We start from the raw sequence: 72089 nt of genomic DNA on the forward strand, positions 1-72089 counted from the left end.
TAAATAATTCGAATAGACTATCCAGTAATGATTTAAACGATATTTTGTTCAATAATTAATAAAATGACGCGAAATATAAAAATTCATTTATCTTTCTCTAAATTAGACGTCGGAGAATGGCAAGGATATGAACACAGTACACTACGTTTATATTCCTGTGCGGTTGTACTTCTCCCGTTTTGTTATTGCTTTTTAGGAGAATGTTTGGTCGAGGAAGTGAGTTATTGGTAATTAAGATATATTTAATAATCATTGTTTCGAAGATAAACGTTTATTTTATTCTTTTAGAGTAGTGCCATCGATTTGGCTTGTTACTTTACGAATTGGTACGAATAACCGACAAAAGAAATACGTTCGATGATGTTTCGCATTGCCCGATCGAGAAGACCGTCATATATATCAGCTGGACAATTTTGCGTCTTTTCTTTAGAAACTTTTGCAATCAGAAGCACGATTCACAAATTTTCATAAAGAAGACAATCAAATTTTCATTTATTTTCATTTTTATTATTATAGATCATGAAAGCTTCCATAGCGTATCTCTCCGTTCTGAGAACTATCGCGTAATCCAAGTAAGGATGAATTTAAATTTAGGTCTTTTTGTCTATTTTTTGTTTTTTTTTGTTGTTTTTCTTATATACAATTTTGCGAACAAATTCGTAGAAAAGAAAAAAAAAAAATGACGTGAATGGGAGATGAGGGTACGACGAGAGGAAGAGAACAAATATCAAATACCTTTTTTTTTTTGGCTGAAGAAACTAAGAGAAATTTTACTTTTGTTTATTTCAGAAATGTATACATATAGTGTACAGTTTAGCGAGCTGAAAAGACGAATTGTTTTGTGCTTCTCCATAAATAATTCGTTTCGTTCCTATTGCAAAGTTCGAAGCACGTTGGTTTATTCTTGCCGACATTATTTCTACTAAATGTGAAATTCGATTAGATATATTAATCATAATATAATAATAATTATAATAATTATAATCACATAATAATGTAATATAATCTTCTTCTTCTTCTTCTTTCTTTAGTTTAGGCAAATTGCCTGTTTCGTAACGACGTTTTTCTGCCTATTGCACTGTTAAATTGTCGCACCATCGTTTTCGTGGGCGTCCCGTGCTTCTGCGGCCTACCGGTGACTTATCCCGTGCAATTCTGACAATTCTTCCGTTGTCCATTCTGTTAATATGTTCGTTCCATTCTTTTTTTCTTTTTAGTATCCATTCGTTAATGTTTTCACTTTGCATGTTCTTCTTATATCTTCACTTCTCTCTCGATCCAGTAGTGTTTTCCAGCTATTCTGCGAAGAACTCTCATTTCGGTTGTCTCTAGTAACTGTTTCGTTTTCGCCGTGTCTGGTCGAGTTTCTGCGGTATGTGACATAATAGGTCTTACCATTGCCTTGTAGATTCTTGCTTTGGTCTCTATGTCAATGTTTTTGTTTCGCCATATTGTGTCATTCAAACAACCCGCTATTCTGGATGCCTTCATTGTCTGTTCTCTTACCTCTGCTTCAACATCACCATATCCTGAGATTTCTATTCCTAGGTACTTAAATCTCATTTCCTGCTGAATAACCTTCCCTTCAATTTCCAGTTTGCATCTTAACGGCGTCTTTGATGTTGTCATGCATTTAGTTTTCTGGGCCGATATTTTCATGTTGAATGATTTGGCTATGCAGTTAAATCGGTGTAGTAGACGTTGTAGATCATCCTCATTTTCGGCCACTAATACAGCGTCATCAGCATAGCATAGGATGGTTATTTCTTCACTGCCCATTTTATATCCTTTTAGCAGTCTTACGTTTCTTATTATTTCGTCCATAATGATGTTAAAAAGCAGGGGACTTAGGGAATCCCCTTGTCGGATACCACGACCTGCATCAATCGGTTCAGTCAAGGCGCCATTTATCTTTGCTTGGATCTTATTGTTTCTATAGATGTCCTCTATGGTCTTGATAAGATTGTTCGGAATTTGCCGGTTATAGAGGAGGTGTATAACATCCTTTAACTGCACTCGGTCGAATGCCTTTTCCAAATCAATGAAACACATATATGCTGGTCTGTTGTATTCAATTGATTTTTCTGTTATCTGTCTTATGATGAAAACCGCGTCTGTGCACGATCTGCCTGATCTGAATCCCTGCTGTTCGTCTTCTAGATTCGTTAAGCTGTTAATTTTATTCGTTATAATCTTTGTCGTTAGTTTTAATGAAGTGTTTAAAAGATTGATTCCCCTGTAGTTTGTAGGCACTTTTTGTCTCCTTTTTTAAACATAACTATAGTTGTACTAGTTCGCCATTCGTCAGGTATTTGTGTTGGCATAGTATTTTTTGGATTAGGAATGTTAGTTGTTGTGTGAGACGTTGGCCACCATATTTTATTAACTCGTTTTGGATGCCATCTTGCCCTGAGCTCTTCCTATTCTTTAGTCTTCGAATAGCTGTTTCTACATCACTGGACTCAATTTGTATGTCGCTTCTGGTTATTATTTCTGGCGTATTTAGTTCCGTTTGAGGTTCTTCTGATTTATAGAGCTCTGTTAGATAGTTAATCCAATTTTCTTTTGTGATCTGGTTTGTTTCTATCATTTCATTGACCTCCTTTCTTTGATTTCTAATAAATCGCCAGATTTGTTTTTGGAGTCCATAGAAGTCACTCTCCATTCTTTTCGAAAAAACTCCCAATAATTTTGCTTTGTTTGCCTTACTAATGTCGCTGTTTGATTCCGGATTCGTCTATACGTTTCGTATGACTCAGGTGTTCTTAATGTCCTATAGTTAAGGTATGCCATTTTCTTTTTTTTGCATATTTCCTTAATCTCTGGGCGGAACCAAGGAGTTTTGATCATTCTAGCCCGGTTTTTTACAGTTCGTGTTCCCAGGGCTTCATATGCAGCTTCTAAAATGTTGGTTCTTAGTTTCTTCCAGGCTATGTTTATGTTATCTTCTTCTTTTATTGGGCTTTTTCGATTTTTTCTTTCAACCTGTTCTCGTATAGTTGTTTGGTTGGTAAGTTCCATAGTGACTCGATGTTTATTTTCAATTCTTGAGTTACTCGTGCAAGATTTCTTTGGGGTTTAAACTTCATTCTTATCTTTGCTAATAGCAGGCTATGATCGCTTCCTACATTCGCGGAATTTAACGTCCTGATATCTAATATTTGGTTTGGTTGGACGTATCTGTTGGTAACAATGTAATCAATTGTAGACCTGAAGCCTCTGGTGTTGCTGTATGTAAATTTATAGTGTTCCTTATGATTGTAAAATGTATTATTAATCCTTAGCTCGTTAAATGTGCATAGCTGTGTCATTAGTTCTCCATTGTCATTTAACACGTTTTCGTTGAACCTTTGTTTTATTCCAGGTATTATTTCGTTTCCGATGCGGGCGTTAAAATCTCCAAGGATTATCATTTGTTGGTTACTTGGTAATGATCCGACTAAATTTTGTAGTTGGTCGTAGAAGGCTTCTCTTTCTTCCTTCGGTTTATTATCTTCGGGTGCATAAATTGACACTATATTTAACTTTGGTCTTCCGCTTTCATTTTTACAACCAAGATTCGTGAAGATACGTAGCTACATTCTTGTATGTTATTTTGATACTTCTTAGACACTGCGATGGCTACCCCTTCTTTTGCCCTGATTTGTTGTTCTACACCACTATAGATCACTAAGTAGTCTTCGTACTGTATTTGTCCTTTGCCTTTCTTTTTGGTTTCTTGTAAGGCGCAAATATCGATGTTATTATCTTTCAGTTCTTTCAGGGTTTCTTGATCTTTATTATTGAATGACTTGATGTTCCATGTAGCCAGACGCATTATATGTTCTTTCTTCCATTTCGTTGTCCATTTCCTTGCATGTGTCGTCATCTGTATATCCGTCCTGTTCCGAGGCAGAGTGTCAGTTCTATGAGCCGTAGTCTTTTTTTTACGTTAGGTAGGGAGCTAACCTGATCCAACAACCTTCCTCCTTTTCCCGGGCTTAGGACCGGCAACATGATCGCTGATCTGCGATCATGCAGGCGGAGTTATGTAATATAATATAATATAAAATAATAATAATAATAATAATAATATTATTATTATTAGAAAATTATATTAAAAAATCATAATATCATATAATATAATATAATATAATTTAATTTAATATAATATAATATAATAATATAATATAATATAATATAATATAATAATAATGGTAATAATAATAATATATATTAATAATATTTAATTGCTTAATTTTTTCGTACGTACGATGTGCTCAATAAAACGATCGAGCTTTAGGCATCGTCGTTACATTTAAAACATCTATTCGTTTGAACTTTATCGACGACGTTAATTTTAACGTTACATATTTGCTTATTTATTTTTTTTTGTCTGTTTTATTTTTTTGTTTCATTTCACTTTCTCTCTCTCTCTCTCTTTCACTTTGATTACATTCTCGCTTTCTCTCAGTTTTCATTCGCTGTCTTTCGTATTCTAAATATTACAATATCGTATAAATCTTTCGTAAAAAAAAATAGTTTAAGTGGTTTATCTAGCGCACAGTACGAGATTACAAACGATTTATAAATGTTTCGAACGCTACGATGTTAAATAGATTATTTCTATGTTTCTATCTTTCTCTCTCCCTCTCTCTCTCTCTCTTTCTCTCGCTTCATTTTATTCATTCACAATTTCGTCTGCGAAGCGTTGGTTGGTTTATGCGTATGTGTAGGATACGTACAAAACCTAGATTCACCTATTCAAAAAATTTCCTAATTTGTACTTTATTCTATCTCTTGTTTTCTATCTTAAACACATATATTCTCACGTGAAATAATATTTTTAATCTACGCGAACTTTAAGTGTGTATATGTGTGTGTGTGTGTGTGTGTGTATCGTTAACGATGCATTTTACGTATATTCATTATATATTAATGTGTATATGTATTATGTATCTTTATTTGTGTATTACTATATATATCTTTATATATATAGTAAACATATCGTGTTTAATTGTCATATGTGTGTGTGTGTTATGTATATGTACTGTAATATCATATGCATATGCATGAATACGTATGAAGTGTATGTAAGTGTAATTAAATTTATAAATACAAGGACAATGTCCGATGCAATCAAGGCGAGACACGAAATCGTGTTGTATATGTATGTTCGTGTGTGTATATGTGTTTCTATATATCGACTGCTACACATGTGATAATATGTCTCGCCAAATATTCGTTTAGTTTTTCGTTTAGTAATATTTTGTTTTTCTTTTTTTTCACTGTACACTGAACAAAAAAAGAGAAAATAAGGTTCGCCTTCAGCACTATTTTTTTTCGCTTTCCTTATTTTATTTTTAATTTTTTTATAGAAGAGATGGAAGAAGGAGGAGGAAACTCGTCGAGAAGAAGAAGGATGGAAAGAAGAACATGGGTGATAGTAATAAAAAGTTGCGAATGGTGAATGGTGGTTATATGGTGGTGAATGGTGTAACAGTACGTTTCACTAATCTTATTAACTCGAAAGCCTTATCGTCATAATCTTAGCAAATATACGACGACATTTTCATAATGGAATTTAGATGTAATAAATGGTCCTCTAGTAGGGAAGAGGGGATAAATGATACGAAGATGTGCTACAAACATTTCTATTTTTACGTTTTATCTATTTTACAACGTAATAATAATATCACGACGAAAAGCAAGATGAATAAGAAATAAAAGAAAATTACAATAAACTGAAAGAAATAGTAAATACAATTAGGTACGTTCAATGTATTAGAATAAGAAAAGAGAAAAAAGAATAAAATACGAAATGTTATAATGGTAATAATAATAAGAACAGTAATAATTAAACAAATAAACTATTAACTTCATGTGAAATATCTTTTTTATTAAGATGAGATTTATATACATTACGTTTTCAATGGTTCAGAGAAAAAATTGTCGGGGGTAGATATAAATGACAATAAAGAGAATACATTTTTAAAAAACAGTATAATTTTGTAGAAATTAGAAAACAAAGCTCATATCAATATATGCAGTACTTTTTTGTTCTCCCTTTTTTTCCCTTTTTCTCTTTACTTTACATTATAAATTAGTCATTGAGCGAGAGTATTTATAAAAAAAAAAAAAAAAAAAAAACCAAGAAAAAAAACAAAAAAAAACAAATACATTCTAAATTTGCAAAAGAAATATAAAATAGAAAAAAGAGGAAAAAAGAAAAGAAAAAATAGAGTTAAAATATCATTCACAGTTGACATATAATATGTAGAACAAATGCGAGAAGAGACAGAAACAAATTGATCATGGAAAAAAAGAAAATGATTGAAAATGTGATTTTTCTCTTTCTTCTGGAATTGTAGTCATGACGCTATAAGAATTATTCTATGGTTTTGTTTTGTTTTACAATTAGTTTTATACATTTATATGCTTCATGAAAATAATGGTCGTAAATAAAATCGCTTGTTAGGAAATATTAAAGATGACACGCCTATGTAAAACAGATTGCAAAAAAATTATCGAACAGTGATCAGTGGGGTGTGTTTGATCAGAAAAAATCGGAATTAATGATTACAACTATACACAGATAATTAAGTACTGAAGATAGATTAACATGTAAAAAAAAAAAAAACTAATTAAGACAGATGAATAGAAACTGTAATGCGATTTTTAATACGAAATTTTGTTTGCGTAACAGAATATTTAATAAAATAGTCAATGGTCTACTCAAAGATGTTTCGTTTACAGAACCGTACAAAGTTAACTTTTATATATTTATCGTAGCATCTGTAAATGAAACACAGATGTATTATGCCAATGCCAGTGATTCTGATAATAGCATGACGATTTCACCGTTAAGAGACCATATTACATACTGTAGAAAAAGTTTTAAAATAAATAGTTCTAAAGAGAAAACTCTGTTCCCATTGCTCACTTAAAAAATACAAGAAAAGAAAAAAAAAAAAGATTCATTCGCGCTTTTAAATAAAACAGTATATTAAAAATTTATAAACTTACTGCATTATTTATACAAATTATACTAAATTAAGAAAGAAACATCGTGTATCTAATCATATATTTCTAAAGTTTAAAAGCGATAAAAATAATGTTATAACTTTGTTGCATCAGGAAAAGAAAGCTAAGACATTATTTATATGTCAAATTTAGAAATATAAATTATATATTATTTGTAAAGGACGTTTATATATTTAAGATCGACTATTTACAAGAAAGATGTTTTTTATTTTCACTTTTTGTCTTTTTTTGATATTCGAATTTTATTTTATTTCTTTTTTTTTTGTTTTTGTTTTATTTTAAGCTAAACTATAAGCTTGGCACGTTTTAAGAGATAGCAGAAAAAAGGCGATTACTTATATTAAATCTATGAGCTAAAGAAATGTATCATGTACAAGAATATACTTCTCTTTGCATAATATTGCTATTTTACCTTCTACTTTAATGCATTTCCTTAGACTTTAAAATGTCTTTTTATGCAGCCAAGAAATTACCTTAAGAGATAGATATAAAATAGAATGAAAAAATAAAAATATTAGTCTGAATTAGAATTAGAATTAGAATTAGAGTTGGAATTGAAATTCGAGCGTTAACTGATTGCGATCCCCACATATTTGAGTTTTTCTTCTTCGAAGTTTGTTTACTTATCTTCTATTTCTCTGTTGTCCTTCCTGCAAATAAAAATAGTTAATTTTAATAATCTTCACATAATTGTTTAGCGACTTTCACAACAACAACAACAACAACAACAACAACAAATATAAAAAGAAGGAAAGAGACAGACATAGATAAGTGTACAGTGTGGAAAAAAAAGCGAATCTTCCCTCAAAGACAATTTCAAACCCATAAACAAAATAAACATTTATTATAAACATTAATAATAGAAAAAAGATCGTACTAGCATTTTTTATGATGAAAATTTTCAGGAAAAAAATTGTAATATTTCAAACTAATGAGTCCAATTGAAATGAAATGAAAGCAAATTAATTGGATATAAAAAGAATCAGGGAGTTTGTTTTGATTCCTACCGTTTACTGTTCTGTCAAAGATCCAGAGACATGTTAGATAAGATTACAAAGCGAATGTTTAGATCGCGTAATCAGGTTATAAAAACAAGAAATATCTGCATTAAGAAAGCATAGGAAAGTCTTATATAAAATATTTCAAACAATTCTTGAAACGGAATTGATATTGTTAGCGTAAGACGCACGTTATGAATGACTAGCACAGTGGTAAAACAACAATGCGAAAAGGTTGTAAAAAAATTGTGAGAAAGCAACAAGAATTCATAAAGAATTATGTCCGCAGCTCGTAGATCGTTCGCGTCGGATGTGCATTCAAATTGACGAATGGAAGAAATTATTAGAAATTAAATGAAAATAATAGAGCACTGTTTACTGTAAACCACCCTTTAATACACCCCGGATGTCTTCTACCATATATTTAATGGTGTAAATAAATAAAGTAACGGTTTTTGTTTCCTTTCTTTCTTTTTTTTTCTGTCTAAAATAATGAATAACACGTATTCTCGCACTATACCAACTACACCATAAACATGGCGTCCTTTGACGGCTTGATATGGGCATAAAATATTTTCTTACTAGATAGGAAATTTAGTCGTTGTCGAACTAAACGTCGCTTGTCGAACGTGGTGCCATCTTTATCGAACTATCGAATACTAGTATCGAATCTTATCTCGATTATCGAACGTATATCGAAATTATGGCGGATTAAATAGATAAAAGTTCGAAAAGTTTAGCGATTAAGAAGAAAGATAATTAAAAATATTAGGTCTTTTAGGAGAAGAAAAGTAAAAAAACAATATCTGTTAGGTTGTACGATCGTGCTGGTTCCCACTTCTGTACTGTGCACACTCTCGTGCACGTCCTTTCTCACTATGATTGAAAGAAGGCCTTATCTATCCTCTTTCACTTCCACGTTGTAAGAAGGAGTTGATTCAAAATAATGCACTTACATATAATATATTGACAATATATTTAACCCTAGATTTTAGGACTGAGCCAATTTGACTCATTACAAAAATTTATTTACCATTATATATACATATATATATCTCAAATATTATTTTTAATAAAATATGTCGGTTCTTAGTTACCTAATTAAATATATGTAAATATTTATTCCTCTCCCCTTTACTCAATCCTGGACTTAACAATGTTTGTAAGTCATTAGAAAAATAATGAATAAAATATCTGTAAATCTAGTGTTAATACTCGTTCAGTAGCGGATTAGTGTAGCGTTTTGACCCACTATTCCACTACCTGCCCGAATTTCGTTATTTGTTACTAACTATCTGATCTTTACTGCTAACTGATATGTAATAATTTGAACTCAGTGGATTACCTGAGCACGCGACGTGGAGGGACGTCTTCTATCAATAGGACGTCTCTCGATACGACTTCGAGTAACTACATTGCGACGTATCATACGATTTCGAGTAACTACATTGCGACGTTGCGATCTTCCTCTGCTACCTGTAAGGTGTGCTCCACCAACTGTCCTGTCGCGATTTTGGAGTCTGTTATGGCCTTGCTCTTTTGTCGCATTTGTTGTATTATCACATTCGTCGCATTCGTCGCATTCGTCGCATTCGTCGCATTCGTCGCATTTGTCACATTATTCACATTATTTATAGTATCCGTCACATTTATTTCGCTCGATTGTACCATGTTTAATATCCTCAGGTATTGTACTTCTTTACCCTGCGAACGAAAATGTTCCAACAACGATCTTCAGGATCTATTCTCTGTTCTATATTCTCTGTTGTCGCATTTATCACATTCGTCACATTATTTATATTTGTCACATTATTTATATTCGTCACATTATTTATATTCGTCACATTATTTATATTGGTCACATTATTTATATTCGTCACATTATTTATATTCGTCACATTTATTTTGTTCGATTTTACTAAGTTCAATATTGTCATGTATAGTACATCTTGACCCTTCGAACGAAAATGTTACAACCAAGGATCTTCAGGATCTATTCCACATTCCCGCATTATTTTTTCGGAACTGAAGTATCCTAAACTATTACTTTTATTATTTTCATTTCTGGATTCAATCGTTGTGCGTGTTTATTTTAGAATCAAATTTTCTAATTGATATTTCGATTTCGATTTACGAAGTAACTTTCTAAATAAGCTTACTTTCTTAACCGAGAGTTACCGACTATACTGGCTAACTCGAAACTTAGAAAGCGAATATATACCCATATCCAGGTTGTTTTCGAAACTACCTGGTCACTAAAGCCTATTGGTTAATTTTTGTGGAGTGGGGAAATTCTAAATAGATGGCACATTGATTTAAAGAAAGCTAGAGTTGAGCGAGAAAAAAAAAGGGAAAGAGAAAGAGTGGAAGGGAGTAAGAATACCTTTTTGGTATTATAGAATTAGAAAAAGACAGGATGACCCAGAAAAAGAGGGGATATAAAAAAAATGGGGACAGAGGAAGAGAGAAAAAGTTATAAACATGGTTCTCAAGAGAAAGTGGACAAAAATATTATCCCTTTCACGTTTCTCGGGTTTTTCAACGATGACCAATGTTTCCCTCCGCAGCACGGAAATATACTATGTAATAATAATATATGATACTATGAAGTATTATAGATATTGAAAAATTGGTTAAACATTAAATCTACCTATTACGTAAAATACATATTAGAGTATACGTAGAATATACGTAAATATGTCTTAATGTGAAATAAATGATTTATTTTTCCCTCAATCTTTATCACATCTCATTTAATTCTCCTTACCATAAATTATTTAATTTTTCCATTAACTTTAATTACCTATCTATTTACTTTTTTTCTTTGTCAGAAGAATTTTTACATTATTTCAAGGTTAAATAAGTCATTAAGATAAAACTGTTTAGTTATCGCTAGTCCAAGCAATCTGATGTTTTTCTTACTTTAAACGTATAATTCCTAAACAAATAGGACAATTTAGTTTCTTGATGAGTAGTGCTTGGTCAAATTCCAGAGGTTAAAATGAAAAATGAAAACATAGAAAAAGGAAACTTGGACGATGGAAAAATATTTCACATCTTTTTGAGAATTTTCCCATTTTTGAAATGATTTCAAAATAATTAACAAATCTTAATATTATTTAAGACGAGACGCAATTTTGATAAAGAAAAATGTAATTTTAATTATATGAATAATATAATAAATATAATATTAAATATATCGAAAGTGTTAATAACGAAATGACGTCTTCTTTATTTCGCACGTTCGTCTTCATTAAAAAGTGCAATTTTTAATCTCGTTATTTCGCTTTTTTCTTTTTTTTTCTTTTTCTTTTTTTTATATAAAGAATTTCATATGCACAATCTGGTTTTACGTCTAGTTAAAATGATTTCTCGCTTTTAAATGATTCTCATAGGAAATGAATTTTAATTATCCGAAGGTGAATAAAACGGCCCTTTTCCCCCCTTTTTTCACACGCTCGTCTTCATTACGATTGTATTTTATGCTCGTTAATTTTTTTCCTATTTTTATTTATTTCTTTTTCCTTATTTTGTTTTCTCTTTTAAAGAGCTTACACGTAAATGTATTCGGGTATGATTCGGTTTCGTTTTGGTTTCGGTTAAAAAGATCCCTTTTCAAGTAAAACCAAATGCGTTCGAATTCGATACAAGACGCGTAGCACGTTATTTAAACGTTTGGCGTTGACATTTTTTGGATAAAAGTTTGATTCGTTTAATAAGGATTGTTAGATGACGCGTTAAATCGATCTAAATATTAAATTTTATATTTTATACGTATATTAATATTGTACTTGCTGACAAACCGGTTTTACCGTCGGAACAGCAATGCCACCTGTCAGGTGAGTCTATTTTGTACGGCCAAACGTCCGATTCGAAACGCCCAGTAAACGTCATTGGTGTACACGACTCCACATGGCAGTTGATTAGTAGATTACTATGTCACTCGTTAAATTTGCTATTTTTTTACAGCCTTATCATCGTTTTTTATTATTGTTTATTATTTTTTTGTTGGAATCTATGATATTTTAAGAATATTTTATTAAATTCGGGTAAGCATGATTTAGAAAATATTTCAATAAATTTAAACAAGAGAGAAATACTATATTAGAAAAATTTTAAAGACGTAGAATTAGTGGAAAATTTTGTACAATTCGTATTGATAGATGTTTTTACAGATGTTAGCAAGAGAAATGGATTCGTTCTACGAATTGACACAACAATAGTGTTTTTATTTGAAAGTAACTTTCGAAAGCATTCTTTTCATATTATTTATTAGAACTTGATAGATTTACAATACTGTACACTGATTCAAAACAAGGGACGTATGTAAACATAAAATAGAAATATAGAAATAAAACTAACATAAAATAGAAATATTCGATGCCAGAGACAAATACTTTAAGATAACGTTTTTCGAAACTGAGAAGTATAGAAAAAAAGATATTAAATATCGAAATGTAAAATGTAGAGAACAAGAAAAAATTCTCGTCGTAAAAATTATTTTCTAACTAAATAAACAATTTGTATAAAACGATGAGGGGATTGAATAACGCACAGTTTTTCTAACTGTTGCGAGAATGTCCAAAAACTTTCCTAAGAATAATTTATGGAATATTTCTAAATGTTTACGCGACTGGTTAGATTTGATGAAATAAATAATAGCATTGAGAAGAAAAAACCTATTAATCGATAGATCAACAATAGAATCTTTAATGGTATTTTACCATTATTACAATAAACCTTATCTCCCTGTAGAGTTTGTATTACGATATTCATGGTTAAAGAGTAAAGCACTCAAAAGCAGAAGTAAATTAGTACTTTTTACTCTTACCTACAGAATAGATTGTGGAAATATACTAGCATTAATATACAACACTTAGTATATTGCATCGAAATTATCTGTTGTTCTTTCAATGCGTCAGCGTTACGTTTAAATATATTTTATACAGATATATGTATAGAATACACATACACTATCTATACATATGTTTATCGATCGAACTTATAAAATCCATGGTATTTACGTAACGTCGGAATAGGTTTCCTACGAAATTCCGTAGACGTAACACACAAAGGCAGAAGTAAATTAGTACTTTGTACTCTTTCTTCCAGAATAGATCCTAGCATTAACGTACAACGATTAGTATATTGCATCGAAATTATCTGTTTTTCTGTTAATGCGTCAGCGTATACGTGTAAATATATTTTATAGATATGTGTATAGAATACATATACTGCTTATACATATGTTTAACAATCGAACTTCGAAAATCCATGGTTTATACGTCACGTCGAAAAGGGTTTCCTACGAAATTCCGTAGACGGCCGTTCCGGTCATTAGTATTCACGGCATAATTTTGCCGCATCGTGGTATCCGCATTCGGTCAAATAAGCAAAATAAGGATCCGCGAGCGTTTCTTATGATGATGATGACGACGATGACGAGAACTATGACGACGATGACTATGACGACGACGACTATGAATACGACGACGTACTTTTTAACGAGGCTCCAGTAAAAAACTTGAGAAAAACAACAAAAAAGAAAATAGAGTTCATTTACCGATACGTACTTTTCGATTATGCGACGAAAAATCACACGAATGATAGATAAACTTTTAGATGAACGGAAGAGAACGTACCAACGACCCCCCACCCCCCTTCTCTTTCCTTCGGTCCGTTTGTACTTTCTTTTTTTTTTACTCATTTGATTGAATTATCCTTCCTCTACCCCATCCCCGGTTATTCTCTTTATTTGAAATTTATTTGATATCTAATTCAATAAATTACGTAGAATAATAACTTTTTCATTCTTTCTTTTTCTTCCTTTCTTTCTCAAATTTAAATAAAAATTCATTTTTATTTTTTAAATCTTGACTGAATTAATAACAGAATTTTGATTTGATTCGAGTTACGTTGATTTTATCAGTAGGTTGATTAATATATCTATAGTTACATGTATCAATATCATATCATGTGTGTATATATATATCAATATCGGTAATCAATGCTTCAAGTTTCGTTGATTTTATCTGCAGGTGGGTTTATGTACCTATAGTTACTTGTATATAACAGATTACATGTATAGGTATATACTATGTACTATTGGTTTGCTCGAGCTTCCGTTTTATCAATAGGATCTCAAATTTCGATTTCCGTTTACCGAGATCTCGATTTACGGTAACATAAAAATTATACATTTTGCCAATGTGCAAGAGAAAGATGGAGATAGAGAGAAAAGAAGGGAAAATAACTTTTTATTTCACGGTTAAACTGATTTAGCAATAGAAAAATTTATTAGATCTATTAAATCAGATCAAATTCTCCGATCATCTAAACAACTAATTTATTTCCAAAAATGTATTCTTCATTTTGTGTATTTTTATTTTGCTAATTAATAAATATATAAAATATATAAGTATTTAATTATAAACAATTTATTTTTAATTAAATCGAAGATATAAACAGTTTTATTTTGAATTTTGAATCATGGAGACTGACAATATGGCGATGTTCGTTCAGGGAATGGTCAGTAGTCGAGAATTAGAGAAGAATGGGTAGAAAAAAGAGTGGAACTCTCGGAGAAGGTAGAAAAATGGAAGAATAGAGTTGCTGTTTGAAGTGAAAGAAATATTCGAGAGAAGGGGAAATACCTAATAGGAATTGAGGTCTAGATTTAAAAATCTTACACAGACGTATATTCTCAACAGTTTAAAAATAAGTCAAATATTTATAATAATAGTCATTACAATTATATGAAAAAATAAATAATAATAATGATATGATTTATCATGATAAAAATAGTAGGAAAACGGTGAGATATAAAGTAAAATATAAAAAAAATGTACGCACGTAAGAAGTTATACTTCTTTGCCGTACCAAAACGAACATAACTTCACTAACCTCAAAAATAACTTCAAAAAAAACTTCAAAAAAAGTTATAACTTAAAAAAAATAATTAATAATATATATATAAGAAAGAGTAAAAAAAAGAAAAAGAAAATATCAAAATATAGATATCAGTCAACACTAAATATAAGAGAGATATATCGAATTACTTCACGCGTCAACAGCCATAGCGCGGTAACAGCATTAGTTCTCGCTTCGATCATTTAAGTAAAGCAGCGCTGAGTTCGATTAGTATTGGATGGGTGACCCGCTTGAGAAAAAAAGGGGGGAAGAAGGAGAGAAGACAACTTCATGCCGTATACTTGAAATAGCTTTGCCGCGTGTCGTAAATACCGACAAATTTCATGGTGTCGTTTTTTCCAGACGCTCGGAACAAAATAACTCCCCATTACATTTTCCTCATTGCGCCAAAAGAAGTATAAATTCAAAAATTAAAAATACTCGAGATAATGTTTAATAAATTGTACACTTAATAATTTTAATAATTAAAATGTCGTAAATTTGTAGAAAAAGAAAACAAACTTATGTATCTTTTTTAATCTCTAATGCACTTGATAAACGAACCTTAAATTTCACTCTGATGAAAATATTTTGTAAAATATATAATAATGAAATGAAAGTAAATACATTAGTAAACAATGCTGGAAAATGACGTCACTGTATCCAAGAAAATTGCCGGCAAATTCAAAGAACATTTTTTTGAAAATCATGTAACTGCACGTATAATAAAAAAACTAATTTTTTATCTTATTGTAACATACTGAAATCACCACTGAAGTTACGTCCACATATTTTGAATATTTTTAAATTTTCTCTCAACCCTGTATATTATGTATCACTCTAATATTAATTTATGCAATCGTATGTAAATTATTTTGGTTATTTCTATATCCAAATATATATTACATTTATATTTGAAAGTTAACTACACAAAATTACGCAAGTCTTTATTTAAAATTTTTATCCTATATTTATTCTGTTATTTTTTACATCATTTATACGAACTACATGTACCTATGTACATAAATATACTTATTTACTTATGCATATACACGCATACGCTGGGGAAAGAAACGTTTTCTTTTCGTTCCTTTTTGAAAAAGAGAAAAGTCGATGAAATTTTAAACGCGAGATTTCCCCGTGCTCTTTTTTCACTCGACAACTCGAAACAAGCTTTTCAAAGAAGTAGTCATTTTAAATAATGCATTGAAACGAAAGCTCAGAAATGAAGAAAAATTAGAAATTATAGGGAACAATCTGTTAGTTTAACAATCTGACTCATGGTGATGCAATTTCTACACTATCGTCGTCATTCTTGAATACTGGAGTATATCTATATACCAAAGTATCACATATGTATTAACTTACATAATATTTACATAGTAATTATGTATTATTTGCGTATATATAATAATAGTCATAGTAATTCGTGCGTTGTGAAAAACATGGCATAAAAATTCGCTTTTCTGACAATTATTTTTCTTTTTTCTGTACAACAGGGTTAGGGAAAAAAATGTACTAGAAAATGGAGAAAATAGATAAAAAAAATAGGTGTACGAACAACGACGAGGTTAAAAAGTATTTTCTCTATTTTTTTTTATTACCACGGGGAACATGCAAAGCTCTTCTTAAACTCAAAACTAAATTGTCAATTTTTTTTTTATTTATATATATTATTTTTTTAATATTTCACTTTCGTTCGAACGAAACAAATTTACGCGGATGTATCGCATGCATTCTCGAATACGCGCCTATTCAGATTAATTATTTTATATGTAAAATATTCGATCGTTTCACGGCGTATAAAGGTAACATATATGAATGTATAAAAAACAAAAAAAGAAGCATAAAGAAAAAGAAATTCATTAGAAAAAAAATATAATATTCATATATATAATTTTTAATACCTACGTTTTTTTTTTATAGAAAGAAAAAATTAAAAATTAAGAAAAAATAAATAAATTTATCTATCTTTCGATTATAATATAAAGAATAAAAGAAAACAAATGTTATGTTTAATACGTTTGTTTTTAATTTGTCCTTTCATTAATAAACTGGTTGACGATGATCGGTAAAGTGTCTTTTCGTATTTTCTATAAGATGAAAACGAAAACAAGTGCACGTTGAAATGTGAAATAACTTTAGAATCGATTTTTCTTTCTTTCCTATATTAATCTCTCTCAGTATTACACATCATGATTAGTCCAGTCAATTAGAAGTCGAAATCGGCGTATAAGCGCGGTAGATATATAGAACGCTCGACGCACGACGGCCAAAACGAAAAATGCTTGCTACCGAAAGAAAAAATCTTATACGGAACGCTCAACCTAAACCATCGATGGCTAGGAAAAGAAATACTCGCTGTCGCCTAAACAAATAGAAGGGGAGAAATATCGGTTTCTTCTTTCAGTCGCACTAGCATTCAAGATCGTTCGTTTGTGTTTAGTACACACGGACGGTAGCACGCACACTAGCCCGCTCGCGTGTAAAAGCCGACTGAGAGGCGGGACTTGCTTCCCCACTCTTACAATTATTTTCCTAACTTCAATCCAATTTTATACGCTTATTTTTGCAAATACGAAATAAACCTTAAAACAATTTTTATGTATTTTCAATTCTCTACAACTTTTGTTTAAAACTTTTTTCGATTAAATGCCTATATTCTAAGATAAGGCTATTTTTCCCTTTTTCTCCTTTTTTACCTTTTTTCTCAAAAATTTGAGATCCAATTGCAAAAAAATTAGCACCAATCGATTCAGCGTCGTCGACTTACCCTTAGATCAAAGAGTCAAGATTATAACCGAAAACCAGATTTCGACTTCTAATTGACTGGACTAGATGTGTAACATCGTGTTTCACGTCAAAACCAGAAAGCTGGGTTTGCGAATAACAACGGGTCGATTCTTCTTTGTTAACGTGGAATGATCACGTTTGTTTCATTTCTACTAAAATTCTTGTTAGTGTTGAAGGGCATGAAGGAGGAGTATACGTTACACAATTTAAATGTCTCGAAAAGTAAGTCATCCTTTACTCTATCCCTACAATAATTGGAGGGAAAGAAATGATTAAATGTCTGTCTTCCGATTTAAATACGTAAAGTTAAATTTAGTAAATTAAAAGTTAAATTTACAATAAAATTATAGACCGAATATTATAATAGAAAAAAATACTTAAAGTTTTATCCGCTGATTTAAATAATGAAATCTAGATAAAAGAAATTATTAAATATTAGATTTATTAATCGGAAGAAAACTTTTGGTAAATAAGAATTTGAAAAATGTTTAGCAACGTCACTTTTAAATCATAGGATTTCTTAAAGTTGCGACCTAATGTGGTCGCGTAACTATTATAGATTTGGAGATTGCAGAAATTGTAGCAAAACGAATCAATTTTTGGACGTGTAACGACCAAAACCTAATTTAAAATCAGTTAAGCAAGACTACACGTATAGCATGTCAGTAAGTTTATGATATAATAGCAAAAGAGAAGATAGTATAAAGTTTATACACAAGATCGTAAAAATATTTGCTCCAATAAAAGGAGTCGTCGAGTAGAAAAGTTTAAGGTTGAACCGACCTTTTCTAAAATGAAAATACATCAATAAAAGATCAATTTATTTTTCAATTTCGAATTGTAGAGAAGTATATACCCACATACTTAAATATTTCATTATTCGCAATTTAATACAGATAGAAATTATAAATAGCAGTTATAATTAAATATAATTAGTTATTAATCAACGAGATTGTAAATACGCGCGATAGATCAAAGCTTTGGATTCGTGTCGAATACAAATTTTCATTCATTATATTTTATATGTGCAACGTAAAAAGGTATTGTATCAAACAACAAATTACTTTAAAAATATAATATCGATGTGTGACTTACGATTGATAGGTGTGCTTGGAGTTGCAGTTACTGAAAAAAAGAAACAAATTGGGAGATTAAGATAAGCTAAATGTTAAACGATTATTATATTAAATGTTTCATTGATCGTAATTTTAATTATTTGTCCTAATATTTCTACAATTTTATATATTATTTTATTTTTATTTTAAAGTTTATATTTATGTACGATGCCAATTAAAAGTAGTATTGGCATAAATTAAATTATGAGAATGAGAGAATGAGAAAAAAGGGGAAGAAGAAAGAAGACAACTTCATGCCGTATACATGCAATCGATTGCCGCGCGTAGTAAATACTGAATAATTTCATGGTGTCGTTTTTCTAGACGCTCAGAACAAAATCACCCCCCATTACCATTTTCCCCAACGCGCCAAAAGAAGTATAACTTCAAAAAAAGAAAAAAAGAAAAATAAAAATTGTTTCTCTTTGATGTTTCGTTTAAATTTAAGTCGAAAAAGAGTAATTAAAAAAAAAAAAAAAATAATTAGGATAGGATAGAATCATCGATTTAAGTTCCACATTAACTATCGTCTTGTTTTCTTTATTTCCTTTCTATCTCATGTCCGGAGAAGCTTTGAACTTTTCCTTCACTTAAAATAGCAATAAGACTGTGTATTAGAACGAGTGAGATGGGGAAAGAATTAAATAGATGGATAGATAGAGAAAGAGATAGTTCAATTGAGTTAAGGCTTTATCTTTCAATTTCCTTCTTTAACAACTTTTCGTGGTTGGTTGCCACGATAAGCGTTTCTAGCCAAGTAAACTTCCTTTCGATATCCTAGTCGATTTGTCGATAAAACTAAACGTACGATCCTTCTTTATTACCTTTCTTACTACATTTTTTGATCGATATTTTATTTCAACAAAGAAAAGAGAAAGAGAAGAGAGAGAGATTTTATTAATAATTGTTAGAAAGATTTTTAAGAATAACCTTTGATCGTCATTACGTTGAATACTTTCGTATTATGTTTTTCCTATTCTTCTTTTAAAAATTAAATCAACTTCCTTTTCTTTCTCTTACTTTCATTTATTTTTTGAAAAATAATAACAACGAATGATAAGAGTAAAAAATGTAAGGGCAAATCGTTCGTTATTCGTCGCTAATTTACCACTGTTCTCTATCCATGATCAATGATTATAAGCGCCATAACAATGAATCAGAAATCGTTGCACAATGCGCGTGAATAATTAAAATTGTTGCGTATGGTATAATCTAAACCTAAATTAATAGGTCATATTGTCCAGACGATAATAGTCATTATGATAGCGTACGTGCACGATGCAGACAAGATTGATGCTTTCATACGAGTTTCATAGATTTACATTTACCTATATATTTTATTGATTATATATGTATGTATATGTAAATGTTTGTATGTATATATTAATACATATGTTACAATTTTCTTTTTAACGTTTATAAATTATATGCAATCATCGATGGTATTCCTTTCGGTGTTAACAACATCCTGTTCGTCAAATGAAAATACCAACTCTCGAGCTTGATGACATACCGGTGTTACACTATGTTACATTATCGTACGATCAATTATGCGATTAATTATAAAGACCTTTATTAACGAGCTTCATAATTCTATCATTGAAAAGGTCCTTTAATGATCGTTGTAATCATCCGTTAAATGTTCGATTTAATACCGTTATATATACATAGATATATATACATTTACATGCACGTTTAATAACTCTTTAAGAGGGATTAAGAGAAACAAGGACAACAAATTTGCTTTTGCGCTTGCTATAGTTACAATTTATATTCTAATTGTTTCGTTAATGCGAAGAAAAAAAGTTGGAGGAAATTTTCCAACAAAATGCAACGGGAGGGAAAGAAAGAAAAACAGAAAAGCAAAGAAAAGAAAATAAATTACGTTTCATTGGGGGAGTTTTCAGTCGCGTCTGGCTCGCGTCTGTTACACAATTTCATCTAAACATAAACGTATGCGTACACGTATAACACATAAATACGGAAAAAGATGTGTATAGTCTACACGCGCAAGTATGTAGCTCAGCAGCTTTCATACGAATTCACGCTTATCCCTAAATATATTTCGCACTCGGGATTTTACCGCACCCGGCCAATTTTCCCAACGATGAAACGAGTTTTTCCATATTTCCGCGGCCGTGGCTCGCTCGTTATCCGTGTATACCGACCGCAGAAAACACCCATTCCTTTCCTATCCCTCATCCACCAACTTTTTCCGTTTTCTTTATCATAGCGAATACTATCGGTCTTCATTTATGCAAATCCATGCTCGGAACAGCTCTTTCTAACGAAACTCGTCTCAAACTCTAAGTTATAAGGTAAAATCGTTAAAACACATTGCCGAGAAATGAATAAAATAAATTTTGTAGGGCATATTCAATTATTTATTTGCTTGTAACTAAAAGAAAATGACAAAATATTCAACGTTGTAATACCTAGAGATGAAGAAAAAGAAGAAGAAGAAGGTAGTGGGTGGGTAGGAGTGAATTAAAAATTATAATCTTACGGGAGGTTTTCTATTTTTCATTTTGCTAACAAACGTTAAGTTTGAATGAACATTCTGGTAAACAATTTCCTTTATCTAGCCCTTTAAATGCCACGTTTCGCTGTTAACCTTCGTCAATCTTAATTCGGTATCTATTAGTATCATTACCTGGATTTTAATTTTCTGTTTCCTGAGTTTGAGTTTGTTCGGTAACGATATATATTACAACAGAATGTAACTAAATTATATATACATATATATTTACTTGTTAGTTTCTAACGGAATCCTATTTTAGTTGAAGCGAGTACACCGTACGTATGCAATCCAAGCTGCAAAAGTAATCGAATTTCTAAAGCAATCATAATGTCGCGTTTCAAATTAATTTGAAAAAGAAATGCTTGTCGTAGTATGCAGTAATTCAGTATGTAAGTAAGTAAGTAAGTAAAGTAAGGTAAGAAATAGAGAAACAGAAGTTAGAAGATAATATTGGGGTTAACATCTAGTAGGTTGTGTGTTATTTTAAGCCTCTCAAATATTCAATACTAAAGTTAAACCAATCCTTGAATCGTAAAACTTATTTTAGTTCCTTAATGATTTTTTCCCAATATTTAGACAACATTCCTTTTCATCCTTTTATTTGAAAATCCCAAGAGGGTCGTAAATTATACAAAAGAAACTTCATTTCTGTTGAATTCTCAAACTTTTTTCAAAAGAAATGTATTTAGACATCTGCTCCGAAATAATTGTAGGCTCTTGAGTGTTATATGGTTATAAGAAACAAATTATATTTGCATTTTTTTGTTCTCGTTCTTTATTCTAGATATTTGTCCTTGATTTTTTACCTGGGTAACAATAAATTTTATATCCCTATAAAATTGGTATCTACAATTTGTTCCATTATCAATATTACTTTTTTATTGTATTTATACACCAACTGTTTTCCTTATACGCTTTCTTGTATAAATTTTATAATTTCTAAAGTACTTGTGTCTACAATTTGTACCTAATTGAATATTACTTTCGTTTATTGTATTTATACATCAACATTTTTTCCTTATACACTTTCTCTTCTCTACTTCTATTTTACTTTTTTTTTCTTTTTATTAAGTAAATGTATTTGAATTCATTATTTTATTATTTTGATTTATACGAGAAAATATAAACATAAACTATTTGAAAATAGAACCCTATTGCTTCTTTAACTATTCTAGAAAGAGAATTTAAGAAGATTTCAATGTATACTTTTGCCTTCTTTTCAAACCCCTCTACATTTATTCCTCCCCACTCGCCCTTCTACCTTTCGCATTCTAACCGTTACTAATTGTAAGTTGTATCAGTTTAATTACTCATCCTTCTGTTTTTCGTAATCCTACCGTTTTCCAGCAATTAACGTGATAACGTTGTTTTATCGTGCTTACGTATCATTAAAGTAGCATAAAACATTGCTGAAGATAGTTGTAGTATTATTACGATGCAATTAGCTTCATTGTCTTCTTTCTGTTTTTCTTCTCTATTTTTTTTTCTCTCTCTATTTTTCTATTTTTTTCTTATTTTATTCTGGACACTGAATCAGAGTTATAGATATTTTATAATATAAAATAAAATAAAATAAAATAAAATAAAATAAATAAAAAGAAATAAAAGTAAATCCCTCGTTTGAAATCTAACGTATGGATTAGTTGAAAAGAAATTATAGAATATTAGAATTAGAGAGTTTTAGATTTTTTTATAATATAATATTAAATAATATAAAATAAAAAAAATAAAAGAAAATAAAAAAAAAGAAATAAAAATAAATCCCTCGTTTGAAATCTAACGTATGGATTAGTTGAAAAGAAATTATAGATTATTAGAATTAGAGAGGTATAGATATTTTTATAGTATAAAATATAGTAAAATAAATAAGATAAAATAAAATAAAATAAATAAAAAAAAACGAAATAAAATTAAATCCCTCGTTTGAAATCTAACGTATGGATAAGTTGAAAAGAAATTTACTTTAGTGAATTGTCATATGTAGAATATTTATATCCTCCTCTTTCTTTCTATCTCTCCTTCTCACACACTCACCCACTTTCCTTCTTCTTTCTCCTTTCTTTTTATCTCAGTCATCACTTTTCTCTCTCTCTCTCTCTGTCTCTCTTTTACAAAGGATACTTTAAGCTGGTCTTTGTCATTTCCTTCACAGAAATTTTAGCGTCTCGTGGGTATAATATTACTACGGGAAGATATATAAATGAATTTAAATCCCGAGGGCAAGCTTAACGAGTCACGTGCAATGTATTTCTCTTTTCTATCCTATTCTTTTTCTTCTTTTTTTCATTTTTTTTTCTTTATTAGCTATTATCATAGCCACCACCGCAGCTGTCATCGTTTCCGTTCTCCGTCTGTTTTAAAAATTATTCCTAGTAGACTTTTTTAAGCTTCTGTCATCTAATATTATAACGCTCGTTGCCCTTTTCTATCTCCTCTCTTTATCCTTCTCTTTCACTCTTACTCTTTCTCCTTGATAGATTTATTAGGATGAAACATAAAAAAAGAGGAAAAAAAAGAAAGAAAGGTTTTTAATAATTATTAATCGATCACACACCGGTACAAAAATCTATATTCGTCATTTCCATTATTTATTCGACCAAAAAGGAAAAAGGCTGAATGATTTGTTTTTCGATATAAAAAAATATAATTATTTAAATGTACCACATCTATATATATCTTGTATCATTAGTTAATAAAAGTATACGTAACATACATATACGCGTAGCATAGTCTAGAAAAATTCTATAGAAAAAACAAAAAAACAAACAAAACTACAACAACTGATCATTGAATATTTGCTTTCATATATTATATTTTATTTTATATTTAATTAGAATTTCACCATATATATATATATTTGTTATTAAAATTTATATATATTATTATCTTAAAAAACAAACAAACAAAAATACAATAACCGATCATTGAAAATTTGCTTTGATGTTTTAAACTTTACAGCATATAAGCACACAAGATTCATAAAACCGTTACTTTCAATAGCGGACAATTCTTAATAATTGCAATAACCTGTTACCGTAAGATACATAAGACTCATAAGAAGGGTCATCATAACTAACATAAGAACCGACAAATACTGAACTAACTAACTCTTCACTCCTCTCTCCTCTAGCCATATTCTCCGACTGCCCTTTTATACTTTTCCGGAGCATCGGCCTCCCTCCACGGGTGACGCATACAGCCTCTTACTTACTGTAAGAGTTCCTCACACTTAATCTTAAGAATATCGATATCCTAAACAAACATCCGCACGCACTCACACTATTGCAGGCGCCAACGTGCACGAACCTGCATAAGACGTTTACAATCGGCCAGTCCTGACGGTGACCGCCCTCGGTCACTAGACCATCACACATACATAAAGACGAAACGTAAAATGAACATGAACATAAAGTTAATACATACATAAGAAGTACATGAATACAAACATAAAAATACAATCAAAAATTAACACATAAGTAAAAGTAATAATCTGAAAGAATAAAAATATAAGATAATCCATATATAAGAAATACAATTAAAAAATAAAAGCAAACGCAAGGCTAGTATAAAAGATCCTAAAAATGCTGATATAAAAGGGTCTAAAGATTAATAAACGCATACATAAGAAATAAAATCACTCGGATACAATATTTCTTTTTCCTTTTTTTTTTTCTTTTCGATCTAATCAATAACTAAAATAATATTTATTCTTTGGCCTGTTCCGTTCCTCGCCAGGGACGCATGTTACAATATTCCCATGTTCCCTGATACGGTCTTTGAGATATTTGGAAACCTTTTATATCGGCAACTACATATCTATCGTTTCGTAATTTCTTTATAACTTCGTACGGACCCCTAAATTTTGGTATCAGTTTCTTTCCAATCCCTACAGTGCTATCAAAATTCCTTACCACCACATAATCACCGACATTAAATTCTGACCGTATCTTATGATGGCGTTATCATAATACCTCTTGTTATAATTTTGCTTCTCAGCAATTCTATCTTCGGCCTTATTCCTAATTGCTTTTAAATCGCGTTCGCTATTCGTAATGGTGTTTTCTAGATAACTACGGAAATTATCGACAATGTCACCCCTCTGAGTTAAACCGAATAATAATTTACTAGGAGATTCCCCGGTTGATGCATTCGGACTGTTATTTAACACGTTGACTGCTACGCTTGTTTAAAACAATATCCCCGTCAGGCTACGCGTGCTATTGTAAGATGCGTGCTGATATCTGCTACGATTCTCACTTGTCACGTTATTTCTCTGCACGAGCAGTTGTAATCTTTGCCGTGTACTGAGTAGTACAATTTAAAATCTCTGTCCATAATTTTTTAATGGTGAAGATAAAGATGAAAAAGTCAGTGTGCAAAGATTCACATAGCAGTGAAAGGAAGACTAGTCACGCTAGTTGCTCAAATTCGGATAGCAGCGATGAGGAAGTAATCAGATTGCCCAAAAGAAGAAAAGTAAATCGAATCATATCGTCGGATTCTGATACGGATACGTATAAATGCAATCTTAGTGATAATGAATTAGGAAACCTACTACATTTTGTCCAAGCTGCCCTGGTCAACCGCAACTTTGCAGCGAATGCTTCAATATTTTGCACTGTAAATAATTTTGTTAATAAACGATTTTTAAAAAAATTCAACAGTATTATTATCTCCTGTCAAATTTTTATCTAAATATGTTCGGAAATCCTTTGGAAGGAGTCACGGAAGTAAAGAAGAAACGGCTCGATGAGAACTCTTGCTGTCACCCGAATATGGGTGACGTGGCCTGATGAGAACTTTTGCTGTCACCCGAATACGGGTGACATGGCAGTCAACGTGTTAAAGCGAATTAAATATCCGTTAAAAATTGATGCCAATCTTTTCCCGATGATTTGTCATTTAATTTAGCTAACATTAGAACTATAACTAATTTATGCTTTAACTCTTCCATTGCTCGCAGGTGCTCCTCGCCGAAAGCGAAGGTAACATTCTTTTTAAGTGAGTCATAAAGTGGTTTGGCCGTAAGGGCGAATCCTGCCACAAATTTTCTAAAATAGGCACATAATCCTAAAAATCTTTGTACGTCATTAAGTGGTATCGGGAAATTTTCAATAGCCGCTACGCACCTGACAGTCGGCTTGATTCCTCCTTCCAGCAAATCTCCTATTATTTCCCGAACTTAGTTTTTCTCGACAAACGATAAGCGACGAGAAGAGAAATAAGATGGCTGATGCTCTTGTAATGTTAATTTCGGCTCCATGCTTATTCTAGGTTTTTCCGGACGAGGTGCATCTAAGTAATTTACCTTTAAGATTTCCTTTAAATCATTTTGTTTTTCCACCGCGATTTCGGGATTAATGTCTAATTCGGTAGTTTGATTATCGGTGGAATCATTTATTTCTATATTATAATCTGATCTATCACTACCTCTTCTTCGGAGCGCTTATCTTTTCTGCTAAAACCTAATCCACATTTTTTAAAGCGTCGCGACCTAAAATAACGGAGTTCACCATTGTAGATTCCGGTACAACCAACAGACGAGTTTCAACCCTTTCGCCGTCATCTAATCTTAAACTAACTTGTATCGAGCCGTGTACCTGCAGACGACTATGAATAATACCATAATATTCACTTCCGAGTTCCGGCGCAGAGTCGATCGGTCCCATCACTAACCCTTTCTTTATGAAACTCACGGGGCTGCGCCGGAGTCAAATAAGGTGTTTAAAACTAAAATGTAGTGTATATTGCCTGAATCGACATCATAAGTTATCTTCCTGATGTAGTCGTCATCGGTGGTCACGTTCCTGGTGACGCTGTGGACTTCGCCACCCTTCTCCGGGCATTCTTGTCAAAGATGTCCATGTTTACCGCATTGTAGCAGCTGCCTCTTTCCCTCTTCGGACGGAGGCAGTTCCCCGCAAAATGTCCTCACTCTCAGCAGTTGAAGCATCTGGCATAAGTTTACTCCGGCGGCCTCTTATAGTCGATCGGTTTTCTTTTTCCTTCACCTGTCGGCCGCCTTCCTCCGTATTTTGTAGGAATTCGAGGGCCCGTCGCTCGAATCCTTAACCCGGCGTTTAGCGTTATACTTTCAAAAGCCGTCAGCAACGACTCCTGGTCTCGGAAACCAATCATCCGGGCCTGGTTTCTTAATGCAATGTCTGGAATGCCGTCTATCGCACACTCCAAAATTTATTTTCCTGGGGGGGGGATTCGGTAACTAAGAATAATTTTATCATGTAGGTAATCTCTAAACGATTCGTTGCCGTTCCACCTCCTCAAAATGTCTTTTAAACGTGATAACACTTTGTCGCGAGCTAAACATCTTCTCTATTGCTGCTAATAATTCCTCCATTCCATAAGTCACGAATTCGGGTTTTGAGTGAAACCATCGCAATGCTTTTCCCCTCAACTTTAGTCTAATTATCATAACAATTTCGGTATCCCGAAGCTGGTCCATTCGTTGTATATAGAGAACTCGTCTCTCCTACACGATAAAGGTATTAACGCTTCCATCAAAACGTCGATCATATCGGAGATTACACTTAAGCTGACCTCGCAGTGTCGACCATTCACTCCCGGTCGTTGTTCCGTTGATCCTCTGAGTTGTCCGACCTCACGCATAAGGTCTTCTACCTGCCGACGGAGACTTTCTACTTCGCCGACTTCGGTAGCCGGTGTTTCTAATGCGGTCGCTCCGTCGTCGTAAGTTGTATCTAAGATGGCTTCATCCCTCTAATAAGGTTCAGCTAAATCTAATCTTGCCATTAGCTCGGCTTTCGTGCCGTACGTCGCCAAGCCTAGAGCGCGTAACTTTTCTCCTAGCTCAGTTACTCTAAGTTTGCGGGTTGTTGCCATGTTTCTTAATTTTCGTAGACACTTTCAGTGCAAACGTTTTCTAAATTTTTAGATTTTAAAAGTTAAGTAACTCAAACACGTAACTGCACCAATATCTTCACTAATAACGTAATAGATTCAAATCCACTTTTCATAACACACGCGCGAATCGCGAATTTATAATTTAGCGAGTTTGAATCCCACTTCTGATATTTGTAAACTCCACAGCACATAAGCACATAGATTTCATAAAACCGTTACTTTCAATAGCGGACAATTCTTAATAATTGTAATAGGTGGACCGGAAAGTAATGTCGTTTTCTTACGCTAAATACAAACACATACATTTTTAACGAGTCTTTATTTTTAATCAATGATGTATTCCCCATCATTGTCAATAACCTTTTGCTATCTAGTGAGTAAATTTTCAATCCCTGATCGATAAAAATTAATTGGTTTTTCGGCAAAATATCTAGAGATGGCATTTTGGATATCATCCAAATTTGCAAATGTTTTGCCACTTAAAAAGTGTTGCAGCGCTCGGAATAAGTGGAAATCCGATGGTGCAACATCGGGCGAATATGGTGGATGAGGCAGCACCTCCCACCCCAATTCATTAATTTTTTCTAGAGTTCGCCTTGCGCAGTGCGGTCTTGCATTGTCATGTTGGAGAATGACGCCTTTTCGGTTGACAATCGCTGGCCACTTTTCAATTAAAGATTGATTGACTCGCTGCAATTGTTCGCTGTAGAGGTCTGCAGTAACAGTTTGTCCAGGTTTCAGTAATTCAAAATGAACAATGCCGCGAATACTCCACCAAACACACAAAAGCGCTTTTTTGGGGTGTAAACCTGGCTTAGCAGTACTCCGAGGGATTTTATTTGGAGAGAGCCACTGCCTTTTGCGTTTTGGGTTATCATACAGGACCCATTTCTCATCTCCTGTGATCAAGCGATCAAAAAACGCTTCTGTGTTGTGTCGTTGAAGCAATAAGTTGCATGTGATTGATCGGTTAGCCTTATTCTGTTCGGACAGATTATGCGGGACCCAAACACCTGCTCTGCTTACTTTCCCAATCTGCTTCAAATGTTCTTGGATGGTCGACCAAGGTAGGTTGAGACTGTTTGACAATTCCTCGATCGTCTGACACGGATTTGCTTCCACTTCCGCCCTTAACACGTCGTTGTCTAACGCTGATGGTCTTCCTGATCGATACGAGTCGGAAAGATCAAAATTACCCGATTTGAACTTGGAAAACCACCTTTGGCATTTACGAATGTCCAGTGCATTTGGATAAACATCGCAAATGTTTTTGGTAGCAACTGTTGCGTTATTTCCCTTGCGAAACTCAAAGAGCATGCAATGCCGGATGTGTACCTCTTCTGGTATTTGGCTGGCCATTTTACCCAAAATTACAAAAAAAATTGTAATTCAATTGTCTATAAGTAAAGAAATCACTATAACCTCACAATGTCTTTGGTACGCCTCTGAACCAAACAATGAGCTGACAAATGACAATCAAGTATTGGCATGCGCAGAAACGACATTACTTTCCGGTCCCCCTAATAGTAACCCGTTACTGTAAGAGATACATAAGAATCATAAGAAGGGTCATCATAACTAACATAAGAACTGACAAATACTGAACTAACTCTTCCCTCTCCGTATTCTCCGACTGCCCTTTTATACTTTTCTATCGAAAAACGGAGCATCGGCCTCCCTCCACGGGTGAGGCATACACCCTCGTTTCCTCACACTTAATCTTAAGAATCGATATCCTAACAAAAATCCGCACGCACTCACACTAGTGCAGCGCCAACGTGCACGAACCTGCATAAGACGTTTACAATACGAAATTATTCCACGTAATGACAATCACAGGTAATTCCTATAAATCTTTCTAACAATTATTAATAAAATCTCTCTCTCTTCTCTTTCTCTTCTTCTTGTTGAAATAAAATATCGATCGAAAAATTTAGTAAGAAAGGTAATAAAGAAGGATCGTACGTTTAGTTTTATCGACAAATCGACTAGGATATCGAAAAGGAAGTTTTCTTGGCTAGAAACGCTTATCGTGGCAACCGACCACGAAAAGTTATTAAAGAAGGAAATTAAAAGGTAAAGCCTTAACTCAATTGAACTATCTCTTTCTCTATCTATCCATCTATTTAATTCTTTCCCCATCTAACTCCTTCTAATACACAGTTTTATTGCTATTTTAAGTGAAGGAAAAGTTCACAGCTTCTCCGGTCATGAGATAGATAGGAAATAGAGGAAACAAGAGAAGAGGTAATGTGGAACTTAAATCGATGATTCTATCCTATACTCATTATTTTTTTCTTTTTTTTAAATTATTTTTTTTTTGACCTAAATTTAAACGAAACATCAAAGAGAAACAATTCTCATTTTTCTTTTTTTCTTTTTTTTATATTTTACTTTATATTCACCGTTTTCCAACTATTTTATCATCGATAAATCATATCATTATTATTATTTATTTTTTCATATTATTGTAATGACTATTATTATAAATATTTGACTTATTTTAAACTGTTGAGAATATCGTCTGTGTAAGATTTTTAAATCTAGACCTCAATTCCTATTAGGTATTTCCCCTTCTCTCGAATATTTCTTTCACTTCGAACAGCCACTCTATTCTTCCATTTTCCTACCTTCTCCGAGAGTTCCACTCTTTTTTCTACCCATTCTTCTCTAATTCTCGACTACTGACCATTCCCTGAACGAACATCGCCATATTGTCAGTCTCCATGATTCAAAATTCAAAATAAAACTGTTTATATCTTCGATTTAATTAAAATAAATTGTTTATAATTAAATACTTATATATTTTATATATTTATTAATTTAGCAAAATAAAAATACACAAAATGAAGAATACATTTTTGAAATAATTAGTTGTTTAGATGATCGGAGAATTTGATCTGATTTAATAGATCTAATAAATTTTTCTATTGCTAAATCAGTTTAACCGTGAAATAAAAAGTTATTTTCCCTTCTTTTCTCTCTATCTCCATCTTTCTCTTGCACATTGGCAAAATGTATAATTTTTATGTTACCGTAAATCGAGATCTCGGTAAACGGAAATCGAAATTTGAGATCCTATTGATAAAACGGAAGCTCGAGCAAACCAATAGTACATAGTATATACCTATACATGTAATCTGTTATATACAAGTAACTATAGGTACATAAACCCACCTGCAGATAAAATCAACGAAACTTGAAGCATTGATTACCGATATTGATATATATATATACACACATGATATGATATTGATACATATAACTATAGATATATTAATCAACCTACTGATAAAATCAACGTAACTCGAATCAAATCAAAATTCTATTATTAATTCAGTCAAGATTTAAAAAATAAAAATGAATTTTTATTTAAATTTGAGAAAGAAAGGAAGAAAAAGAAAGAATGAAAAAGTTATTATTCTACGTAATTTATTGAATTAGATATCAAATAAATTTCAAATAAAGAGAATAACCGGGGATGGGGTAGAGGAAGGATAATTCAATCAAATGAGTAAAAAAAAAAGAAAGTACAAACGGACCAAGGGAAAGAGAAGGGGGTGGGGGGTCGTTGGTACGTTCTCTTCCGTTCATCTAAAAGTTTATCTATCATTCGTGTGATTTTTCGTCGCATAATCGAAAAGTACGTATCGGTAAATGAACTCTATTTTTCTTTTTGTTGTTTTTCCCAAGTTTTTACTGGAGCCTCGTTAAAAAGTACGTCGTCGTATTCATAGTCGTCGTCGTCATAGTCATCGTCGTCATAGTTCTCGTCATCGTCGTCATCATCATCATAAGAAACGCTCGCGGATCCTTATTTTGCTTATTTGACCGAATGCGGATACCACGATGCGGCAAAATTATGCCGTGAATACTAATGACCGGAACGGCCGTCTACGGAATTTCGTAGGAAACCCTTTTCGACGTGACGTATAAACCATGGATTTTCGAAGTTCGATCGTTAAACATATGTATAAGCAGTATATGTATTCTATACACATATCTATATAAAATATTTACACGTATACGCTGACGCATTAACAGAAAAACAGATAATTTCGATGCAATATACTAATCGTTGTACGTTAATGCTAGGATCTATTCTGGAAGAAAGAGTACAAAGTACTAATTTACTTCTGCCTTTGTGTGTTACGTCTACGGAATTTCGTAGGAAACCTATTCCGACGTTACGTAAATACCATGGATTTTATAAGTTCGATCGATAAACATATGTATAGATAGTGTATGTGTATTCTATACATATATCTGTATAAAATATATTTAAACGTATACGCTGACGCATTGAAAGAACAACAGATAATTTCGATGCAATATACTAAGTGTTGTATATTAATGCTAGTATATTTCCACAATCTATTCTGTAGGTAAGAGTAAAAAGTACTAATTTACTTCTGCTTTTGAGTGCTTTACTCATTAACCATGAATATCGTAATACAAACTCTACAGGGAGATAAGGTTTATTGCAATAATGGTAAAATACCATTAAAGATTCTATTGTTGATCTATCGATTAATAGGTTTTTTCTTCTCAATGCTATTATTTATTTCATCAAATCTAACCAGTCGCGTAAACATTTAGAAAATATTCCATAAATTATTCTTAGGAAAGTTTTTGGACATTCTCGCAACAGTTAGAAAAACTGTGCGTTATTCAATCCCCTCATCGTTTTATACAAATTGTTTATTTAGTTAGAAAATAATTTTTACGACGAGAATTTTTTTCTTGTTCTCTACATTTTACATTTCGATATTTAATATCTTTTTTTCTATACTTCTCAGTTTCGAAAAACGTTATCTTAAAGTATTTGTCTCTGGCATCGAATATTTCTATTTTATGTTAGTTTTATTTCTATATTTCTATTTTATGTTTACATACGTCCCTTGTTTTGAATCAGTGTACAGTATTGTAAATCTATCAAGTTCTAATAAAATAATGAAAAGAATGCTTTCGAAAGTTACTTTCAAATAAAAACACTATTGTTGTGTCAATTCGTAGAACGAATCCATTTCTCTTGCTAACATCTGTAAAAACATCTATCAATACGAATTGTACAAAATTTTCCACTAATTCTACGTCTTTAAAATTTTTCTAATATAGTATTTCTCTCTTGTTTAAATTATTGAAATATTTTCTAAATCATGCTTACCCGAATTTAATAAATATTCTTAAAATATCATAGATTCCAACAAAAAAATAATAAACAATAATAAAAAACGATGATAAGGCTGTAAAAAAATAGCAAATTTAACGAGTGACATAGTAATCTACTAATCAACTGCCATGTGGAGTCGTGTACACCAATGACGTTTACTGGGCGTTTCGAATCGGACGTTTGGCCGTACAAAATAGACTCACCTGACAGGTGGCATTGCTGTTCCGACGGTAAAACCGGTTTGTCAGCAAGTACAATATTAATATACGTATAAAATATAAAATTTAATATTTAGATCGATTTAACGCGTCATCTAACAATCCTTATTAAACGAATCAAACTTTTATCCAAAAAATGTCAACGCCAAACGTTTAAATAACGTGCTACGCGTCTTGTATCGAATTCGAACGCATTTGGTTTTACTTGAAAAGGGATCTTTTTAACCGAAACCAAAACGAAACCGAATCATACCCGAATATACATTTACGTGTAAGCTCTTTAAAAGAGAAAACAAAAATAAGGAAAAAGAAATAAATAAAAATAGGAAAAAAATTAACGAGCATAAAATACAATCGTAATGAAGACGAGCGTGTGAAAAAAGGGGGGAAAAGGGCCGTTTTATTTCACCTTCGGATAATTAAAATTCATTTCCTATGAGAATCATTTTAAAAGCGAGAAATCATTTTAACTAGACGTAAAACCAGATTTGTGCATATGAAATTCTTTTATATAAAAAAAAGAAAAAGAAAAAAAAAGAAAAAAGCGAAATAACGAGATTAAAAATTGCACTTTTTAATGAAGACGAACGTGCGAAATAAAGAAGACGTCATTTCGTTATTAACACTTTCGATATATTTAATATTTATATTTATTATATTATTCATATAATTAAAATTACATTTTTCTTTATCAAAATTGCGTCTCGTCTTAAATAATATTAAGATTTGTTAATTATTTTGAAATCATTTCAAAAATGGGAAAATTCTCAAAAAGATGTGAAATATTTTTCCATCGTCCAAGTTTCCTTTTTCTATGTTTTTCATTTTTCATTTTAACCTCTGGAATTTGACCAAGCACTACTCATCAAGAAACTAAATTGTCCTATTTGTTTAGGAATTATACGTTTAACACTAGGTTTACTGACGTTTCTGATATACCTATCTCTACGAACACGCGTCAATTTGACGCAGAGACGAATACATATACCAACACTTAGAAAATAATGTAATTATATACTATAAGAAACAAATGAAAATGTGAGATATATATTTATAGAAAGGTTTTATTATTCAATAGTTTTATTACAGATTATTTCAATATTTGACATTTATTTTGCACATTTTTACACAAATACTCAATTTTGTTTGTACATTTTCCGCAAACAACCTTTTGACATATTTTACAGATGTTATTGCTTCTGTTTCTTTTGCAAAAGCCAATTTGGCAAGTCCTACGTTCTCCTGAAGTACTAGGTAATGGGTGATTATAATCTATGTTGTTGGATTTTTTCTTTTCTCCTTCTGTAAGTTCTTTGGCCAACTGAAATAGAAACTCCTTTCTGGATAGTTTTGACCCTGTACACTCTGTGTATAATATCCATGCGTTAATTGCCGCTAAATCTAAGATGTTAAAAAAGACCTGGAGAGGCCATCGAAAAGATGCTGAATTGCTGGTATATTTGCGAGCCATTTGATCCACTACGTCGACTCCGAACTTTGTCTTATTGTAATAAGCTATTGTTTCCGGTGTATGTTTTTTATTGTCTTTTATTTTTATAAAAGTGTGCTTAGTACTTAGTAACAGCACCTTTAGATTTGGCTTACTTTTATATATAGTAAGTATGCAGTTTCCTGATTTATAATGTTCTGAAGAATACAACTTCATTTTATCTTTCTTGATTTTTGCTGGCTTTGGAAGTTCTCTCTTGTTGGCTCGAATAGTTCCAACTAAACTGGTTCCTTTTGCAACTAATTTTTCAGCTAGAGGAAAACTGGTGAAAAAATTATCCGTAGTTATATTTCTTCCGTGATGAAGATATGGTTCCGCTAACTTCATAACTACAAATTCGCCCAACGGTGTTGAATTCCGCGTTTCATCCTTCCCTAGGTAAGGAATCCCATTTATAACGTATTTAGATTGCACATCTACTGCTAACCAAAATTTTATCCCAAATTTGTGAGGCTATTTGGCATGTATTGAGTGAATTTGCAGCGGGCTTTTGTAGGGAACAGTTGCTCGTCTATTGAAATATTTTCATGAGGTTTATAACAGCATTGGCTATTGTATATAAATTGATTCCATATTTCCGATATCATTGCAAATTTGTCGGTGCGTAAACGTCTAGATCGTTCCGTTTTTTATCAAATCGGACAAATCGAAGAATTTGCATGAAATCATCTCTGGACATTGTATTAGAAAAAAAAGCAGGTCCCCATTCTTTGGACCACAAATAAAAAGCATTCAGCGAATTTGCTTCATACGCTCCCCTAGCGTACAAAATCCTAATAAAAGCAAGCAACTTTGTGGTTGAAATCTTCCAATCTCCTTTCAAAACACGACCTGCTTCTTCTTCAGTACAACTTTTTATATGTTCTATCATCTTTTTGGTTATAATCAAATGAAAAGCACTGCTTACGCTACCTTCCATCACATTGCGTTTCGCGTAGCCAGTAGGCCCTGCGATGTCTTTGAAGATTGTGTGGAAAGGATGGCGACCATTAGATCCGCCCACTTTCAATTTCGTCCAAGTTGTTCCATTGACAGCTATTTCTGTATCACAGACTGCCCCCGAATTTTGGAACGATCTTCTAATACTTGTCTCATTCTCGGATTCAGAATCGGATAGGATACGCATTCTTTTTCTGCGAAGACCAAATTTCTGATGATTTTCTTTTTCAATGTCTGATGAGTCCCCTGCTTGCATACTTTCATCAGATTCCAAAATCTCGATTTCATCCTCGTCTTGAATCACTTCATTTTCATCCTCTTCAGAGCCAGAACACTCTTCACAAATACTAACTATGTTTTGTAAAATTTTATTTCCTCTTCTAGACATATTTAGATGGTACAGAAGGGCTTTTTATCAAAATAGTATAAAATTTTCACAATAATATTACTAATTCAAAAAATATTCTAGTACTTTATTTTTCAATACTCGAACTAAGCAACTGAAACCTTCTAAATCTCTTCGCACTCTAACATCAACTGACATTCTGCGTTCCCTTCTTTCTCTTATTGCGCAAAAGTTTCTTATCGCTTTGTCTTTGTATAAATGACGATCACGTCAAATTGACGCATATCCGTAGAGATAGGTATACCACATAAAGAATTTCAATATTTCAACACTTTTGAAAAAAGTAGACCTCAATATATTTATCTCGACCATTGAATAAAAGTCAATACAAGAGATAAGATAAAAATGCAAACGGTGTTTGTACTTTTCCTAACAAAATTTGAAATGCGTCAAAATGACGCGTCTCGTAAACCTAGTGTTAAAGTAAGAAAAACATCAGATTGCTTTGGACTAGCGATAACTAAACAGTTTTATCTTAATGACTTATTTTAACCTTTGAAATAATGTAAAAATTCTTCTGACAAAGAAAAAAGTAAATAGATAGGTAATTAAAGTTAATGGAAAAATTAAATAATTTATGGTAAGGAGAATTAAATGAGATGTGATAAAGATTGAGGGAAAAATAAATCATTTATTTCACATTAAGACATATTACGTATATTCTACGTATACTCTAATATGTATTTTACGTAATAGGTAGATTTAATGTTTAACCAATTTTCAATATCTATAATACTTCATAGTATCATATATTATTATTACATAGTATATTTCCGTGCTGCGGAGGGAAACATTGGTCATCGTTGAAAAACCCGAGAAACGTGAAAGGGATAATATTTTGTCCACTTTCTCTTGAGAACCAATGTTTATAACTTTTTCTCTCTTCCTCTGTCCCCATTTTTTTTATATCCCCTCTTTTTCTGGGTCATCCTGTCTTTTTCTAATTCTATAATACCAAAAAGGTATTCTTACTCCCTTCCACTCTTTCTCTTTCCCTTTTTTTTTCTCGCTCAACTCTAGCTTTCTTTTAAATCAATGTGCCATCTATTTAGAATTTCCCCACTCCACAAAAAATTAACCAATAGGCTTTAGTGACCAGGTAGTTTCGAAAACAACCTGGATATGGGTATATATTCGCTTTCTAAGTTTCGAGTTAGCCAGTATAGTCGGTAACTCTCGGTTAAGAAAGTAAGCTTATTTAGAAAGTTACTTCGTAAATCGAAATCGAAATATCAATTAGAAAATTTGATTCTAAAATAAACACGCACAACGATTGAATCCAGAAATGAAAATAATAAAAGTAATAGTTTAGGATACTTCAGTTCCGAAAAAATAATGCGGGAATGTGGAATAGATCCTGAAGATCCTTGGTTGTAACATTTTCGTTCGAAGGGTCAAGATGTACTATACATGACAATATTGAACTTAGTAAAATCGAACAAAATAAATGTGACGAATATAAATAATGTGACGAATATAAAATGTGACCAATATAAATAATGTGACGAATATAAATAATGTGACGAATATAAATAATGTGACAAATATAAATAATGTGACGAATGTGATAAATGCGACAACAGAGAATATAGAACAGAGAATAGATCCTGAAGATCGTTGTTGGAACATTTTCGTTCGCAGGGTAAAGAAGTACAATACCTGAGGATATTAAACATGGTACAATCGAGCGAAATAATGTGACGGATACTATAAATAATGTGAATAATGTGACAAATGCGACGAATGCGACGAATGCGACGAATGCGACGAATGCGACGAATGTGATAAATACAACAAATGCGACAAAAGAGCAAGGCCATAACAGACTCCAAAATCGCGACAGGACAGTTGGTGGAGCACACCTTACAGGTAGCAGAGGAAGATCGCAACGTCGCAATGTAGTTACTCGAAATCGTATGATACGTCGCAATGTAGTTACTCGAAGTCGTATCGAGAGACGTCCTATTGATAGAAGACGTCCCTCCACGTCGCGTGCTCAGGTAATCCACTGAGTTCAAATTATTACATATCAGTTAGCAGTAAAGATCAGATAGTTAGTAACAAATAACGAAATTCGGGCAGGTAGTGGAATAGTGGGTCAAAACGCTACACTAATCCGCTACTGAACGAGTATTAACACTAGATTTACAGATATTTTATTCATTATTTTCTAATGACTTACAAACATTGTTAAGTCCAGGATTGAGTAAAGGGGAGAGGAATAAATATTTACATATATTTAATTAGGTAACTAAGAACCGACATATTTTATTAAAAAATAATATTTGAGATATATATGTATATATAATGGTAAATAAATTTTTGTAATGAGTCAAATTGGCTCAGTCCTAAAATCTAGGGTTAAATATATTGTCAATATATATGTAAGTGCATTATTTTGAATCAACTCCTTCTTACAACGTGGAAGTGAAAGAGGATAGATAAGGCCTTCTTTCAATCATAGTGAGAAAGGACGTGCACGAGAGTGTGCACGTACAGAAGTGGGAACCAGCACGATCGTACAACCTAACAGATATTGTTTTTTTACTTTTCTTCTCCTAAAAGACCTAATATTTTTAATTATCTTTCTTCTTAATCGCTTAAAACTTTTCGAACTTTTATCTATTTAATCCGCCATAATTTCGATATACGTTCGATAATCGAGATAAGATTCGATACTAGTATTCGATAGTTCGATAAAGATGGCACCACGTTCGACAAGCGACGTTTAGTTCGACAACGACTAAATTTCCTATCTAGTAAGAAAATATTTTATGCCCATATCAAGCCGTCAAAGGACGCCATGTTTATGGTGTAGTTGGTATAGTGCGAGAATACGTGTTATTCATTATTTTAGACAGAGAAAAAAAAAAGAAAGAAAGGAACAAAAACCGTTACTTTATTTATTTACACCATTAAATATATGGTAGAAGACATCCGGGGTGTATTAAAGGGTGGTTTACAGTAAACAGTGCTCTATTATTTTCATTTAATTTCTAATAATTTCTTCCATTCGTCAATTTGAATGCACATCCGACGCGAACGATCTACGAGCTGCGGACATAATTCTTTATGAATTCTTGTTGCTTTCTCACAATTTTTTTACAACCTTTTCGCATTGTTGTTTTACCACTGTGCTAGTCATTCATAACGTGCGTCTTACGCTAACAATATCAATTCCGTTTCAAGAATTGTTTGAAATATTTTATATAAGACTTTCCTATGCTTTCTTAATGCAGATATTTCTTGTTTTTATAACCTGATTACGCGATCTAAACATTCGCTTTGTAATCTTATCTAACATGTCTCTGGATCTTTGACAGAACAGTAAACGGTAGGAATCAAAAACAAACTCCCTGATTCTTTTTATATCCAATTAATTTGCTTTCATTTCATTTCAATTGGACTCATTAGTTTGAAATATTACAATTATTTTCCTGAAAATTTTCATCATAAAAAATGCTAGTACGATCTTTTTTCTATTATTAATGTTTATATAAATGTTTATTTTGTTTATGGGTTTGAAATTGTCTTTGAGGGAAGATTCGCTTTTTTTTCCACACTGTACACTTATCTATGTCTGTCTCTTTCCTTCTTTTTATATTTGTTGTTGTTGTTGTTGTTGTTGTTGTTGTGAAAGTCGCTAAACAATTATGTGAAGATTATTAAAAATTAACTATTTTTATTTGCAGGAAGGACAACAGAGAAATAGAAGATAAGTAAACAAACTTCGAAGAGAAGAAACTCAAATATGTGGGGATCGCAATCAGTTAACGCTCGAATTTCAATTCCAACTCTAATTCTAATTCTAATTCTAATTCAGACTAATATTTTTATTTTTTCATTCTATTTTATATCTCTTAAGGTAATTTCTTGGCTGCATAAAAAGACATTTTAAAGTCTAAGGAAATGCATTAAAGTAGAAGGTAAAATAGCAATATTATGCAAAGAGAAGTATTCTTGTACATGATACATTTCTTTAGCTCATAGATTTAATATAAGTAATCGCCTTTTTCTGCTATCTCTTAAAACGTGCCAAGCTTATAGTTTAGCTTTAAAATAAAACAAAAACAAAAAAAAAAGAAATAAAATAAAATTCGAATATCAAAAAAAGACAAAAAAGTGAAAATAAAAAACATCTTTCTTGTAAATAGTCGATCTTAAATATATAAACGTCCTTTACAATAAATAATATATAATTTATATTTCTAAATTTGACATATAAATAATGTCTTAGCTTTCTTTTCCTGATGCAACAAAGTTATAACATTATTTTTATCGCTTTTAAACTTTAGAAATATATGATTAGATACACGATGTTTCTTTCTTAATTTAGTATAATTGTATAAATAATGCAGTAAGTTTATAAATTTTTAATATACTGTTTTATTTAAAAGCGCGAATGAATCTTTTTTTTTTTTCTTTTCTTGTATTTTTTAAGTGAGCAATGGGAACAGAGTTTTCTCTTTAGAACTATTTATTTTAAAACTTTTTCTACAGTATGTAATATGGTCTCTTAACGGTGAAATCGTCATGCTATTATCAGAATCACTGGCATTGGCATATACATCTGTGTTTCATTTACAGATGCTACGATAAATATATAAAAGTTAACTTTGTACGGTTCTGTAAACGAAACATCTTTGAGTAGACCATTGACTATTTTATTAAATATTCTGTTACGCAAACAAAATTTCGTATTAAAAATCGCATTACAGTTTCTATTCATCTGTCTTAATTAGTTTTTTTTTTTTTACATGTTAATCTATCTTCAGTACTTAATTATCTGTGTATAGTTGTAATCATTAATTCCGATTTTTTCTGATCAAACACACCCCACTGATCACTGTTCGATAATTTTTTTGCAATCTGTTTTACATAGGCGTGTCATCTTTAATATTTCCTAACAAGCGATTTTATTTACGACCATTATTTTCATGAAGCATATAAATGTATAAAACTAATTGTAAACAAAACAAAACCATAGAATAATTCTTATAGCGTCATGACTACAATTCCAGAAGAAAGAGAAAAATCACATTTTCAATCATTTTCTTTTTTTCCATGATCAATTTGTTTCTGTCTCTTCTCGCATTTGTTCTACATATTATATGTCAACTGTGAATGATATTTTAACTCTATTTTTTTCTTTTCTTTTTTCCTCTTTTTTCTATTTTATATTTCTTTTGCAAATTTAGAATGTATTTGTTTTTTTTTGTTTTTTTCTTGGTTTTTTTTTTTTTATTTTTTTTTATAAATACTCTCGCTCATGACTAATTTATAATGTAAAGTAAAGAGAAAAAGGGAAAAAAAGGGAGAACAAAAAAGTACTGCATATATTGATATGAGCTTTGTTTCTAATTTCTACAAAATTATACTGTTTTTAAAAATGTATTCTCTTTATTGTCATTTATATCTACCCCCGACAATTTTTTCTCTGAACCATTGAAAACGTAATGTATATAAATCTCATCTTAATAAAAAAGATATTTCACATGAAGTTAATAGTTTATTTGTTTAATTATTACTGTTCTTATTATTATTACCATTATAACATTTCGTATTTTATTCTTTTTTCTCTTTTCTTATTCTAATACATTGAACGTACCTAATTGTATTTACTATTTCTTCAGTTTATTGTAATTTTCTTTTATTCTTATTCATCTTGCTTTTCGTCGTGATATTATTATTACGTAAAATAGATAAAACGTAAAAATAGAAATGTTTGTAGCACATCTTCGTATCATTTATCCCCTCTTCCCTACTAGAGGACCATTTTATTACATCTAAATTCCATTATGAAAATGTCGTCATATATTTGCTAAGATTATGACGATAAGGCTTTCGAGTTAATAGATTAGTGAAACGTACTGTTACACCATTCACCACCATATAACCACCATTCACCATTCGCAACTTTTTATTACTATCACCCATGTTCTTCTTTCCATCCTTCTTCTTCTCGACGAGTTTCCTCCTCCTTCTTCCATCTCTTCTATAAAAAAATTAAAAATAAAATAAGGAAAGCGAAAAAAAATAGTGCTGAAGGCGAACCTTATTTTCTCTTTTTTTGTTCAGTGTACAGTGAAAAAAAAAGAAAAACAAAATATTACTAAACGAAAAACTAAACGAATATTTGGCGAGACATATTATCACATGTGTAGCAGTCGATATATAGAAACACATATACACACACGAACATACATATACAACACGATTTCGTGTCTCGCCTTGATTGCATCGGACATTGTCCTTGTATTTATAAATAATTACACTTACATACACTTCATACGTATTCATGCATATGCATTGATATTACAGTACATATACATAACACACACACACACATAGACAATTAAACACGATATGTTTACTATATATATATAAAGATATATAGTAATATACTCAATAAAGATACATAATACTATACACATTAATATATAATAATGAATATACGTAAAATGCATCGCGAACGATACACACACACACACACACACATATACACACTTAAAGTTCGCGTAGATTAAAAATGATTTCACGTGAGAATATATGTGTTTAAGATAGATAACAAGAGATAGAATAAAGTACAAATTAGGAAATTTTTTGAATAGGTGAATCTAGGTTTTGTACGTATCCTACACATACGCATAAACCAACCAACGCTTCGCAGACGAAATTGTGAATGAATAAAATGAAGCGAGAGAAAGAGAGAGAGAGAGAGGGAGAGAGAAAGAGAAACATAGAAATAATATTAACATCGTACCGTTCGAAACATTTATAAATCGTTTGTAATCTCGTACTGTGCGCTAGATAAACCACTTAAACCATTTTTTTTTACGAAAGATTTATACGATATTGTAATATTTAGAATACGAAAGACAGCGAAATGAAAACTGAGAGAAAGCGAGAATGTAATCAAAGTGAAAGAGAGAGAGAGAGAGAAAGTGAAAATGAAACAAAACAAAAATAAAACAGACAAAAAAAAAAAATAAGCAAATATGTAACGTTAAAATTAACGTCGTCGATAAAGTTCAAACGAATAGATGTTTTAAATGTAACGACGATGCCTAAAGCTCGATCGTTTTATTGAGCACATCGTACGTACGAAAAAATAAGCAATTAAATATTATTATAATAATATTATTATTATTACCATTATTATTATATTATATTATATATATATTATATTATATTATATTAATTAAATTATATTATATTATATTCTTATATGATATTATGATTTTTTAATATTTTCTAATAATAATAATATTATTATTTTATTATTATTATTTTATATTATATGATATTACATTATGTGATTATAATTATTTATTATTATTATATGATTAATATACTAATCGACTTTCACATTTAGTAGAAATAATGTCGGCAGAATAAACCAACGTGCTTCGAACTTTTGCAATAGGAACAAAACGAATTATTTATGGAGAAGCACAAAAATTCGTCTTTTTTAGCTCGCTAAACGTACACTGTATGTATACATTTCTGAAATAAACAAAAGTAAAATTTCTCTTAGTTCCATCAGCCAAAAAAAAAGGTATTTGATATTTGTTCTCCTACCTCTCGTCGTACCCTCATCTCCCCTCTCGTCATTTTATTTTTTCTCCTTTTCTACGAATTTGTTCGCAAAATTGTATATAAGAAAAACAACAAAAAAAACAAAAAATAGACAAAAGATCTAAATTTAAATTCATCCTTACTTGGATTACGCGATAGTTCTCAGAACGGAGAGATACGCCATGGAAGCTTTCATGATCTATAATAAAAATGAAAAAATGAAAATTTGATTGTCTTCTTTGTGAAAATTTGTGAATCGTGCTTCTGATTGCAAAAGTTTCTATAGAAAAGACGCAAAATTGTCCAGCTGATATTATGACGGTCTTCTCGATCGGGCAATGCGAAACATCATCGAACGTATTTCTTTTTCGGTTATTCGTACCAATTCGTAAAGTAACAAGCCAAATTTATGGCACTACTCTAAAAGAATAAAATAAACGTTTATCTTCGAAACAATGATACCACGAATGATTCGAAACAATACCACGAGAAGGGTTACAATGCGGAAATCGTGTAATTGTGTATGGCTTTATACGTGTGCGTAAGTAGTTGCACGCGGTAAACGTTATTTAATGACCAATGACAAATGCTTTTCGCGTTTATTGGCGACAGACCCTTCTTTAGTTTGTTTGTTCGGGCTATCCAAACGTTCTAAAATCTTCTCCGGGAAACTTTTGGCTGGCCGTTAAAGAGTATTTAATACGTCGGCTAGATGATTTTCTTTGCTTTAGTTCGCGATCAATTCTCTTAGCTGTGAGCCGTCGCATTTGCCAGAGAGTCACGCTTCGCTAACACTACATTTTCGTCGTAGGCGTCTATCTCTTTTTCTCTTTCTTCCTTTATTTTACTCTTATATTTCTATTTCTTTTTCACCGAATATTTATCGGCTAATATACGTTTCGAGACGACGGTAGACCATCTCTTATTCTTTTTATTATTCATCTTCTTCTTCTTCTTCTTCTTCATCTCTCAGGAGACACTGTAAATACCAACCTTTCTTCAAGATTAATAGTAGTATCAAATTATTCGAATTAACGCTGAAATAAATATATATATAGATATTTTTTTTTTACACAAGATCATTCACATTGCAACGTAAATCGTGCGAGTAATGAAAGTTTTCCTAAAAATCGTCACTTTAACATTACTTCTTCGGAAATTCTTAAAATCACATTTAAAAAAGAAAAAAGAATATGAAAGGAACGCAATTGAGTAAGTAATAAAGAAAGATCATCTTTCTCTTACAATAAAAGAAATATTTTTTATTTATTAATAAATAACACATATATGAAAATAGAATTCGTTATTTGATATGAATATTTTCTATTAATATTATTCGTACTAGTAAAGAAGAAGTTATTTTGTTCGCACGATCTGAGTCGTAAGATGAACGAATCGGTCGCAAGCGCTTTCGACATCATCATTCTCCTCTTTGTTGGAAAATACTCTTTCTTATTGCAACACCCTCGTCTCGTATCAACAAACGAATCTAGAGCGGCCTTTCAATCTCTTTCCGACTCTACATAGAAATTTCGATGAGAAACTTTAAGATGAAGACCTTCAGAAGCTTGCACAAAGATATACAAAGGCTTATTACGATAATAGGAAATATTACAGTGTAACATATATATATATATGTGTGTGTGTGTATATATATATATATATGTGTGTATATATGTATGTATAATCAATTTACTGTATATTACATTTACATAACGTAAAGTTGAACTCGAAAATACTTGGAAAAGAGTATCTCGAGTATGAAGACATTTTACCCGGATCCACTTATATACTGTAAACGTTCATGCAGGTTCGTGCACGTTGGCGCCTGCACCGGTGTGCGTGCGGATGTTTTATTAGGATATCGGTGTTCTTAAGATTAAGTGTGAGGAACAGAGGCTGTATGCGTCACCCGTGGAGGGAGGCCGATGCTTCGTTGTTCGACGGAAAAATATAAAAGGGCAGTCGGACAATACGGGTGGTAGTAGGAAGTAGCAGTTAGTTAATCTTATGTTCTTATGTGCTGGGATGTTTACAAATTTCAGAAGTGGGATTCAAACTCGCTAAATTAGAAATTCGCGATTCGCCGTGTGTTATGAAAAGTGGGATTGAATCTATTACGTTATTAGTGAAGTTATTAGTGAACTTACGTGTTTGAGTGACTTAACATTTGAAGTCTAAAAAATTTAGAAAACGTTTGCATTGAAAGTGTCTACGAAAATTAAAAACATGGCAACAACCTGCAAACATACGTAATCGAGCTAAGAGAAAAGTTACGCGCTCAAGGCTTGGCGACGTACGGCACGAAAGCCGAGCTTATGGCAAGATTAGACTTAGCTGAACCTCATTGGAGGGATGAAGCCACCTTAGATACAACTTACGACGATGGAGCGAACCGCCTTAGAAACACCGGCCACCGAAGACGGCGAAGTGGAAAGTCTCCGTCGGCAGGTAGAAGACCTTATGCGTGAAGTCGGGCAACTCAGGGGAACAGCGGAACAACGACCAAGAGTGAATGATCGACACCGCGAGGTCAGCTTAAGTGTAATCTCTAATATGATCGACGTTTTTGATGGAAGCGTTGGTACCTTTACCGTCTGGGAAAGACGAGTGCGCTATATACAACGAATGCACCAGCTTCGGGATACCGAAATTGTTATGATAATTAGTCTAAAATTGAAGGGAAAAGCATTGCGATGGTTTCACTCAAAACCCGAATTCGTGACTTATGGAATGGAGGAATTATTAGCAGCAATAGGGAAGATGTTTAGCTCGCGACAAAGTGTTATCACGTTAAGAAGACAGTTTGAGGAACGTAGGTGGAATGGCAACGAGTCGTTTAGAGATTACCTACATGACAAAATGATTCTGGGTTACCGAATTCCCCTCCCAGAACAAGAAATTTTGGAGTATGCGATAGACGGCATTCCAGACATTGCATTAAGAAACCAGGCCCGGATGATTGGTTTCCGAGACCAGGAGTCGTTGCTGACGGCTTTCGAAAGTATTACGCTATACGCCGGGTTAAGGATGCGAGCGACGGGCCCTCGAAGTCCTACAAAATACGAAGGAAGGCGGCCGTCGGGAGAAGGAAGAAGAAAACCGATCGACCATAAGAGGCCGTCGGAGGAAAATTATGCCAGATGCTTCAACTGTGGAGAGACAGGACATTTTGCGGGGAACTGCCCCCGTCCAAAGAGGGAAAGAGGCAGCTGCTACAAGTGCGGTAAACATGGACATCTTAGACCAGAATGCCCGGAGAAGGGTGGCGAAGTCCACAGCGTCACCAGGAACGTGACCACCGATGACGACTACATCAGGAAGATAACTTATGATGTCGATTCAGGCAATATACACTACATCTTAGTTTTAGACACCTTATTGGATTCCGGCAGCCCCGTGAGTTTATAAAGAAAGGGTTAGTGATGGGACCGATCAGCTCTGCGCCGGAACTCGGAAGTGAATATTATGGTATTAATCATAGTCGTCTGCAAGTACACACCGCTCGATACAAGTTAGTTCAAAATTAGATGACGGCGAAAGGGTTGACACTCGTCTGTTGGTAGTATCGGATACTACAATGGTGAACTCCGTTATTTTAGGTCGCGACGCATTAAAAAGATCTGGATTAGTTTTTAGCAGAAAAGATAAGCGCTCCGAAGAAGAGGTAGTGATAGATCAGGTTATGAATATAGATAGAAATAGATGATTCCACCGATAATCAAATTACCGAATTAGACATTAATCCCAAAATCGCGGGGAAAAACAAAATGAAGTAAAGGAAATCTTAAAGGTAAATTACTTAGATGCACCTCGTCCGGAAAAACCTAGAATAAGCATGGAGCCGAAATTAACATTACAAGCATAAGCCATTTTATTTATCTCCCCGTCGCTTATCGTTTGTCGAGAAAAACCAAGTTCGAGAAATAATAGGAGATTTACTAGAAAGAGGTAATTCGACCGAGCGAATCGGATTACGCGTCGTCTACTGTGTTAGTCAGAAAGAAAACTGTAAGAATAGGATGTGCGTCGATTACCGCGCGTTAAATAAAGTCACAATAAGCGAACGCGATTTAAAAGCAATTAGGAATAGGCAGAAGATAGAATGGCTGAGAAGCAAAATTATAACAAGAGGTATTATGACAAACGCCATTATAAGATACAGTCAGAATTTAATGTCGGTGATTATGTTGGGTAAGGAATTTTGATAGCACTGTAGGGATCGGAAAAAAACTGATACCAAAATTTAGGGGTCCGTACGAAGTTATAAAAAAATTACGAAACGATAGATATGTAGTTGCCGATATAAGAGGCTTCCAAATATCTCAAAGACCGTATCAGGGAACATGGGAATATTGTAACATGCGTCCTTGGCGAGGAAAAGAACAGGCCAAAGAATAGAGAGAAAAGAGAACAATCTCGAGTTTATATTTAGTATACTTTATCCTTATGATTAAAACTCAATTATGTTCATTCATTTTATTTCCTTTAAAGATAGTGTACCGACTGTTAAAAGTTTATATTTAGTGTATTTATTTTTACGATTAAAATCCAATTTTATTATGTTTCATTTCATTTCCTTTTTAAGATTATCACCGATATCGCATCTCGCTTCATGTTTGTAAGAATGAATATTATTTTAGTTATTGATTAGATCGAAAAGAAAAAAAAAAAGAAGGAGAGAAAAAAGGAGAGAGAAATATTGTATCCGAGTGATTTTATTTCTTATGTACGCGTTTATTTAATCTTTAGTCCCTTTTATATTAGTATTTTTAGGACTTTTTTACTAGCCTTGCGTTTGTGTTTATTTTGTAATTGTATTTCTTATGCATGGATTATCTTATTTTTATTCTTCCAGATTATTACTTTTCTTTATGTGTTTTTTTTGATTGCATTCTTCTGTTTGTATTCATGTACTCTTATGTATGTATTAACCTTATGTTCATGTTCATTTTACGTTTCGTCTTTATGTATGTGGATGGTCTAGTGACGAGAGGGGTCTCCGTCAGGACTGGCCAATTGTAAACGTCTTATGCGGGCTCGTGCACGTTAGCGCCTGCACTAGTGTGAGTGCGGATGTTTATTTAGGATCGGTGTTCTTAAGATTAAGTGTGAGGAACAGAGGCTGTATGCGTCACCCGTGGAGGGAGGCCGATGCTTCGTGTTCGACGGAAAAATATAAAAGGGCAGTCGGACAATACGGGTTGTAGTAGGAAGTAGTTAGTTAATCTTATGTTCTTATGTGCTGGGATATTTACAATACTATCTAAATTAAATTACACACGTGTCGGTTACTTGAACGATGATGATTCCTACGACCTACCATTTCTTTTTTCTTTCCTATCATCTTGATGATTTACGCACAAAGAAAAGATTTCAAGACTTATTACGATAATAGAAAAATTCTAGTTCTAACATACATGACACATATTATACATATAATCAATCCGATATAGTCTACATAGACTAATAGAACGCGAATATAACTTTGAAAAGAGTATCTCGAGTTTTTACGGGATCTTCTTATATATGTGTTTACTATCCACCATAAATTATCTACGTGTCATTGGTCATTTGAACGATGATTCCTGGGACAAACTATTCTTTTTTTAATATTTTTTTTGGTTAATCTCTCTCTCTCTCTCTCTCTCTCTCTCACACACTATCATTTTCTTTTTTTTTTCTATTGCCTCAATGATTTACAATCGCAATCCCGTCGGATTCGATCGATTCATCTGGTTACACCTTCAACTTAGCGAACCAAGGTTCCATACTCGAGGACTAATGGGATAAACCAGCTCGTTGGCACGAATCGATAAGCGATTTCATTTCCATCGATGCGTCTCTACCGATTTTGTCGAGATAATTAATCGAGAGAAGTTTCCTGCGAGATAAACAATTCAGTTAGATTTGTTTAAACGATCGTTGCAAATTGTAATAATTTTTTATATATCAATTCGTAATAATATACTAATACTTAATATTATTAACATAAATATGTAATAATATGTTGTTATATCAATTTGTAATGTTTGTACAAAAATAGTGAAAAGTAAAGATATGTCAGTGTAAATATATATTAAATCTAGCAACACACTGAAGTTACAGATAGGTAACTTGAGGTAATACCCCAAAAGAATATCTTCCGTTCTCTTAATAACGATAAAAATTATAATTATGAAGTTGTTGAAAGAGATGGATAGAAAGAGAGAGGGAGAAGAGAGAGAGATAAGGGAGTAGAGGGCACAACAATTAGCTGCAATATTTGTAAGTATATTTTGCTTCTAACAGAGTTGCCAGGTCGAACACGATTCGCCGATAGATCTGAGACGGTGGTATAAATTTCGCAAATGCATTTGCGATCCTTGTTTAAAATATTCATGAACGACATAAAGCATGATCTCAACGTAGGCGGATATCTTTGTGGTCAGGTTGAAACGAGTTCGAGTTTTCCATTGAATTTTTCTACGATCGTACTTACTTATACATACGTACATATAATATATATATATAAAATTTATATATAAATATTATATGTATACGTATATATATATAATATATAATATATAGTTTAATTCTACAAAGTTTCGTTTTACGATATTTTCTAAGACATGGCACAATCTCAAATTTGATTATAATCTCTCTGCCCAAATCTCGTTAGATGGGATCATAATAGGAGTGTTAATGTATGATCTGCGAGAAAAAATGTTAAATAGAACGATATTATTTCACGATACGGCGCATAATATCATCGTTCCAATCATCTTTTACTATCACAACGGTGGTATCTTCTCAGGATCATTTATCTTATTCGATGATATCAAGAACATTAGATTCCTACTACTTAAGTAATAGACATTTGGGACTCTGTTAAAAAAAAGTATAATAGAAAATGATTTTTTAATTATAATCTATATTTATGATATTTAAAACTTAGAAACATTCATCTTCAAAGTTCGATACTTTGATCTCATTAATTTGAATCGAAAACAAACTTTGGGACGAAAGTTTTTTCGATACGTAAATTCGTATTTTGCTTAAAAACTTAAAACAAATTAATCTCTCTCGAAATTTCGTTGTAGTTAAAGTATATAAGAGTTGATTAACTGCACTATTAACAGGAAGTACGAAGACGACGACCCTGGCGTGAAGTTCCGCTAAAAAGGAATTGTGTGAAGTTGGAAGACCTAGAAATGATCGGTGAATATGTCGGTATAGTAAATGGATAATAACCATAGTGCTTAATTACACTATTTTTGATTTTGTTCATCGTTGTTACCTTCAACGAGAATATTTCTAAATTTATGATATTAAAAGGAAATTATTATTGCTATTATCATCATCATCAGCATCGTAAAAGCAAATATCTTGTACTATTATCTACACTAATTTAGGAAAGAATCTTATCAGTGCACTATCATTATTATTTTACGTCATATATCACCATAATCGAATATAAGATAGGTTTATATACCTGGTACAGGATATTTCATCACAGCCAAGATTTTCAAAATGATAATCGGTGCCCAGCAAGTTGCATCTGTTAAGACGAACAAGAAGAATCTTAGAGAAAATTCTATATTGCCAGCTAATAATGAAGTTGCGTGACAAGTTCTCTAAATGCTTGCGAACATGCCAACGTAAACGTAGTCGATCGTTATCAGTCTGCAGTTGTTAATCGGGTTTCAATGAAAGGATCGTATGTTAAACGATTAAATCACATTAACTCGAGCTTCTTCGATTAAGTTCCAAATTATTTTCTAACGGAACATTCGACTCTCTTACCCTAACAAGTTTACTCCTATAAATATGAATGCGGAATATTGCCATCCGATCGAGTAAGGATCCTTTATGTTCAAAGGAAAGCACATTCGATTCGCCCCATAAAATCTTGTACTGGTCTTCCAATGAATAACTGTATTAAACATAGTCATTAAATTATTTGTTTTCAAAGAAAACATCTTTAATATCGTGATATACTAGTTAGTTTCAAAATTACGTATTTAATCGATAATAATAATAAATAGAACTTGATGTAATATTAAATATTAATACAAAAACGTTTAAAACTTCAAGGAAATTTGTTCGATAAAAAATTGTTATAACAATTTAGTTAAACGACTAATCATATTATATATACAAGGTCGCGATAAGTGTGAAAAAGTTAAAACCAAAAAGGACAAGGACATTTTAGCTCAACCTGTAATCCATATACGAACATTGCATCATAACGTGTATACCTGGAATAACAGCGAGGATAAAACCGATGATTTATATGATCATTATCGATGCCGTAGCTGTCTGTATTTTCATAGCGTTATGTCCTTTCAACGGTGCGGCAATCAGTACGAATCGTTCACAAGACATAAATGATAGGATAAGAATGGATACCTTTGAAATCGTTTTAACGTTTAACCAATTAGATATAATTAATTGAAGCAGAGGTGACAACGTTTTATTTTTTATATTTATATGATGTTTATATTATATTATATTTTATATTATATTATTATTTTTATATTATATTATTTTTATATTAATTTTTTTTTTTAATGTAAACCCCTCTCCGATAAAAATTATTTCAAAAAATAATAATGAAATATATTATAAAAGCAAATAAAATATGAATTTAAATGGAGGTCTTACTTCTGACGAAATCATTGCTAAAACTTTAAGAAAGGTGCAGGCCAAAGAGGACATCCATGAGTTGGCTTTCTTTATTGTAGTTATCACGGAACTGCAAGTCTACCAGAGCGATTATTTACAAGTATACGCCCATCAGCATGTCGGACACTGTAAAAGGGATTACGCACAATGCTATTGCTATAACAAACGGTTCTATGATTTATAGTTGGGTTCATATCGTCAGTGGATCATTGTTGCACCGCCGTTGTAAATCGTATCGGCTAATAATATCGCGAAGCATAGAATAGCATTTTATGTCGAAACATCTAGCGTTACCTTCCTTTTATTATCATTTTTTTTCTTTCTTTATTTCTTTTTTCGTGATTTATTTCCATCGTTCGAAATCGTACCGCTAATCAGTAGCTACTCAACATGTTTTATTTTTTAATATTTATATATTATATTTCAATTAACACGTTCATGCTGTGGCGAAAATCTGCGTTTTTCCGCCTGAGGCAGTAGTATCTTACCGCGTTACGCTTCATGGGGCGGGCCAATATCGTTGCTAGTTTGAACACGCTTATTACGAAATTCCAATTTTAAAATATCGAGAACAAATTATCGATCATCTTTTGATTAAAGGTCATCACAGAGAAATCGAAGAAGCTTAAATAGAAAAGAGAAATCCGTCAAGAAAACGTACACATTTTCTACAATCATACAAAAGGGCTGCCAGGAATACAAGAAAACGATGTAAAGAATGTTAAAAACAATTATCAAAAATACAAAATAGATTATATGCCGCAAAAAAGTAAAAAAGTATCGACATATTGTACGCGTTGTAAGGGCCAGCCCACATTATGCTTAGAATGTTTTAAAAGTTGCATAAATATAAATAAATAATTATTATCAATTTAAAATATTAAATGGTAATGTTTATAATATTCAATTTTTATATGTAATGTTGAAAAAAATAAAATCAACTTATTTTTTTAATGACTAATTTTCTGAAAACAAGTGATCCACAAGTGGATCACGCCGCCCTACGAAACAGCAAAGTGTGACCCACTGGTGGGTCACCCCGGCGTGAACGTGTTAAATCCTATTTTTGATTGATTTGCCGTGGAGATTATCAAATGATTTTTAATGGCAATAAGATTTACTATAAGAAGAAAAGATGTGTCAAAAAATTGTAGAAAAAAATTATTAATAACCAACCAGCAAGATTTTTAATCAGGATACTCAGAACACGATTCTCGTCCTTTGCAGTGAATCGTTTCCAAAGTACGAAAGCATTGCCTATAAAAGTTACACAGAAAATTCCTCATACTGCACCTTTCAATATGGACCTGCTTAGCAAATGCATCAAAGAAGAAAGACCTATTATCATAATACAAAAATAAATTAAGATATATTATTGAAATAATTTTGATCATCAATTATGACTTATCGTCGGTGGCTGGTGCACACATTTGCACTTTCGAAGCGTACGTCATACAGTAATGAAATTTTTCACAGTATCTGCAAAAGAAAAAAGAAACAGGAAACAAACAAAATGACGTTTATATCAATGTTAATTAACATACATAAAATCCAAGCTAGTGAAAACATTAAACGAATCTTTGTCCAGATTATCCATTTTGATTCCTTTGACACCGCTGAAATCAAAAATAAAATGAATTATAGAAGAAAAAGAAGATATTGAAAATAAAGTTTGATATTAATTATTTCATATTGATAATGAATTAAGAATTTAACTAAGAAGGGGAAGATTTATATATAAATCAAATGAAAACTTACAGAGATCGTAGATTGGCCAAAGGATCTAATACATCAGTCGAGAAATCTTCTATCGGGCTTTAACCGATCAATCTGTAATTACGAGGGATTTGATAATACATTATGAAAAGGATTAAGGTTAAGAGAATCGATTTAATAGGGAGATTTGATTTGATTAAGATACGTGACGTTTTCATTAATCGTAGCACGCAATGATTTATACACGTGGATAAGTCCAATTAAATATTTTTACGACACGTAGGAGATTAAACTCGGTTTACTTACAGTTTCGTGAGATTAATCATGGTTTTAAACACGTTCAAATGCAAAGAAATGATATAATTATGCCCTAGTTTACTGAAAAAAAAATTGATTTATTTATTCTAATATTTATTATTATCTCACGTTTTATAATAATTGTTTTTCTTTTTATTTAGATCGAATAATTAAATCTCGACGAGTTGTTTTAAATTCTTAAAAGCATTCTCATCGATGATCTTTATGTGATGACGTCCCATGTTCCTGTAAAACATAATACTTTTGGTAAATATTTTTTCCTATTTTTGAAGTAATACTTCTTTTAGCGCGTTTGGGATAATGTAATGGGGAGCGATTTGGTTCCAAGCGTCTGGGAAAACGACACCATTAAGTTTGTCGGTATTTACGACGCGCGGCAAATACGATTTCAAGTTTACGGCATGAAGTTGTCTCTCTTCTTCTTCCCCTTTTTTTCTCAAGCGGGTCACCCATCCAAATACTAATCGTACTCAGCGCTGCTTTACTTAAATGATCGAGCGAGAACTAATGCTGTAACCGCGCCATGGCCGTTGACGCATAAAGTAATTCGATATATCTCCCTTACATTTAATGTGGACTGATATCTATATTTTTATATTTTTGAAGTAATTCTTTTTATTCTTTCTTATATATATATAATATGTCGATCGATTGAAAATATTTTTCTTCTCTTTTTTTTGAAGTTATTTAGTTTACTTAATAGAAAATAATAATTAGTAGCTTATCTACTCATATTTTCAATCCTCCTCCTTTTAACCTGGTCACGCTATAAATATATATATATATATGTAAGAATTTATGTATAATGGTGATATATATTTATAATGAAAACAGTAAAGTAGTATTTATTAAAAATAAATAACAAGGTATAATGTTTGTAAAAAGAAAATAAAATGGTAAGTATCTATAATCTAATAATCTAATAATCTAATAATAAGAGTAACTCCCCACGTCCCGAAATCAACCGCAATGAACACCCGAATCCGACTCGTCGTCGCCTATCGTATCCTTCGCAGTTCCCCGTTGTCTTTCGTACCTCCCGTTACACTTATCACTCCTCAATTCTTATTCAACTCTCAGAAAAACGCAACGCACCGTCCTTCCCATCGCCCACTTATATCCTACATTCGTTCCATCGTCTCCTGTTTTTCTCGCCATCTCCCTGGAAACTTCCCGATCATTCCAAGCCACGCGCAAAGGCTTTTCCGGTATTTCACATTTTCGAGAACGTTCGGGAGACTTCGATGTAGCGATACAAAGGCGACAAGTCCAGATGATGTAACCTTAAACCTAAACTAAAATTCCTATCTAACGCTATTCCTTTGTCTCGACCGGATGCATTCTTTCATTTCTTTCAATCACTTTCACACTCATACCATTCACACATTCATATCTACACTTCTTAACAATTCAAAACCCCAAATATATATATATATATTTATATTTATATAAAATTAAATAACCTCAATAAATAAATGAGAATAAAAATATAATGGTAGAAGAAAAATAATCTTCTTACATTAGAAAATATTATTGATCATCAAGCAGGGAAGAGAAACAGGTTTCTTTATTAACTATGTTCTATGTAAAAATAAAATTAATAATAATACTACTAATAATGTAATAATAATAACATTAATAAATAAACTAGAGAAATTAAAAACTAACAAGGAAAATTAATAACGATAATAATAATAATAATATGTTATCATTATGATAGGTAATCTGTAATTAATTATAAAAATATGGAGAATTTAGCATAAAAGAATGGAAACGTATTGTGCAATATGAATTTATTGTGATTGTTTTGAAGTTATAATTCTTTTTCAATACTAAATAACGAGCGTAGCCTGACGAGGATTTCCTTCAAAATTCGTGAGGCACTCAACGTAATAACAATTTAAGTACCATTTATAAAGATTATAGATTCTTAACGTATATTCGAAATACGCGGCTAAATCATTTTGAAAAGATTGAAAATAACGAAATTTTCTTATCGTCCTTCCCACTTTCTAAACCGTTGCTAAGCACGCTCCCTGCTAGGCCTATTTAACAAAGCACTCGTCCTATTCTTCCACTAGACGCCTACGACGATACGTCTTAGATGAGCAGCGAAGAATTTACCAAGAAAGCGACGAACAAAGCGATTTAAGCTAGAACGAAATAAGAAAAGTATAAGTATTCCTTATACTTCCATAAACGAGGTGAACCTTTTTGTTGAATCCGTATACAAGCGAAGGGTGCAAGAGGTGAGACTCGTGTTTAATTTTTTGTTATAACCGTAATTCCTTATTATGTTTAATTTATCAACCAGAGCTTTTAAGCTACAAGGCTTTTTGTCTGATGAGCCAATATAGTATTATACTTTGTATTTACTTAACCAAGAGTTTTTTTTTTCTTATTTGTTGTTTTATTTTATTAATTTTGTTAATAATTGTATTTTATTTAAATTATATTTATTATCTTTATTTTATTAAAGTTTTTATTGAAGTTATATTTTATTTTATTACAAATGTAGAGTATATATTGGCATTCGGGAAAATTGTAGTTATTTCATATTGAATACAATGAAGATGGAGAAGTAAATGTTGTGTGGCTTAAGTTTTCAGATTCACTAAAAAATGGCTAGAAAATCGTACAGAAAGTTGCTGAACACGTTGCGATTTAAATTAATAAAACAATAATGTCGATCGGACGTAGATCTCAAACAATTCTCTTTAGCAACAATACAAAAATTAAGACTAAGCGTTCACATTTATCTATAGTTTAAATTTTATTATTTGTTATTAATTATTGTTGAAAATTTATTCTTTTTATTTTAATTATTTTAATTATTTTAATTATTTTAATTTTAAATTTATTATTAAACTATAATCTCTTGCAGCTTTCTTATTGACCAGGATCAGTATACATTTCAATTTCTTTTTAAGTTTTCAATATGCCTATAAATAATGCAGAGAAATGTAGAGATTATCGTCTTCGTAGGAAAAGGAATCAGGAAAATAAGGAAAATAATGAGGAAAATAAGGATAATAATGAGGAAAATAAGGAAAACATAATGCGCGCTAATGCAAAACGTTGTTGGGTTCATTGGCTGCGAAGAAAAATGATTCAAAAAGCATATGAATTGCCTGCGAATGAAATTTTATGTACTCCGTCAACTTCTAATTTTCTTTGCGAACAATCAACTAAGCCTGTGACTACTGGTACAAATTTAAATAATTTAAATGTCTCAGCAATAACAAATATTATTGCTAATTATTGTTTCTTTTTGTTTGGTCTTTATGTTTTAAAGTTATTTGAAGTTATTTGAAGTTATTACATTTATTTTATTTTTTGACATTTATTTTGCATTTATTTCTTCAATAAAACCAATTGTCTGCGAATGGAACTTTATGTGCTCCATCGACTTCGAATTTACTAGTGACTTCTGAACCATCGGCTCAGCCTATGACTACCGGTACAAATTTATATAATTTAAAATTCACAGCAATAAATAATAGTACTGCTAATGATTATTTTTTAATTTATACTTCTTTTGATACATTTGGGATTTTTGTCTTTTTTTTTTACTTTTACTTCTTCAAGATGCATCGTTGTATACTGCAAAAGATAACAATCACAACTATATTATTGTGCAAGCTGATGTGCATATGGAAAATTCTTTTATGCCGTGTCATCAACGTATAATATCAAAAAACATAACATCAACAAACATTGAGCAAAGTTCACGATCTCGAGAACGAAATAATCAATATTTAGATGACGCTTCTATTATACATGTATTGTCTAATCAAGACATTGTACTGGATGAAAAATGCATTTCGTTAAACCAGGCTACAATAATGGATCAGGAATTACCTCAATCAGATGTAAACTCTATTTATTCTAACTCTTCAGACCAGTTAGTAATTAATCATTCCACTGGCGAGCAAATAGATATGGATTTACCATATAGCAATTATCATCAATTTAAACGAGCTCATAAGGAATTTAAAATAAAATTCTTGGACAATTCATTGGGACATCCATGCTCAGTATGTGACAGATTGTGGTTTAAAAATGATTTAAAAGAGCCATCTATTGAACATAAGGATATTCTAACACAAATTATACCTTATGTACCTATGGAAAATACGAAGCTTTGTAATACATGCATACAAGCTTTAAACAAGAAGAATATTCCAGTACTGTCAACATATAACGGCTTCAAATATCGAGATGTACCTCAGCATCTACCACCTTTAGATTTAGTTTCTGAAAGATTAATTTCGCCTCGTATTCCTTTTATGCAGATCAGACGTCTGAGACATGTGAATGGTCAATACGGCATTTATGGTCAAGTAATTAACGTGCCTGTTTCAGTTAATACAATAGTCAAATCTCTTCCAAGAAATATTGATGACGATTATTGTGTAAATGTACATATTAAACGTAAGAAAATTCACCGATCTAGTTACTTACATGGCATTGTTAACAAGCGTACAATTAAAGCTTGGCTACAATTTTTAATACCGTCTCCGTTGTATAGAATGTACGATATTAAAATTGATGATTCATTTTTTAATGATAATCAAATTCACGACAAAGTTGAACAAAATGATGTCAGCGAACACATTCCTATAGAAGAGAGACTTACGGCGCACCAACAGATATTAATGTGGGATGAAGAACAATATTTACGTATTGCACCTGGCGAAGAAAATTTACCTCAAAGTTTATTATTTGATGAACGTGCATTTGATCTTTTTTTTCCTGCAATTTACCTTGGTCAGTTCCGTAATTTTAGAGATAGCTTTAAAGTAACACCATTTATGATGGCTACTAGTGAGCTTAGAAGATCTTATCGTCGTGCAGTTACACCTTATCATTTATTGTATATGGCAATGAAGATTATGAGGATTCGAGTCCGTGACTCTCTAACAGTTGCTTTTAAAAACGTTAGTGAAGATACTAAAATTACTAGAAAACAAATTGAAGATGAACAATACATTAACGATTGTATCGAAACCAATCTTGCGTTTCTAAGAGCTATTCCAAATTCAATGTGGTATTGGATGGATCGTAAAAAAGACCTTTTTGCCATGATTAGACAGTTGGGTAAACTAACTATTTTCCTTACTGTGAGTGCCAATGAAATTGGTTGGAATGATTTTCTCCAAAAGCTTTATAAATTCAAACACAACGGCGAAAATATTTCTGAAGAATCTGCTGAACTCTTACATTATCTTGATAAAACATCACTTATCAATGAGGATGCAGTTACGTGTGCTATAAATTTCAACAAATTGGTCATTGTGCTGTTACAAATTTTAAAATCTCATAAATTCAGTCCTTTTGGAAAATACTATGTTGTACATTATTTCAAACGTATTGAATTCCAGCTTCGTGGTAGTCCACACGCTCACATACTAATGTGGCTGGCTAACGCTCCAGAAAATGCACTTGATAAAAATAATCTGGATGCCATTGTATTAATTAATAACCTAATATCTGTTTCATCTCAAGAAGCATCAAGTAACATTAAACTAAAAACACACAAGCATACGTTTACATGTTACAAAAAAATAGTGGCAAATAAACCGCAGCAATGCAGATTTGAAGCACCTTTTATGCCTAGTAGGTCTACTGTCATATAATCACCCATGCAAAAAGATGAGCTGCATTTTAAAAATTATCATTAACGTTCAAAAGCTATTTGGATTAATCTCAAAAATAATAATTACTCAGATATAGATTCATTTTATGAAAATAACAATATCACTTCTGATAAAGATTATAACTTAATAGTCCCAGAGTTTTTATCAGACGTCAACCTTGTGAAAAATGGCATAACCCGATCAATCCGTTTATATTTAATATTTTAAAATCTAATACAGATATCCAGTTTATCACTGAAGAATATTCATGTGCCAATTACGTTGCAGAGTATGTAAATAAAACCAACCGTGGTATTAGCCACCTACAACGTAAGATTATTGAACCTATGAATGAAAATCCTGATTTTGACATTGTAGAAATAACCAGAAAATTAGGCGTTAATATGCTAAACAGTGTAGAGATAACTAGTCAAGAGGCTGCTTGGTATTTACTGCAGGAGCTATTGCAAAAAAGTTCTCTTATTGTTGCCACCATTCAAACTATGTGGCCAATTGATTGTCAAAGAATAAGAAAAACACGTAAACAATTAGATATTGGATAAGATAGCGATAGGTATTGGAGAAGATTCTACAGATATTTGGAAGGAAAATTGTTTTGATAAATATGAACACCGTCACCAGGATTTGGAAAATGTAACACTTGCTCAATTGGTTGCTAATTATAACATTAAACCCAACAATATGTACACGAAAATAAAAGTTCCACGTATTATTCGTTATAGAAATTATGATATGGGACAAGATTTGAAAAATTATAAACGTGAAATGGTATCTTTACATTTTCCATTTAGAAATGAAGATGAAGAAATACTCGCTGAAATGAAATTCATTGAAATATACAACAATTATGAAGATGTAATTTTAATTAAACGCAAAGAATTTGAATCTAACTTGGATATCCATAAAACTATCGAAATTTGTCGAAATTTATGTCGAGAAAATGGTATTCAAGATAATAATGAAATGCAAGATGTTGCTCATGTTATGCTTGATCCTAATCAATTTCGAAATTTATGTAACGATCCTATTTCCGATGTAAACAGCGATCTTCGCTTAGCTGTACTTAAAAAACTTTGTCCTATTGCTAAAAAACGAGAAAATTTAATGCCCCATATTCAATTTTGTGAGTTGAAGAGAAACGATAAGCAAAGAGAGCTTTTGCTACATGTTATTTCAACTCTATTAACTACAAATCGTGATCCATTTCAAATATTCTTTACGGGTGCAGCAGGATGTGGTAAAACTTTCGTTATAAAAATTCTCACGGAGATTTACAACCGATACACTGATAACGATGGATATTGCAACTCTTATATTGCTTGTGCTTCAACAGGTAAAGCTGCTGTCGCTATAGATGGAACAACTATACATACTGCTTTAAAAATATCTCTGTCAAAGTTACTTTCTTTAAGTATCGAAATAGTTCATCAATATAGAGCATTATTTAAATACGTGAAGGTCTTAATCATTGATGAAATCAGTATGATTAGTGCTGAACTACTTGCTTAAATTGATTCACGTTTAATGCAAATAACAGGAAATTTCAACACTAATTTTGGTTGTTTAGATATTATTCTTATTGAAGATTTACGCCAATTACCTCCAGTTAAAGCTACTCCAATATATAAACAACAAAAACAAAGGATTGTTGGACCTATTTTGTGGCGAGGATTAAAATTTTTTGTGTTAGACCAAGTAATGAGGCAAGCAAATTAGTAGTTTTCTTCTATATTAACTAAAATTGGAAGCGGTGAACAACTTAGCGTTTTTGAATTAGCTTTATTAGAATCACGTTTTGTAACTACTGAAGAAGCAAAAACTAAATGTCCGAATGGAATTCGATTATTTAATACAAATGAAGCTGTAAAAAGATATAACAATAAAATTTTAAATCTTGCACAAGACAAAATTACTTCAATAGGAAAAGATGTATTCACTGGTTGTACATCAGCAGATCAAATAGCTTCTTTTCGCCAAAAGCTGCACAGAATGTCATTAATTGATACTGAAGGATTGCCTTACGAAATTATATTTGTGAAGGATGTTTTCTACACGATAACGAAAAACATAGATGTGTCTGATGGTCTAGCAAATGGAGCTGTAGGTAAACTAGTTCATATTGAATACAATGAAGATGGAGAAGTAAATGTTGTGTGGCTTGAGTTTCCGCATACACTACAGATTGGCCAGAAAATCAAAAAGAAAGTGGCTTGACATGTTGCTGCTATTCAGAATAAAAAAACAGCAATGCTGATCGGACGTAGATCTGCAACTATTTCTCTTAATAACAATAAAACAATTAACGTTAAGCGTTCACATTTACCTCTAATTTGTGCTTGTGCGACGACAATTCACAAATCACAAGGGAGCACATATCCCGAATTTGTTTATGAATATGTTAAAAAACATCAATTGACATTAGTCTATGTCGCTTTGTCACGCGTAACAACTATCGAGGGCTTATACATTACAGCAAAAGATAATGATAATACTTTTTATCACAGCCGAAGACCATCAACTGCAATGATTAGTTTTCAAGATGAATATAAGAGACTCTCAAATAATCGCTTAGTGACAATGAGTAAAGACATCCAACATTTTATGAACCAAAGGAAAGGTTTGACACTGTATACTTTAAATTGTCAAAGTTTGCGAGCTCACTCAAAGGATATGATTGATTCTATTTTACAAGAATCTAAAATTTTAATGTTGAGTGAAACTTGGTTACATGATAACGAGTCTGTTAGTATACCAAATTTCAATCGTATAATTCAATACAAACGACCAAATGTTCGAGCTGGAGGAGTTGCTATCTATCACAATGCGAATGATACAACTAACTTTCTGATTACTAATATCGACATGACTGTGAGACAGTCCGATTTTGTTAGTACTGCTATATCATCACTGGGTTATTTTTGTATAGCAGAGTGTACAACGGAAGATGGTAAAATAATTGTGTCAATAGCAGTTTATATTTCTCCAAATCAAAGAATTGAAAATATTATTCATTTCTTGGAACGGGTGCTATCTCCATACACAGCATATAGAACACCATATATGGGTAAAGGCAAGGATAAGTTACCAATTATTTTAAGTAGAGATTTCAATTATAACTTTAACTCGTAAAATTCTGATGTACTCATCAACTTTTTACGTGAAGATTTTAATCTTTTAATAAATAATGACAGAATAATTCCTACAACCCGATATGGTACTACAATTGATGCTGTATTTACACGATATTTAGAAAACATTTCAACTAGACTATTTGTATCATATTTTAGCTACCATAAGCCTCTTGTAACTCACATAGCCATAAAATCACAAACAGATCAACTAATAAACGTGAATTAATTAAATTTTAATATGTATAAATTGTATGTATATATATATATATATATATATATATATAAATATTGAAGATATTTAAATTATTTAAATTATCATCCAGGGTTTTTATGCAACAAGGCTTTTCCCTGACGAGCAAATAAAGCATTGAACCTTGTTGTATTTGCTTAACCAAGTTTTTTATTTCTTATTTCTTATTTTAATTAAACCCTTCTTCTTCCTCGTGTATAAATAAATAATAATATACTTATTTTTTGAAGGTTTTTTTGATGTTATTGATGCTATATTCGTTTTGGTAGGCCAAAGAAATATAAATTCTGACGTGCGTACATAAGTACACACACTAGTTTTTTTATTAGTAAAAATACGTCTCAATTTAATACTTACAACGATTGTAAAGCAGGTACACCGTCGAACATATCCGCTGTTATGGTCTCGAAATAATTCTCACTCAACATTCTGCAATGTAACTATAATCTACTTATAACGACGTATATGTTATCGTGCTCGGATATTAAATTTAACAAACAGTCTTCGAGGACTTACATTCCTCTTAAAACGGGCAAACGTCGAAGCTTGAAATTGGTTCGAAAGAAGAAATTCGCAAGAAATTCTTGCGAAAATCTCTGAAAGAAATACGTTTTTATGGGATTTTTTTTTCTCTTGTTTTTTTTTCTTTTTAAGCTAAAAAATATCGTATCGAGTATCTTACTCACATCAAATCTAAACTCGTACTATTTTTTTTTATAAATCAACAGCCACTAATCGATTATCCTTGGCACTGAGAGTCTCCAAATTAATTAGACCAGCTAAATCTCCGAGTTTGATAACGCTTAATTTATTTTCGATAGGATACTAGCGGGGAGATAATATTTATCATGTAATATTTATTATTAATAACGTACAATTTCTTTTTTTCTTTTTTTGTAAATTTACTTAAAGCGAAATTAACTTTTTTTGATTTACGATCTATCTCGTTTATGTCATTATAATCGATATATCCAACAAATAGGAAAATCGTATAGACAAACATAATTAAAAATCAATAAAAATGTAATAAAAAGTAGCTAACAGCAAAGTAGTTGCGTTTATTTCGCGAGTGAATCAGCTGGAATTCTTTGAATGTAATTGTTAGTTAAAATTCTGAAAAGAAAAAACGACATGTTCTTTTCTTACAAAGTAATAATAATATATAAAAAAATATTAAATAATATCGTACAATCTGTCGATTTCTGGTGACAAATTTTTGGAATTTTTTCGTATCATTTGCAAGTCGTACGACATTGATTGTAAATGCATCCTTCGGGAATATCTTCGATCACTGAAAAAATAAAAAAAAACTGGTGTGTGTACTTATGTACGCAGGTCAGAAGTTATACTTATTTGGCCTACTAAAATGAATATACCATCAACAACCTCAAAAATAACTGCAGAAAAAATAAGTATAATCTAATTTATTTATACATGAAGAAGAAGAAGGGTTTAATTAAAATAAGAAATAAAATAAGAAAAAATAATTAAATAAGAAATAAGAAATAAGAAAATTCATCAAATAATAAAATTAGAGGTAAATTTTCTTCGCCAGTTGCAATACGTAAATATTGTTCTTTATCCCACATTAATGTTTGTTTGTACGCCATAAGACTCTCTTCTACAGAATGTGTTCGCTGACATCATTTTGTCATACTTTTTCGTGAATTTGATTATCATTAAAATATGAATCATCAATTTTAATGTCGCACATTCTATACAATTGAGACGGTATTTAAAATTGTAGCCAAGCTTTTGTACGCTTGCTAACAATGCCATGTAAGTAGCTAGATCGATCAAGTTTCTTACGTTTAATATGTACATTTATGCAAAATCGTTATCGATATTTCTTTGAATAGATTTGACCATTGTATTAACTGATACAGGCAGTTTAAATAATTGACCATAACTAGCGTATTTACTATTCACATGTCTCAGACGTCTGATCTGAAATAAAGAAATACGAAGCGAAATAATCTTTCAAAAACTAATATAAAGGTGGTAGATGCTAAGGTACATCTGGATATTTAAAGCCGTTATAATTTGATATAAGAGGAATATTTTCTTGTTTAAAGCTTGTATGCATGTATTTCAAAGCTTTGTATTTTCCATAGGTACATTGGGTATAAATTGTATTAGAATATCCTTATGTTCATTAGATAGCACTTTTATATCCTTTTAAACCACAATCTTTCACATACTGAGCATGGATAATCAAATAAATTGCAAAAGATTTTATTTTAATTCCTTATGAACTCTTTTAAATTGATGATAATTGCTATATGGTAAAAAAGGATCTAAATCCATATCAATTTGCTCACCAGTGGAATGATTAATTACTAACTGGTCTAAAGAGTTAGAGTAAATAGAGGGTACATCTGATTGAGGAAATTCCTGATTCATGAGTGTGTCTTGGTTTAACGAATTCATCCGGTACAATATCTTGATTAGACAATACATGTATCGAAGCAACAGCTAAATATTGATTATTTCGTGCTTGAGATCGTGAACTTTGCTCCATGTTTGTTAATGTAATGTTTTTTGATTTTATACGATGATGACACGGCATAGAAGAATTTTCCAAATGCACATCAGCTTGCACAGTAATATAGTTGTGATAGTCATCTGATGCAGTAGACAACAATGCATCTTGAAGAAGTAAAAGTAAAAAAATAAAGACCAAATTCCCAAACGTACCAAAAAGAATTATAAGTTCAAAAATAATAATTAGCAGTACTATTAGTTATTGCTGTGAATTTTAAATTGTATAAATTTGTACCGTTAATCAGAGGCTGAGTCAATTGTTCAGAAGTCTCTAGTAAATTCGAAATCGATGGAGCACATAAAGTTCCATTCGCAGACAATTGGATTTCTTGAAGAAATAAATGTAAAATAAATGTTAAATAAACTAAATATTAGTAAAAAAAGTAGAAAAGAAGAAAAACTGTGAGAAGGGAAGAAAGAAGAAAGGAAGGAATCAAGGGGAAGGAAAAAAAACACATCCCCGGAGGAATGATAAAGTAAAATTTAAACGTGTCAATTTATTTTTGTTCCTCGTCGGTTTTAAATAACTTTTTTTAATAACTTTAAATAATTGTCTTACTGTAATTTGTATTATTAATTTAGATTCATTGAAAACAATATTGATAATATATAAGGGGAATGCGAAGATTGAATGTAATTTCATTACAGATTGGATACGATTTTGAAGAAAGCTTTCAGCTTCCTCATGTTTGTGCAAACGTTAGATTTGATATGTTATCTCTGCGTTGTAGCCTATTAATTGCTCACGGTAATTAACAATAATCTGTAAAGAAATAGACGAGGATATAAAAGAAGTAAAAATTGTTATTAAGATTCGAGATGATTAGAGAGTATTAATTATTGTAAACGCTTATGCAGGTTCGTGCAGGTTGGTAACTGCACTAGTGTGAGTGCGTTCGGATGTTTGTTTAGGATATCGATATTCTTAAGATTAAGTTTGAAGAACAGCGGCTGTATGCGTCACCGGTGGAGGGTGGGCCGATGCTCCGTTGTTCGATGGAAAAGTATAAAAGGGCAGTCGGACAATAGAGGAGCAGTGTGTGAGTTAGTTCAGTTTTTGTCGGTCTTATGAAATCTTATGTGCTGTAGAGTTTACAAATTTTAGAAGTGGGATTCAAACTCGCTAAATTAGAAATTCGCGATTCGCGCGTGTGTTATGAAAAGTGGGATTGAATCTATTACGTTATTAGTGATGTTATTAGTGAACTTACGTGTTTGAGTGACTTAACATTTAAAGTCTAAAAAATTTAGAAAACATTTGCATTGAAACTGTCTACGAAAATAAAGAAACATGGCAAAAACCCGCAAACTTACAGTAACCGAGCTAAGAGAAAAGTTACGCACTCAAGCTTGGCGACGTGCGGCACCAAAGCCGAGCTTATGGCAAGATTAGATTTAGCTGAACCTCATTAAAGGATGAAGCCATCTTAGATAAAACTTACGACGACGGAGCGACCGCCTTAGAAACACCGGCAACTGAAGACGGCGAAGTTGAAAGTCTCCGTCGGCAGGTAGAAGACCTTATGCGTGAGGTCGGGCAACTCAGAGGAACAACGGAACACGACCAAGAGTGAATGATCGACACCGCGAGGTTAGCTTAAGTGTAATTTTTGATATGATCGACGTTTTTGATTGAAGCCTTGGTACCTTTACCGTCTGGGAGAGACGAGTGCGCTATATACAACGAATGCACCAGCTTTGGGATACTGAAATTGTTATGATAATATTCTAAAATTGAAGGGAAAAGCATTGCGATGGTTTCACTCAAAACCCGGACTCGTGACTTAAGGAATGGAGGAATTATTAGCAGCAATAGGGAAGATGTTTAGCTCGCGACAAAGTGTTATCACGTTGAGAAGACAGTTTGAGGAACGTAGGTGAAATAGCAACGAGTCGTTTAGAGATTACCTACATGACAAAATGATTCTGGGTTACCGAATCACCCTCCCAGAACAAGAAATTTTGGTGTATGCGATAGACGGCATTCTAGACATTGCATTAAGAAACCAGGCCTGGATGATTGGTTTCCGAGACCAGGAGTCGTTGCTGACGGCTTTCGAAAGTATTGCGCTATACGCCGGGTTAAGGATGCGAGCGACGGGCCCTCGAAGTCCTACAAAATACGAAGAAGGCGGCCGACGGGAGAAGGAAAAAGAAAACCGATTGACCATAAGAGGCCGTCGGAGGAAACTTATGCCAGATGCTTCAACTGTGGAGAGAGAGGACATTTTGCGGGGAACTGCCATCGTCCGAAGAGGGATAGAGGCAGCTGCTACAAGTGCGGTAAAATTGACATCTTAGACCAGAAAGCCCGAGAAGTGTTGCGAAGTCCACAGCGTCACCAGGAACGTGACCACCGATGACGACTACATCAGGAAAATAACTTATGGTGTCGATTCAGGCAATATACACTACATCTTAGTACTAAACACCTTATTGGACTCCGGCAGCCCCGTTAGTTTCATAAGAAAGGGTAGTGATGGGACCGATCGACTCTGCGCTGGAACTCGGAAGAGAATATTATGGTGTTAATCATAGTCGTCTGCAAGTAACGGCTCGTAACGAGTTAGTTTAATTAGATGACGGCGAAAGGGTTGACACTCGTCTGTTGGTAGTATCGGATACTACAATGGTGAACTCCGTTATTTTAGGTCGCGACGCGTTAAAAAAATGTGGATTAGGTTTTAGCAGAAAAGATAAACGCTCCGAAGAAGAGGTAGTGATTGATCAGATTATGAATATAGAAATAAATGATTCAACCAATAATCAAACTACCGAATTAGACATTATACCGAAATCGCGGTGGAAATACAAATGATTTAAAGGAAATCTTAAAGGTAATTACTTAAATACACCTCGTCCGGAAAAACCTAGAATAAGCATGGAGCCGAAATTAACATTACAAGAGCATCAGCCATTTCATTTCTCTCCCCGTCGCTTATCGTTTTTCGAGAAAAACCAAGTTCTGGAAATAATAGAAGATTTGCTAGAAGGAGGAATCAAGCCGACTGTAAGTTGCGTAGCGGCTATTGAAAATTCCCCGATACCACTTAATGTCAGGGGCGTACAAAGGGTTTTAAGATTATGTGCCTATTTTAGAAAATTTGTAGAAGGATTCGCCCTTACGGCGAAACGACTTTATGACTTACTTAAAAAGAATGTTACCTTCGCTTTCGACAAGGAGCACCTGCGAGCAATGGAAGAGTTAAGGGATAAATTAGTTATAGCGCCTTTGTTAGCCAAATTAAATGACAAATCGGGAAAAGATTGGCATCAATTTTTAACGGATATTGAATACGCTTTAAATAACGGTCCGTATGCATCAACCGGGGAATCTCCTAATAAATTATTATTCGGTGTGACCCAGAGGGGTGACATGTCGATAATGTCCGTAGTTATTTAGAAACACCATCGCGAATAGCTAACGCGATTCAAAAGCAATTAGGAATAAGGCAGAAGATAGAATGGCTGAGAAGCAAAATTATAACAAGAGGTATTATGACAAACGCCATTATAAGATACAGTCAGAATTAATGTCGGTGATTATGTTGGTAAGGAATTTGATAGCACTGTAGGATCGGAAAAAACTGATACCAAATTTAGGGGTCCGTACGAAGTTAAAAAAATTACGAAACGATAGATATGTAGTTGCCGATATAGAGGCTTCCAAATATCTCAAAGACCGTATCAGGGAACATGGGAATATTGTAACATGCGTCCTTGGCGAGGAAAAGAACAGGCCAAAGAATAGAGAGAAAAGAGAACAATCTCGAGTTTATAGTATACTTTATCCTTATGATTAAAACTCAATTATGTTTCATTTCATTTTATTTCCTTAAAGATAGTGTACCGACTGTTAAAAGTTTATATTTAGTGTATTTTATCCTTACGATTAAAATCCAATTTTATTATGTTCATTTCATTTCCTTTTTAAGATTATCACCGATATCGCATCTCGCTTCATGTTTGTAAGAATGAATATTATTTTAGTTTTGATTAGATCGAAAAGAAAAAAAAAAAAGAAGGAGAGAAAAAAGGAGAGAGAAATATTGTATCCGAGTGATTTTATTTCTTATGTACGCGTTTATTTAATCTTTAGTCCCTTTTATATTAGTATTTTTAGGACTTTTTATACTAGCCTTGCGTTTGTGTTTATTTTAATTGTATTTCTTATGCATGGATTATCTTATATTTTATTCTTCCAGATTATTACTTTTCTTTATGTGTTAATTTTTGATTGCATTCTTCTGTTTGTATTCATGTACTTCTTATGTATGTATTAACCTTATGTTCATGTTCATTTTACGTTTCGTCTTTATGTATGTGTGATGGTCTAGTGACCGAGGGCGGTCACCGTCAGGACTGGCCAATTGTAAACGTCTTATGCGGGCTCGTGCACGTTAGCGCCTGCACTAGTGTGAGTGCGTGCGGATGTTTGTTAGGATATTGTCACGTCCTAGTGACGACGTTTACCCGATTGTTAACTTTATAGGCATTTCCATGAATGACCATCGTTTTAATATAAGAAAGGATAATAATATATTAATAATAAAATTATATTATATATATATATATAATTTAGTATTATATATATATATGCTAATAATAGTATAAAAACAAAATTTAATAAAGTAAGAGTTTAGAAATAGTCGATCGTAAACAACCATGTATAACGTCTTAACGACGACTTTACGCGATATGTAAGTGTTCTCAACTCTATCGTAACACATATTTATATATATTTTATATAATAATATATAATGTATTTATATTAAATTATATTATATATTTAATAATATAATTAATATAATTATTTTTATTTATTATTATACTATATTTATATTGTAACAATATTTAATAATATATATATTTTAAGATTAATATAAGAAATTAAAAGAGAACACTCCGATCACGTGATCCATTCCTTTTTCTTTGTCTATTAATAAACACGCTGATCACGTGATCTATTCCTTTGCGTACGTAGTCGTAAACGTCGATCACGTGATCCAAGCATGCGGAGCACGTGATCGCGCGTCGTTCGCGTGATCGCGTGATCGCACGTCGATCACGTGATCTGTAGCTAACTACGATATTTAAATATAGGAGAGAAAGTATAAAAGTGGGAAAAGATTTAAGCGCATTTTCATTTATAATAGTTACTTGCTCATTATAGTTCATACTCGATAAATTTCTTTTTTTTTATAGTTTCTTTTTCTTTAGTCTATCGACAAACCTTATACTTATAAAACATCAACTCTACTTTAAGATATAATCTTGAATATTTTTGTACAACTATTATAAGGGAACGTTCTCGCATCTTTAATATACTGCGTTAAGTTACGTTTGCTCTGTGACACGTCGTTTTCTTTCTAATATTGCGAACATAAGTTGTGTAAACTCAGTGTATAATTTTTAATATCAACTGTTATTTAGAATATTTTGTTTTTACCTTATATCGTGTGTTGTGATTTGGAATTAAAATACTGTTGGCCAAAATCCTCAATTATTATCAGGGAAGTCAATCCAAATCACTGACGAAATCACATCTATCAACCATCTTCAACACCTATTGAGCAGCAGCCCCAAGGTAAGTAAAAGATTTTACTTATTTTGGGATAAAAGTTCCTTTTGCCTAGATCCCGAATAAAGTCCGGCTCCACGGATTGACTCAAAACAGGGCACTCTTCCTAACCGAGTAAATTCTGGAAAAGATTGACCGGGAAAAAGGAAAATTAAAA

General features: G+C 32.1%; 3 protein-coding genes and 1 pseudogene across 3 annotated transcripts; all 4 read right to left on the bottom strand.

The window, feature by feature from the left end:
• Positions 1 to 28607: 28607 nt before the first annotated feature.
• On the bottom strand, positions 28608 to 29600 carry LOC122525760 (histone-lysine N-methyltransferase SETMAR-like). The gene has a single exon (XM_043648686.1). The coding sequence runs from the start codon at positions 29598 to 29600 to the stop codon at positions 28608 to 28610; it is 993 nt and encodes a 330-aa protein (XP_043504621.1).
• A 5122-nt stretch (positions 29601 to 34722) lies between these two features.
• LOC122525761 (piggyBac transposable element-derived protein 1-like) lies at positions 34723 to 35551 on the bottom strand. Its single transcript, XM_043648687.1, has one exon. The coding sequence runs from the start codon at positions 35467 to 35469 to the stop codon at positions 34723 to 34725; it is 747 nt and encodes a 248-aa protein (XP_043504622.1). The 5' UTR covers positions 35470 to 35551.
• A 174-nt stretch (positions 35552 to 35725) lies between these two features.
• Positions 35726 to 36469, bottom strand: LOC122525762. Its single transcript, XM_043648688.1, has one exon. It carries the CDS (start codon positions 36467 to 36469, stop codon positions 35726 to 35728), a length of 744 nt encoding a protein of 247 aa, XP_043504623.1.
• A 14529-nt stretch (positions 36470 to 50998) lies between these two features.
• LOC122525763 lies at positions 50999 to 54774 on the bottom strand (annotated as a pseudogene).
• Between the last annotated feature and the right edge of the window lie 17315 nt (positions 54775 to 72089).

The sequence above is a fragment of the Polistes fuscatus genome, unplaced genomic scaffold (assembly GCF_010416935.1).
Source record: "Polistes fuscatus isolate 324 unplaced genomic scaffold, CU_Pfus_HIC Scaffold9, whole genome shotgun sequence".
NCBI lineage: Eukaryota > Metazoa > Arthropoda > Insecta > Hymenoptera > Vespidae > Polistes > Polistes fuscatus.

Bases quoted from the DNA above. Each gene is read 5' to 3' on its own strand.
- LOC122525760 (XM_043648686.1), bottom strand. From the start codon at position 29,600: ATGGCCAGCCAAATACCAGAAGAGGTACACATCCGGCATTGCATGCTC.
- LOC122525761 (XM_043648687.1), bottom strand. From the start codon at position 35,469: ATGAAGTTAGCGGAACCATATCTTCATCACGGAAGAAATATAACTACG.
- LOC122525762 (XM_043648688.1), bottom strand. From the start codon at position 36,469: ATGTCTAGAAGAGGAAATAAAATTTTACAAAACATAGTTAGTATTTGT.